The 62300-nt window shown below is 43.3% G+C and overlaps 2 protein-coding genes across 2 annotated transcripts; one reads left to right on the top strand and one right to left on the bottom strand.

Moving 5' to 3' along the window:
- Positions 1 to 12764: 12764 nt before the first annotated feature.
- On the bottom strand, positions 12765 to 45893 carry SLC9A6 (solute carrier family 9 member A6). Its single transcript, XM_056859508.1, has 16 exons — positions 45575 to 45893; positions 38455 to 38654; positions 36936 to 37013; positions 28413 to 28489; positions 27451 to 27563; positions 26412 to 26517; positions 25419 to 25565; positions 24421 to 24521; positions 23323 to 23411; positions 22229 to 22342; positions 21571 to 21682; positions 20061 to 20214; positions 17334 to 17364; positions 16481 to 16560; positions 15393 to 15498; positions 12765 to 13319 (listed from the first exon to the last, which is right to left on the bottom strand). Exons 1-16 carry the CDS (start codon positions 45891 to 45893, stop codon positions 13047 to 13049), a joined length of 2100 nt encoding a protein of 699 aa, XP_056715486.1. The 3' UTR covers positions 12765 to 13046.
- A 3548-nt stretch (positions 45894 to 49441) lies between these two features.
- MMGT1 (membrane magnesium transporter 1) lies at positions 49442 to 57908 on the top strand. Its single transcript, XM_056859005.1, has 5 exons — positions 49442 to 49533; positions 50745 to 50989; positions 55335 to 55387; positions 56596 to 56699; positions 57668 to 57908. The coding sequence occupies exons 1-5, from the start codon at positions 49442 to 49444 to the stop codon at positions 57828 to 57830; spliced, it is 657 nt and encodes a 218-aa protein (XP_056714983.1). The 3' UTR covers positions 57831 to 57908.
- The last annotated feature ends 4392 nt before the right edge of the window (positions 57909 to 62300 follow it).

The following is a 62300-nucleotide window of genomic DNA, read 5'->3' on the forward strand; positions in this document are numbered from 1 at the left end:
GTAGCGCGGCCCTCAGCCTTCCCTAACTCACAGGATTGTTGCGAGGGGGGAAATGGAGGTGGGAAAGCTGTGCTGTAAGCAGAGCTGGGTCTCCATTGGGGAGAAAGGCAGGCTATATAAATAAATGTCTCATCTGTCAAAAGTAAGGGAAATACTGAACTACAACTATCTAGAAGAGAATTTTTTTTCATTCTAAGTGAAACTATTTTCTACTTTTATTTGTTTGTTTGTTTTTAAAATTTGTACCCCTTCCTCAATCCCCAGCCAAATCCGGGCTCAGGGTGGCTTTACAAACAAAGTAAATACTGCTGTTGTTTTTTAAAATCACTAAGTAGTGTTATCAGGTCCAGGTTGGGAAATACCTGGAGATGGTGGGGGAGGAGCCTGAGGAGGGCGGGGTTTGGAGAGGGGAGGGACTTCAATGCCATAGAGTCCAGTTGCCAAAGCGGCCATGTTCTCCAGGTGAACTGCTCTCTATCGGCTGGAGATTGGTTGTACTAGTGGGAGATCTCCAGCTGCCACCTGGAGGTTGGCAACCCTACCACTAAGTGAATTGTAGCCCAGCAGATACTGGTTCCGAAAAGAGAGGGCCAGGGTTGCGTTGTTTCAAATCAATGCGAAGCCTAAGGAGCTGCTGACTCTGGCCAGTGGGAAATATAACAACTTTTTTTGTGTATGTTGATTTCTGGCACGTATAATGAAAGTGGAGACAAATTAAGCCTTGGCTTTTTCTCCAAACAAGAATGAAATATAAGCACAGTTGCTTGAAGTGGATTCCATTGTATTAGTCACTGAAGAAGCAGCTGCAGGGAGAAAAAGCTTTATTTGGAAATGTTAGTAAAGGGGGTTGGGGAAGGTTTGGGCTGCTTCCCTGCAAAGCCTGTTGGGAAGAAAGGGTAGAACTGTCACCTGGCGGGTTATTAACAAAATTCTTGCTGCTAGATGTGGAAGTGTCTCCTTCCTTCGGAGACGGTAAGAATGATCAAGCCACACTAAACCAAAGAAAATAAACAAACACCCAATTATTAGAGCTCCTGTTTGTGATTATGTAGCTACCCTAGATAGGGTTGCCAGGTCCCTCTACACCACGGGCGGGAGGTTTTTGGGGCGGAGCCTGAGGAGTGCGGGATTTGGAGAGGGGAGGGACTTCAATGCCATAGAATCCAATTGCGAAGAGCGACCTGGCAACCCAACTCTGCAGTCTGAAGATCACATGTAATTCTGGGAGATTGCCAGGCCTCACCTGGAGACTGGCAACCGGATGTTGCACCTTGGAAAGCTGATCTCATACAAGTAACACAGGAAGCTGCCTTATACTTTCAGATCAATTACCCATTTAACCTATCGCTGTCATCTCGAACTGGCAGCAATGCTTCAGGGACGCAGGCATTTTTCCAGCCATGCTGCGTTATATTTTTGCTGGAAATACAAGGCTTCAAATCAGGGAGCTTATATATGCAAGCATGTGCTCTACCAGTGAGGTACGGATCCTTCCCCAATTTTGCTAAAGTATACTGCGTTTTGAAAGAATCACAGTTTTAAGTGAGGCACTTAAAGAAAACCAAAATGCCAACAAATACATAAGATGTGGAAATGAGCTTTCTGGTTAGCAAATAAATATAAGAGCAGATACGTGTACACACTTTAGAAGAAGGATTTTTTAAAAGTTTGATAAACTCTTACTGAAGCCAATATTTCAAACCTTTAAGCAGGGACATGATACCAGATCACCTGGAGGAGACTTCGCACTGCTCTCTTCCATGACATAAAACCTTAACTTCCTGAAAAGGAAATTAGGATATCTACGGGTAGCTTCCTCCTTCAGCAGGTGTGGCTTTAGTGCATGCCATTCCAATTTCCCTTGTGGCACACAGCCTATTTTGGTCTACTGCGACTGGGAACTGAGCTTGCAGGTTTACCACTGAAAGGGGAAAATATATAGTCAGTCCAACTCCAACACCTTCACCTCGGTCTCAACAAACATTTGAATTTCTACATGAACCCAAAGCCAGCCTGCTGATTCAATTAAACTGGGAATGGTTTTTTTTTTTAAAGCAACTGAACAGAAACCCCAACCACATTTAGAGCTTTTGGAGACTCTGTTCTACTGTCACAGACTATAACTTGCCCTAAACTCCCAGGAGATGAACCAGTTACCTCTCAGGCTTGTCTGCAAGCTTGGCCAGCTGGCTAGAAAAACGGAGGGCAGATATTTTAGATCAGTCTTTGTTGGGGAGAAAAGCTGAGGAAATCACCAGGTTTTTACGACAGTGTTGATAAAGTGGCAGTGATATAAGTGCTGGGGGGGGGGGGCAGAGCAATTTACAAATGCTTCCCCTTTCCAGATTGCCATCACCCGTCATGCTTAAATCCATGAGGCATACTGTCACAGGAATGTGCAGTCACGTACTAGCTATGTGCACTGCAAAGGGGCCAAATGCAGAATTATAGGACGTTGACATTGGCAAAGATTTAAAGAAAAAAGGGGAGCAGACCAGAAAACCCAGGGGCAAGGGCCCCACACACCTCTCACAGCTCAGAAGGTAGTGAGGTGTGAGACTTGGAGGAGGAAAGGGAAAGTTGCATAACCTTCCCGCCCTGCATTTTCCAAAATACTTCCTAAGAACTGGGAAGAAACAAATAATGGGAGTTGACTCGAGAAAGGTCTCTTAGGTCTAGGGTTGCCAGGTCCCTCTTCTCAACTGGCGGGAGATTTTGGGGGCAGAGCCTGAAGAGGGCGGGGTTTGGGGAGGGGAGGGACTTCAATGCCATAGAGTTCAATTGCAAAAGTGGCCATTTTTCTCCAGGTGATCTGATCTCTATTGGCTGGAGATCAGTTGAATTAGCAGGAGATCTCCTGCTAGTACCTGGAGGTTGGCAACCCTACTTAGGTCCCACAACCAGTGAGCTTATGTGAAGCTTTTCCCACACTCAGATAAAAAATGACAGGAAAAACTTCACCAACTGCATCATGACTTGGGCCTAATTACTCAAAGTATTATTTATGTGTGTATCCCATGTCCTCTCAATCAGATGTGTGCAGGGAACTCTGTGTGTTGAAACTTAATTCCCAGGCGCATAGAGTTCAGGGCACAGGGAGAAGATGCTTAAATCCTTCCGCCATGCGCTGTTTCCCCAATTTGAAATGGCCCCAGTGAGACACTATTTGCTCCACTGGAGAAACATATGAGGGCCACGTGTATTTTTCTCCAGTGAGGCAAATAGTGGCTTCCTGAAGCCATTCCGGGTTAGGAACATGGCATGGAGAGGGAAGTCTTAATCCTCTCAGCCTGTGCACTGTTGTCCCAATCCAAACCAGGCCCACACACACCTGGGAACTAAGTTTCAACACAACACACATCTGGTTGACAAGGGGTAGAGCTAGGGTTGCCAGCTCTGGGTTGGGAAATACCTGGAGATTTTGGAGTGGACCCTGGGGAGGGCAGGGTTTGGAGAGGTGAAGGACCTCACCAGGGTATAATGCCATAGAGTCCACCTTCCAATGCAGCCATGTTATCCAGGGGAACTGATCTGGGAAGCTATTGGAATTCTATGGAAGCTATTGAAGCTACAGGAGCTACTATTGAAATAAGGACATGTTTTGACACCAGTATTTGTAAGTATATTTTTATTTAAAACGTTTGTTAGTTTATAATTTATGATAGATTGTTTAAACATTCACGTTTGTACAGAAACGGGACTGAGGAAGAATTGAAACGATCGTATCCCTTTCCACCATTTCTTCATTTGAAGACATTGACCTTGGATTGATTGTTACTGTACTAAGATTAAGAAAGATTTTTACTGTGTATATTCGTTTGGCTTTGTAGCACTTTGTTACATTTAATACACTATTGTTATAATGCATTGTCATTAGCTTGTTTCTGTACTTATTTTCTAACCTTAGGTAACGGTACAGAGGTGTTCATTTTTATTGCTAACCTCCAGGTACTAGCTGGAGATCTCCTGCTATTACAACCGATCTCTAGCCAATAGAGAACAGTTTACCTGGAGAAAATGGCCGCTTTGGCAATTGGTCTCTATGGCATTGAAGTCCCTCCCCGAACCACGCCCTCCTCAGGTTCCGCCCCCAAAACACCCGCTGGTGGTGAAGAGGGACCTGGCAACCCTACTCTGAAGTAGTTGGCAACCCTAGGCTGAATTTGGAAAGGGGAAATATAACTTTTCTGCAAACACTGCCAGTCTTCTCACCTTGGCCTTTGGAGACCAACAGATCTGTGGTCAGCTCTTTATAAAACTGTTCACTGTGCAGCTAGATTCTGGCTGTTTTAAGTTTAAATTAAAGCCTATCGGCAGCCAAGGAAATGACCTGCTGCCATTAATAAAACTGAACTAACATGACAAGCAGACAGATTTTTGAGTTATGAGTTGTTGTTTTTTTTCTACATTCCCAGGCAGTTAAGCAAAGGGGAAGGGGCAGAAAAGCTCACACATCACCTTAAAAGTTAACATGATACCCCTCCCCTCCATACGCACACATTTTGATGGATTAGACCTAGTTGGGAGATTGCAACCATATATGGCAACTTTAAATTGTTAGCAGCAGTTCTGATTGTGAAACTGTTTGGCACCTTTTCTGAAGGGGACTGGTTTGGAATATTTTTAGAAAAAGCCTAAAATACAGAAATTCCTGTTTATAGAAGTTCCTATCTAAATATTTGACAAAAAGCATTAAAAGCTCTGTTTTTCTTTCAAAGGGGGTTGATCCTGACAGATACGTTCAGCACATATTTTGTGTTTCTACATCTCAGGACTGGGCACAATGTTGGCTGAAATGAACGGGACATTTGTTACGACAAGCCAGGCACACATACCATGTTGCTAAAATTTTGCAGTTCACTTGGAACCTACTACCCTGGTAGAGAATTTGGATTTCTGAAAACCTTTGACATAATTTACTTACTTAAAAAAAACAAGCCTCACCATGGTTGTGGAGGGGGGAAAAAACAGGGCAGAGGGGGCTACCTGTTCTCCTCCTAACGGAAGTCCTTTGTCCTGAGCTGCCCCTTTTACATCCCACAAAACATACAGAGCACACAAACCAATCCCCCCCAATAATGTTTGCACGGCTCTTCCCAGACGTGGGCCCCTTTCAAATAGCCTTTATAATCTGTTTTAGCAGCAGGTGGTTAATGGATTTTTGGTGTCATTTCAGACACAACCGTTTTGGCTCCAGAGAGCTAACAGATTTTTAAAGCCTTGTCATAAAAAGGTGCTTGTGTCCCGATTTCAAAGCAGGGCTGATCTAGAAGGTGGTCCCCTACTTTGACATAGCTGCTGTGACCACATGGATCTATACCTCTCAAGGCAAAACTATTGTGATGCATGGGTCTGTTCATGAAGTCAACTTGGAAACTCCTGTTGGTACAAAACACTGCTGCTCGGTTATGATCAGGATCTAGTCATATGCATATCAGGCCCATTCTGCAGACACTCCATTGGATAGTGATCAGTTACAAGGGGCAATTAAAGGTTCTGGTTATCATCTACAGAGCCCTTCATGGCCTTGGGCCCACATATCTGAAGGACAACCTCTTGGTCTAAAAACCGTGAAGACCCTCAAAAGGAGAGCTCTGCCTACTTACACATGAATCCCAAGGTGACCATGGCTCAAGACACATTCTAGTCACTGGGGGTATCTTTTCCTCTAAGTGTGGTTCTTGCCAAGGGCAGTCCTGCCATTCTTCATGGTAGCTGCCCCAACCCTGGACTGATGCAATCTGTGGGAAAGCTGGCCTTATCTCTGTGCTTTCTCACTTAGCTTGACAAGTTTTATTGCTGCAATTGGGGTGGGGGGTGGGATCAGCCTTTGCTTCCTTCCCCTCATCTCAAGTCTTTTATTGTCCTCAAGGTGCAGGCAAAGAAACTTTCATTTGTGGCTGATTACATTTATACACTGTACCTCTTTCATCAGAGAAACACTGTCAAGCTGTTTGCTTGCCTGTGCCCTACATAGGGTTGCCAACCTCCAGGTACTAGCAGGAGATCTCCTGCTATTATAACTGATTTCCAGCCAATAGAGATCAATTCACCTGGAGAAAATTGCCACTTTGGCAATTGGACTCTTTGGCAAGTAGGGTTTCCAGGTCCCTCTTCGCAACCGGCGGGATATTTTAGGGTCAGAGCCTGAAAAAGGCGGGGTTTGGGGAGGGGAGGGACTTCAATGCCATAGAGTTCAATTGCCAAAGCGGCCGTTTTTCTCCAGGTGATCTGATCTCTATCGGCTGGAGATCAGTTGAATTAGCAGATCTCCTGCTACTCACTGGCAGTTGTTAAACCTGGAAAAGATAAAGGCTCAGTGCTGTATGGATAATGGGAAAGATCCAGACAGCACTCACAAATTGTAATACAAAAGTAAGCTTTATCAAAGTGTGAAATAGTGAAAAGGTGCAAAATATTTATTTTATTCCATTATTTATTTTGTATGTGTATCTTCGTCATCCTTGTATATATATTTTGCACCTTTTGCACTATTTCACACTTTGATAAAGCTTACTTTTGTATTACAATTTGTGAGTGCTGTCTGGATCTTTCCCATTACTCACTGGCAGTTGGCAACCCTGCAATGAAGTCCCTCCCCTCCCCAAACCCCGCCCTCTTCAGGCTCTGCCCCAGAAACCTCCCGCCAGTGGTGAAGAGGGACCTGGCAACCCTAGTCCCACACCACAGTGATGCCCTGAGGTGGAGAATGAGATCCCACAGCTATTCCAGCTGCAGACTTCTCAGTGCAACTGTCCCAGTTCAGTGAAAGCAGTGTGGAAATACGGTTTTGAGCATGGACAGGGCACTGTAGCAGTACCCCAAGCCACTGGGTAAGGGGAGCTTGTCAGTGCAATCCTAAGCAATGTTACAACATTCTGAACCCACAGACTAAGAAGGGAATGAGTGTTTGAAGGATTGCACTATGTGTTGAGTGCATTGTGGAAATGTTTAGAGCAGCTCTAAAAAAAGCCTGCTACACGTTTACAGGGCAAAGGATTAAAAAAAGGTATAAAATCTAATAAAACCGTATGTTTGCATTAAGACACAGTACAACAACTGTAAAACCAATTTTGGCCTGCCAAAGATGTTTTAACAAGCACATTTTTTCAGTGAGTAATCTTTACCCTTGCGACTTACCTACTTGTCGCAGTCAAACCGTGCAATGCTTTTTAAAGACTTTTTAGGAATGCAAGCCAGTGCAGAAGACCATATGATCAAAATGTGTTTGGCTAATCCTTGATTTTATGACTAATGAAGATTTAAGGGGCTGGATCCAAAGATGCCTTTCTGTTTAGAGAAGGATGCTTTCGGATCCAATGCCATGGTTTGGCTCTAACCTGATGTATTTATAAACTATTATTAAATATTTGTATTATGATTGCATAGTTTCTTATTGTGAATTTGTTATAGCTTTAATAGGCTTTAACACTGAAACTATTTGAACTTAATGTTGCTTTAAAAAAAAAAACATCTCACAAGAAACAGTAAAGAGAGTTCAAAACTTTCCAAAACCTACTGAGTATGGCATACATTCAATTAATTAATTTTACACACACACTTTTAAAATGTGGATTAAAGAAACACAAGATGCAAAGAAACAAACTTTTTAATAGGCCCATGATTCTTTTTTTCACAGTGCAAGTAACAATAAAAGATTTAGTCATCATGAACAAAAGTAGGTGCAATTATGCTTATTAAGAATATAATCACAAAAACACCACAACTATAGCAGTTAATACCATAAAAACAGACAATTCCAACAGTATTTAGAGTAAACCAGAACTTGACTTAAGTCTTTTGATTCAGGGGGAGGAGGAAGGGTCCATTTGACTTCTAGAACAGACATGTGGAAGGAAAGGACCTTCCTAAATCTAAGGCCTTTTATGCAGGGATGTTTCCTCGCAGTCACCCCCGCCGACTGCTTTGGGGCTTCCTTTTGATTATGCATGCCTTTTCCTGCTGTCAGAGGTCGCTTTGCTCTCCCTGTGCATTTTGCCCGTGTTTTACAGATGCTGTTTTAGCCAGAATCTGGAAAATGCGGGCAAAACACGTGGGGGAGAGCAAGGCGACCTGTGGCAGGCGGATAAGGCATCCATAATCAAAAGGAAGCCTTGAAGCAGTCGGCGTGGGTGACCGTGGGGAAACGTCCCTGCATAAAAGGCCACAATCTAGAATATGCCCGAGGCAAACACTGCCTAGAAGGGCTGTTACGCCTGGCCTTAAGAGGTAATTGGATCCCACAGCTGAATCTGAGGTCATTAAAAACTGTGGATACAGAGACCCCTGGGGGAAATGAAGTAGAAGGAACATGTGACTGCAACAACAAATAAATTAGTAAATACTATTAATTGTTAGTTGTTTCTGGCAAATTACAGATGAACTCTGGGTGATTTCATAGACTTTAATATTTAGTTCCAATGTTAAGAGTTTCTTTTAAAAAATTATTCACATGCATTAAAAATTTTGAGGACCACTCAACAGCCACTGTGACTACAGACTACAGAATCCTAATTCAACGAACAGTTAAAATTATTACTGGTGTGAAAAACCTGGAACTATAGTGGCATGTTGACATAAACATACCAAACAGGTAATGTATGAAACAAAGACTGGGAGCATATTAATGTTGTTGTTTTTTTTAAAAAAAAAGGTAACCAAAAATTGAATTGCAGTTTAGCAGAGATGTTCAGTCTGGTACAGGGGAAATGGATGTATGAGGAATTCCCTGACCAACTCTGATGTCACATGTACAAATATATATTCATTATTAATTCAGTTCATTATTAAGCTACAGAAACGATGGGAACAGACTTTAGGTTACTGAAGTCACAAAGGGAATCCTACTAAGGAAATGAAGTACATTCAACCACCACCATTTTGGGAAAGTGTCTCCAATGGAGCCTTTCCTGCCAAATGGCACATTTGCCTGTCTTTTCAAGATAGGCATCTATGACCTACCCTTAGCCTCAATCAGTTGATCTTTGAGCAGGAGAATTTATATCCCCATGCACTGCACTACTTCAACAAATTGCTAGTAATTGAGCAACTTAGCCCTTAACTTACATGGGTCATCAAAGTGTCTCATTTCTGCTACCGTCGACAAAGCAGACACCACTGAGACTCTGCCTGCAGGAACGTTTTTGTACTCAGTACTAAAGGGAGTAAGCCATCTTTCCCCAAGCAGAAAGCAGAGCACCTAACAGTAACAAGTTTACCCGCATCCAGAATCCCCCTAAGCCTTCCATCTGTAGCACAGATAACACGTGCAGAAAATCTAGTTCTGTACCGTGACACAGATGTAGACTAGGAAATTTAAATGGCACAGGCACAAGCCAGTGTCCCCTGTGGTGCTATGACACAGTACTGCAGGAGCCACTCAGTTGAGACCCAATGGCCTTTTATGCAGGGATGTTTCCCTGTGGTTGCCCCCCCTGTGGTCGCCAGATTCTGGCTAAAACGGCATATGGAAAACACGGGCAAAACACTCAGGGAGAGCAAGGCGACCTCTGACGGGCAGAAAAGGTATTCATAATCAAAAGGAAGCCCCAAAGCAGTCGGCGGGGGCGACCACGGGGAGGCAACCCTGCATAAAAGGCCAATGATGTCAACTCACCACTTGCCTCTTCTTCCTGCACTGCTGCTGGTTGTTAATGGTACAGGTGAAGGTAATTGGTGAGCACTTAGACCACTGTAGTTGCAGAAAGGTGCAAGTGAAGTGACTCCTGAAGCACTGGAGGAGCTGCTGGGGCTTGGCCTTCCTTGTCCCTTGCAGCCTGAGGCCCTTAAAGGCAGCACCCCACCAGGAACTTTCCTAGTAGGTCTACTGGCCAGTCCATTCCAGGATCAAACGTCCGCTGCTGGGAGAATGGGAGGCCATGCAAGCCTTTGCTGCCTTTTCTTATTAACTTCAAAGATGTTTGTACAGGGCTCAGGAACCCACTCGATATAAACAGTCTTCCGGATTGCGGGGCGGGGGCAGGGGGGAAGGTAATGCTTTGGATCTCAATGAAAATTACCATTAGGGTAAGGATTGTTGTTAGTAGAGTGTGACTTTCTTGCCTCAGCCCTCCCACTGGGACTCCAAAGTCTCTCCAAAATTCTGCCCCTGGGGGACAGGGAATTCCAGCAAAAGCATGAGGGGAGAATCAGAAGATTGCAGTGGGAGTGTTAAAATAAGCAAAATTCCTCCTCCTTTCTATCAGTGAAAATATTAGGTATGACCAAACCCTAAGAACCCAATGATACGTTCACACTAGAAGCAGATTTGTACAGTAGGTGTACTTGACAACATCCTACGGAGGATCTTTTGTAAACCTGTTTATTAGTCATCCGGAGATTTAAAAAATAAAAAAGAGGTTCTCTCGTGTCTGGAAAAGTCACAGAACAAAAGAAGTGATTAATGTATAAGAGATGTAGAAATACCTCAACATATGAAAATGCTTTTTAGAAAGAAAAAACCCATCCGATGTTAAGATTCAGACATCATATAAAACACACACGTACAAACACACACCTCTTCATGAAATTCCTGCATAGCAGGAAAAAAAGAAAACACATACTGGCACTAAACAACAGCAAGCTCCTATGATAATTAAGGTGCAACGGAGGTGCTACTCCTGGCACAAACCATACAGCAACAAAATCAAGCTATTCTTGAGAAATCCCCTTCATTTCAGTGGGGCTTTCACAAAAGGTATTCTGGCTGGGTGCCTAGAATGCTCACTGGAAATGCTCTTACAGAAGAAGAAGAGAACCTATGTTCCTGGGGACACTGCACTGACATATACTTAAGGCATGTTATCCAGATCTGAGAACATAAAACAAAAAGAAAGCAATCTGTTTTCTTGGCTGTAATATAATACCATCTCCTAATATATTTTGCATGTGCTCTCCTAGTCCTGGTGTAACACTGGAAACATCGGGTCCAGTTGCCCAAGGACAGAAGGCAAATGAAAGCAAAGCTGCCTTTAAAAAGTGAGAAATATTCGGTCTGTTCATTTGTTACTTCCTAGGAAGAATTCGGAACTTGGTACAGATCTCAAACTCCCCTGTGGCCCAACTGTGGAGAGGAAGTAATGCACAGACTAGGCCACACAGCAGACCTATTTGAATGTGTAATTTTTAGTAGCTACCTGATCAGCTCCAAAAAGTATTAGAATGATCATGGAGATACCTCATTCAGACCAAAACAGCAGTATCCAATTCAATAGTTAGTTTCTCTTAATTGGAAGAGAAAGGTGTGCTTACACTCAACACTCACAACTAAGACAAACTTTCTCATTGGAAAGTAATGTGAACAGGTCCTCCAAACAATCTGAAGCACAACTGAAGAAGCTGTTCTAGAACTTCTCAAAGACCTCACAAGGTGATGCATAACTTCAGATTGTAATTAGGTCCTGCATTTTCAGGGTGAGGTGGGGTGGTAATAATGCTCCTTTGTCAAGGAAATGAATGTTAGGTCTGTAACAGCCCCACAGTACCTCTGATTATAAGAAGATCCATCAAGGGCTATGTCTGAAAGTAAAAATAAAATATAGGATTTGTGCACAGTAAAGGTTTCATACTGCAGCTGTTTTCTCTGCAGAAAACAAAACATTCAGAATTCTCAGCTTCTTAAAACCACCCACTGCACCATTAAAAAAAGAAGAGATAATTGCAGAACAAAGCTGAATATACCAAGTGCAATAACAGTAAATTGTTCAGTGCTCTTTCTTGGGCAAAAAAAAAAAGTAACAACTGTAAAGAAATGGTGGCAGCTTACAAACATTGCTCATTAAACAGGAAAGAGATGCAAGAACAAAAATCGAGGATTGTTTTTTTATAGACACACGTGCATGCAAAGGAGTTACCCAAAAAAAGTGCAACTATACAGGATGGACGGACAGACAACTCCCTTTCAGTACCACCTAATATACTAAATGCCTTGTCTAAAAACCCGCACGCAGAGTCTCAAATCTTTGTATGTGCCAGACTTCATGATGCAGAGTGGAACCGTACCGGACCAGTAACTTCAGCTGTATTCTCAGCAGCCATGTCATAAGAAGAAGTTTTTGACACAATAAAAGGCACAGACTGCTGAGCTAGAAGTTGAATGAATCCAGTAATGTCTTCATGCTGTCCTTACCTGCTCTAGAAACACTGCCTGTTCCTCTGTATGAGAAATTGTACTCTGCAAGGTCTGACTGTTTCATAGCTCAGAACCTGCCTCTGTTCCTATACAGGACAAGGTGAGAGTGAATGTTTAACAAGAAAAAAAAAAACTCTCAATGCAGCTACATAGACCAAGAAATGACTTCTTAAGTATTTGCTTTGGCCTCGTCATGCTCCTCTCCCACTCGAGCAGGAAGAGGGCTGCAAATTGCTCTTGTCATCAAACCATCATCTAGTGACCAAGTAACAGCTTTAATGCAGTCCTAACTCAGCTTCTATCAGCTGGCCAGAAGTGAAGACTGTTGTTCTAGGAACATCAGATAAAGGCCAACAAGATCTATTATGCTAGATTCTACAACAGTTCTTATAAGAGTGCTTAACGAATCAAAAGCAGTCATCCTCCGAAGCAAATCTCTTGGGTAGCTAAACGCTTTTCTGCCACCTACAGTAGGCTTGCCGAAACACAACAACCGAATGCCGAACTCCTTACTGCTGTCGGATAAGCATTAGCCTTACGCTGAATTGTGAAAGCCAACAGCAAAGCAGAATGTTATTATACAGTTAAAAGGGTTGCTATCCAACACGTTTCATCCCACTGTTTAAATAAAAAGTTCTTCTCCACACAACAGAATTTTGTTCTAAAACAGTTCCACCCTACACCGTGCTGTCCATGAGGTGTTTGTTTTGTTTTTTAACTGAAGGAATTAACACCTTGCTCTTCACAAGTTGTCTCATACGGATAGTTATATTCTCCTAACACCATATAAATAAATAATATTTATACAGCTTAGACATTCTGAGACATGCAGTAGGTTTTTGTCATAGGTAGTACATTTGTCTTCATGATCATACATGGAATTTTTTTTGACTGCGAGTCAAATCCAGCAACAATCTTACGCTGGGCCATGTCTTGCATTATCTACTACATTTGAAGGAGGCTCTGAGTCATCCATCGGCAGAACTAAGCGTGTACCCCGTATGACAAGTTCATGGTCCCCAAAACCAAGCTCCTGGTCCAGGGCATCCTCGGAGCCATTTCCTGCTGCTCTTCTAGATGTACCAGATGTCAGGGAATCTGTATTCACGGTGGAATCCCCGTATGTCAAACTGATGTCTCCATCATTCAAAATAAGATCTGAATCATCATCCTTCAGCTGCTCTTGATTCTGAATAAAGAGAGATTAATTGTACTAAACAGTTGTACTAAACAGAGACAGCTGCAGTTCCCCTAAAAGGCTAAGCCAAAACGTACAACCCTTAAAAGGCACTTTGCCTATGTAAGATTACAAAGGTTTGCAACTCAGCTATATTTGGTGGGATCTGGAACCAGCAACTAGCACTCAGAGGCACACTACATCTGCATGCAGGGTTGAATTCTCACCACAGAGGTTCCTTCACCTTCTCACAGCAGCCCTTTGTGAACCTAGAAAAAGCACTGCCAGTGACTGGAAGCAAGTTTTCCACTGGTGAAAGAATACGGTGCTGGTGATTTCACACACACACACGCACACATCCTGTGAAGTTCCCAATGCCTTTCAGGGATCATAAAGGGCTACTTTGGGAAGGCAAGGTCAGGGAAAGATCCACCACTGCAAATGGCTTCCATTCATGTAACCACAGAATCCAACCCTTGCAAGTTCCATTTAGCCATCAAGACTAACAGCCTTTGATATAGATCACGATGGGTAGCCATTTTAGTTGGTCAATAGCAGTAGAAAAGAGCAAGAGTCCAGTAGCACCTTAAAAACTAAAAAAATTTCTGGCAGCGTATGAGCTTTCGTGAACCACAGCTCATACCCTGCCAGAAATGCTAGTTTTTAAGGTGCTACTGGACTCTTGCTCTTTTCTACAGCTTTTGATGTGATACTTTATGAATTTGCCTTTCAAGTTACCCAAGGCTGGTCATCACCACATACTCATGGCAGTGAATTCTATTCGTTAATTACAAAAGTGTGGACCAATTTCATTGAGTGACCCTGGGTATGATAGAATGGGCAGAAAAGGGCTCTCTCAAAGCATCATTTAATGTCTGTGATGTCCCTGTTTAGTTATCTTTTTTTCCTAAAATGAAAGTCAAATGCTGTTTAACGTTTCCTTTAATCATTTGGTTGTCCTCTCCGTGCACCTCTTCAAACTTTTTGAGATGGGTGACCAAAACCATACTCAGTATTCCCAATGCTATTGCACCATAGCTTAGCTGCGAAATGCCTTTTAAAGGGCTGACCGGGGGGAGGAATAAATGGGGAGTTTATATCTGCCATTGTGAAGCTTAGCTCCCCACTACAGCAGCTGCAGGTAGAGCATCCAGATGAACACTCCCGCCTCCAGCCACTCGTGATTTCCCCTCCAAACTGGATTAAAGTAGGTTTTTAATCCAGCTCAAAGAAGAAATATGCAGAAGCCAAGCAAGTTGTTCCCAAATGCTCTGTGGGCTTCCCACTGCCAATGCACTTGGGAAGCAGCCTTAAGCAAAAAATAGTGCAAGGGGGAAATCTTAATGCAGACACAGGGCGCTCTCACACATGCCGAATAATGCAATTTCCATCCACTTTCAATGCACTTTGCAGCTGGATTTTACTGTGGCCATTATTCTTGGTAATTAGCAGCGCGTTCCGTGCTGAATTGCCCCACATATTTTTTTTAGTTTTTCACTTTGAACCGTCATTCAGGAAGTGACTGCAAAGCCAGCGCATATCTGCTTTGCATTTCTTAAGAGCCCCTTTAACACGATTTTTTGTGTTTGCTCCGCCCCCGCCGCGAAGAATCCCCTCAAGGAACCATGCAAAATTACAGCCGCGCGTTAGCTATGCACACGGCAGTTGCTAATGGCTATGCAAACAGGAACGAAGGAGCAGGCAAGTGGGGGTGGAATTTCTCCTTTTGTACTGGGACTGTGAATAGGCATTTTAAAGGTCTTTAAAAGAAGAGCTTCTTTAAAAGAAGAGCTTTGAGCGAGCATCAAAATTGACCCTGCATAAATGGCCTGTGTGAAAGGGCAAAATCCCCTTGCAAACTATCATTAAAGTGCATTGAAAGTGAACTGAAAGTGCATTATTCAGCATGTGTGAAAGTGACCTCAGAATAATCACCACTGTGGAGTTGGGAAATGAAAAACCAGCAGCGCTTCTGGTCACTGCACTGGACCAACACCAACAACAACCAATGTTTATGGCCAATGCCCCTGGCTATGGAAATACAAAACACACAGGAAGAGAATTCTAGTCAGGCTTTGCTCTTACCTCATAAGCTTGAGGGCTTGTCAAGCACCGAGCAATAGGCCCACAGCAGCTTGGGAGTGTCGTTGTAAGAGGAGGGCCACTATGGGTCAGGAGAGGTTTCAAGTAGCTGAGGGGGGTCGTTGTTAAGGAACAAAACATTTCTATGAGGGCACTAAAGGAGGATTTGCATTCTCAGCTCCAACCACAGGTAGCAAGGCTGTGGGCCGCGGCAAAAGAATTTACCTGGCACAGAGTAGCTTATACCAACTAAAAAAAAAACATTATTTATCAGCAGTGTTCATAGATAATAACAATAACAGTAATAACACATTATAAAGAACTTGAATAAAACCATTAATTAACTATGAAGGCAGGACTAACAGTAACAATAATAATAACCTAACCAGAAGTATTCTAAAATAGGTATACTGGGTCAGAGAGCATTCAGGTAATCACATAATATAGCATTTGGCTAGCTGGTGAACTATTTAAAGTACTAAATATCAGACTGTTTAATAAACCAGGATGGAGCTATATCAACTTTTTAAAATGTGGTAAAAAGAGCTGTTTTCATTTTAACAAAAACAGTTTTCAAAGATATTAAAAATATTATCAGAAATACTATTTAATTCTTTATAGTTTTATCTCTTGTCAAATTCTCGCTGTACAGTTGTGAAGCTCTTAGTGTTAGGAAGCGCCGACCTCAAGCAGAACCCTGCAGAGGTGTATAAATTCCATAAATAAATTAAATAAATAAAGCCTATGGCTAACCAGCCACAAGAGAGTTAGGTAGTGCAAGAAACTATACATCTGGCCTTTGGACCATTGACAGGAGAACAAAGCAAACCCTAAAAGCAACCAACCATCCCATGCTGGTCCTTTAAGCAATTGCAAACACAACAGATTTTTTGCCTTCCATTAGCTGCTACCTGGGTAGCATAAGAGAAGAATCCACAGCTGGAACGAAGAAGAAAGATGTCGCCTCCCTGCCAAATTATTCACCCTGCCATTTTGCAGGGAAGCAGCTGTTACCTGACTGGCACAAAGCTTGAGAGGTAAAACATCGTACGTGATTAAGGTTGACAGATTATCACGTCTGTGAAGGATACTTATGATCAAAGTTGTACCATAACCTGAACAGCCAGGCACTCTCTGCTTTTGTACTTCTCCTTTCATTTTCTGGCACACCCTGAAACAAATTAATGAAAACATGACTACAGAATTTTAACTCAATCTCCCCAAGGCCCTTTGGGTAACACAGGCTGCTTTCACATGGCAAGTATTCCCCACATGGACTGCAAGAAGCCCCTTGCTTTGTTTTGGGGCATTTAGTTTGTGCCCAATACCGGCAAGGTGTGTGTGGGCTCCTACATTTTTTTCCTTGTTGAGCCAGATTAAAGAAGAATCTTGAGCTGGCTGTGGGTGGAGCATCCATCTGGACTATCTCTGCTCACAGCCAATCCGGGGGAAGGTGGTGAGCTACACTCTGCATATAGAATATCAGAATCAAGTGGGAAGGGGCCATACAGACCAACTAGTCCAACCACCTGCTCAATGCAGGATCAGCCCAGAGAATCCCTGACAAGTGTTTGTCCAGCCTTTGCTTCAAGATTGCCAGTGAGGGGAAGCCTCATTTTCTCCCTTTGCATCAAGCCTCAGCAGGGAAAGGGGGGTGTTGCTGGGCTGCAAAGAGAACAGCATGATGGTCATTGAGAGTGTGGACAGCATTCCCTACTCACTGATGCTGCCACAGCCACAGCCACGTTTATGGTGTTGGACTACAAGCAGGAAGGTTCCTGCATAAAGGTCACTGGGAAACTTTGGCCAGTCACTCTGAATTCTATATGAATTAAAGTGGCCAGGTACCCTATGGCAACCCTAATGGATTTAACCAAGATGGCTGAACAACTTGGGGACAACCATTCGAAATACACTGGATGAGCCCTACTTAGTAATACTTACCAAGTTCTCCTGATCTGCATCTACGCCAACCCTGTAAAGAACAAGGACTCAGGTCAGTTGTTATTCACAGTGCAATCCTAAGCAGAGTTACACCCTTCTAAGTTCATTGAAGCCAACAGGCTTAGGTGTAACTTTGCTTCAGAACATTCTGTCAAATTATCTCATGGGCCGAGTTGAGAGCTCTGTGAAGGTATACGACCACATAGTTGGTGTGCTGCAAACTGAAAATTCGCATGCACTGTGTCATCATATGAATGTGTTTTCTTAATTGGAGACTGACCTGTGAGTAAAATAAAACATGATAGTATTTATTGTATAAAATATTTCTAGAGCTCCTCCTAATTAAAAAAAATCCCAAAGAAGTAAATATTGCAAGATATAATAAAACTCAATAACAAGGTAAAATTCTAAAAGCAGCAGTTAAAAATCCTATTTTAAAGGCAGCAAAACACCAGTAAAACACTAAACCAGCGTGGTGTAGTGGTTAACAGCGGTGGTTTGGCGTGGTGGACTCTGATCTGGAGAACCAGGTTTGATTCCCCACTCCTCCACATGAGTGGCAGAGGCTAATCTGGTGAACTGGATTTGTTTTCCCACTCCTACACACCTTGGGCTAGTCACGATCTCTCAGCCTTACCCAACTGACAGGGTGTCTGTTGTGGGGAGGGGAAGGGAAGGTGATTGTAAGTCGGTTTGAGTCTCCCTTAAATGGTAGAAAAAAATCAGCATATAAAAACCAACTCTTCTTCTTCTTCTAAACAAAGATGTAGATACTAATTATTGCCAAGTACCTGGGAGAACAGAAGCATCTTCACCTGATACCTAAAGCTCAAAAGAATGGGTAAATGGCAAGAAAGAAAGGAAGGAAGAAAGGAAGGAAGAAAGGAAGGAAGAAAGGAAGGAAGGCCACCACAGAGAAGGGCCTGTCTCTTGAAGGTATCTCACTTCACAACACGGGGACACACAGAAGAGGGTCTCTGGCAATTAGGGTTGCCAGGTCCCTCTTCACCACTGGCGGGAGGTTTTTGGGGCGGAGCCTGAAGAGGGTGGGGTTTGGGGAGAGACTTCAATGCCACAGAGTCCAATTGCCAGAGCTGCCATTTCCTCCAGGTAAACTGATCTCTGTCGGCTGGAGATCAGTTGTAATAGCAGGAGATCTCCAGCTAGCACCTGGAGGTTGGCAACCCTACTGGCAATGGTTATAGCATCTCAGCAGGCTCATGTGAGAGGTAGTCTAGTCCCAGGCTATTTAGGGCTTTCAACGATAAGCACTTTGAATCACGGTCCAAAGCACACTCGCAGGCAGTGAAGTTCTTTTAAAACTATTGAGATGTCTCCAGTAATTGCATACCAGTGGCGTACCAGATATTGAATTTATTTATCTATTGGGTTTTTAGGCTGCTCTCCCAGACTAGGTCCGGCTCAGAGCGGCTTACAACCATTTAAAACAAAACAGCCATAAGTTACAATAAAATTCTCAGCAGCAATAAAACTAGGCTACTTCAATTTAGCAGCAATAATAACCTACTAACAAGCAATAGCATAACAACAAACAAAACAGTACAATAGCAGGGAAACACAGCAGAGGCGAGTAGGAGGGGAAGGAGGGGAGGCCAGCCAGATGGAAACCGTCGCTATGCTCAACCATATGCCTGGCAGAACAGCTCAGTTTTACAGGCCCTGCGTAACTGTTTCAAATTCTGCAGGGCCCAACCTCACTGGGCATAGCGTTCCACCAGGCTGGGGCCAGAGCTGAAAAGGCCCTGGCCCTGGACGAGGACAGCCGGATACCTTTTGGGCCAGGGATTATGGCTATTTAATGTGGGAGTGCCAGAAAACCCTCTTGTGTTCTATGGTGAAACCCAACATACAATCTTGACTTGCATTATGCAGTTCTAGATACTGGGGATACTGGGGATCTGGGAGTTTCTGAATGTCTTCAAGGTTTGCTTTGCAATAATCTAATCTAGAAGTTATCAGAACATGGATAACCATGACCAGATGTTACGCTTCTAGGTATCCAGCTGTCTTGTCCAGGACATTGGTTTACTAGGTGCATCCTTACCTAATCAAGACATGTGACCCAGGTGACACCCAGTGGCAAAGTGAGAATATTTCACTTGTCTAACAAAATGAAGTCTCCCCATTCAGTTCTCATGCGATACTCTCATAACAAACAAACAAACAAACAAAGACCCCTGAACTTCAGTCTCATGAATGGAAAAGGGGCAGGGGTAAGTTCCTTCAAAGATGTCCTAATTTTCACCGGTATGGACTACCATAGGCTGTAGAGACCCAAGGAGCTTCTGAAACCCAAATCTGCATGTTTAAACAGCATTTAATGCAACTCAAGAACTTCTGCGCTAAAGACAGACACGTAGTCCATTAAGAATTGTTTCACCCATTTATATTTCTCAGTCTGTGGGACCAACGCAACCACAAGATTCACAACATTAAGACCAAGATGTTAACATATGACTGCTAGCACAGTTTTAAGAAGACACAGTCTATTATTTCTTTCTAACATTTCTAAAACCTGAGACCCAAGGCAGCTCGCTTGAAGCAGTTTATAACAACGTTCCCAACAACTCTGAATTTTGTTTGTGTCTGCAGTCGACTGAAATGTGCCAGTATGCACCAGAACATGCTGAAGCATCAGAATGAAATGCGACATGCCAAAAATTCCTTAGCTGAGGAAATAGCTGGGAGCACAACAGTTGGACTCACCTAATATGCAAGCACGAGAGCATTGCAGTGGTGCCACCACCAAAGACCCAGACTGTGAAAAACACGATCAGAAGCGTAGTGCTGAACATCATCTGCCGCGCATAGGTGGCCGTGTCCCGAATGGCCAAGGCAAAGGCCATGGCACCACGCAGGCCTGGGTAGAAAGAGGCACATGGAAAACAACCAAGCTATGAATAGAATAGAATCACAGAGTTGGAAGGGACCACCAGGGTCATCAAGTCCAACCCCCTGCACAATGCAGGAAATTCACAACTACTCCCCCCACACACACACACCCAGTGACCAGAAGATGGCCAAGATGCCCTCCCTCTCATCATCTGCCTAAGATCACAGAATCAGCATTGCTGACAGATGGCCATCTAACCTCCTCTTAAAAACCTCCAGGGAAGGAGCGCTTACCACCTCCCGAGGAAGCCTGTTCCACTGAGGAACCGCTCTAACTGTTAGAAAATTCTTCCTAATGTCTAGACGGAAACTCTTTTGATTTAATTTCAACCCGTTGGTTTGGTCTGACCTTCTTGGGCAACATGTCTCCATGTTGTCTACAGTCAGGATCCAAAGAGTTACTCTAGTTGCACCAAAGGCTTGTATGCTCACTGTTTTTAATATCCCTTCTGAGTCTCACACACCCTTTACATCACACACAGTTTTGCAAGCTGTCCTCCATTTCAAAAAAAATTGTTTCCCTTGCAGCACTGGGGTGGAGGCTTGCTATCAATCAAGAAACTCGAGTCCAAAAAAGCCCCTTTGGGGGGAACACGAAATACTTGAACAATTCTAGGCAAAGACTTTGTTAACACTTTATCATCTTCTCCAGCGCTCCCCACATTCCCACTCTGACTTAGGATGCATAAATCAAGTTTTTTTTTAAAAAAATTCTGCCATTTAAGCAGTCCAGCACCCCCAAATCTTCTTATATGTTTTTTACATTTAGAAAAAGACCTCTGCTTGCCTATTATATATCTTGCCCTCTGATTCTGTAAATGAATACAAAATAAAATGGAAAGTCCCTGGCATTGGTATAGAGCTTTAGAGCACCCAAAGTGCTGAACACATATGGCCTCAACAATCCTCAGAAGAACTACATGCAGGACAATATTATCACCCTCTGACTACAGTTAGGGAGTGGCGAGGGCCTTGCAGCTAAGAGAACAGTGCCTTTTGCCTACACACCTGAAAAAGTTCATGGCCAAGGTGACAGCTGAACCAAGAAATCTTGGCTCACAGCTCCCTAACGAAACTACACTTAGAGTACCACCCGAAGAAGAGTTAAACCCTTCCAAGTCTACCGAAATCAATGGGCTTAGAAGTGTGTAACTCTGCTTAGGAAGGCACTGTTGTACTCATAACAGAACACACAAAAATTCAGGAAAGTGTCGGCCTTAGCCCCTTCATACCGATTCCTTTCATGACTTTAGTTACGAAAAATGCCCACCTTATCTCTGCATGACTGGCAGAACACGAAACCGATCAGTGAGCATTTACTTACCAGCAAACATCATCATGTGCTGTAAATTCGTCCCAATCTTGTTTCTTCTTCCCAAATTAAGGAGGAAGGATAGAGGATAAATGTTTGCAGCTCTCCCCAAGAACACTGCCAGCTATGATTTGTGATCGTATTAAGGATTTTTCCTCTTCCTTTCCTTGTATTTATCAGCATGTATTATATGCCAACTACCATTTAAACTGAAAAGGTGAAGTTAACTCCCATGCAGAACTAACATTTCCAGACCGGCATGGGCATCTCTCCATCTCCTAACTGGACTGATTGTACTTTTCTCCACACCAAGAAGACTGCCCGCTTGTTTGTTCGGAAGTCTGAGCGATCCCATAATAGCTGCCCTTTATTGCACAGCTTACATTCTGTGAAGAAGTAATTTCTTTATCTTCCATGACTCTATCAATCAATTTCGCTGGGTGGCACACTTATGAAACAGGGAGGTAGAAACATTATCTCCCCCCCATGCATAATTTTACAAACTATCATGCTCCTTATTTTATTAAATGAACCCCCGCACCACCACCTCTTTAGAGTATGCAGCAGAACTGGGATATGATCAATGTCTTAAGTTGTTAGTTTTTTTAAATGCTTCAACATATGTGGATGCTGGGAACAGGAGGAGGGCTTTTAAAGCATAAAAGGATACAAAAGCTCCCACTATAAATGTTGGATTAAACACATGATTCTGGAAGGTGAACAGCGTAAGACCCATGTAGGAGAAGATGAAGTTCTCAGCTAAGAAGTTGAGAAGCTCAAATAGCTAAAATGGAGAAAAAGGACAGAGAACGGTTATTTTACTTACAGTGCTTCTACATGACCTAAATCTCCTTTCAGATTCAGAGAAGCTGCTCTTTCTCCTTTCAGACGCAGATCCAGTTGTCTCCTACAGAATGTCACTCTTTGCCTTAGCAGCCAAGAAAATTTGGGCTGAAGCTGTATTTAATCAGGGCATTTAATGCATTTAATGACTAGCATTTTGGTCAGACTGTTTTAATGTTATTATTTATGACTAGGTTTTATGAAGGATTGTAATGGCACTCAGCCACAAACAATAAACTTCATCGTATCATATCCTTGTGATAAATGTTACAGAATGTCTGGAATATACCAAATGTATCCTTCCACAATAAGCCTGAGCTGGGAAAGCATCTTCCAGCACACAGCAGAGAAATAGATAGGTTTGCAGTTTCTGCCACTGCGGTTTTGGAGGGCATGCTGTGCCAAACACATAGTCAATAAACAGTCATTAAAAGGAATTGTGGCAATGCGTGTCAAAACAGGTTGGAAACATTTTCCCAAGCACAACTACAAAAACCCAAGAACTAATTACCAGAAGGGAGGGAAGGCAGCATGATATAGCCTGATCTCGTCAGATCTCGGAAGTTAAGCAGGGTCAGTACTTGGAAGGGAGATCTCCCAGGAAGACTTTGCAGAGAAAGGCAACAGCAAACCACCTCTGCTTCTCACTTGCTTTGAAACCCCCTTGCTGGGGTTGCCACAAGTCAGCTGCAACTTGATGGCACTTTACACACACACACAAAGGCCAGCATTCCATCCCTCTGACCACAGAAAAACAACACATTCAACACAAATCCACCCTCTCCCCAGAATAATGGATTATCTGATGAATTCACAAAAATCACAAGTACTGAGTGAAAGCAAAGGCACAATTATTTACAGAGAAAGAAGGAAGGTTTGCTGGCTATTCCTGAAGGTAGTCACAAAGATCAGAGAGCTCACCTGCTTAGTTCTGTGCTGAGATTCTGGAGACAAGTTGTTGTATGTGTAGTGCGCTTGAGTGATGCCACAAAACAGCACTGCTACAACACCTGGGGACAAAGAACTGCATTCAGACTCCAGCCTGCAAAATGTGAAAGCCAGCTGCAGAAGGTAGGCTGGTTCCTTCATACAACTTGTTCCTTCATACATTCAACATCTAGGGCCTTGACTAATCATGCAGGCTTTACAGTTACACAGGACTCTTCATTGTACGGAATGGCAAGGAGGCTGTTTCTCTCCCCCGCTCTGTAGGGAGAGGGGCTTAAGGAGGCAACGCTTGACCCGCATGAGCCTCTTCTTGAGGCTGCCCAACACCAGCCTAGCAGTTGGACGGGGCATCCCTTGGGCTTGTACAATTATGCTTGCATCCCTGTCTACTGCCAAACTATTTCTGGTGGGGAAACCTTATTAAAAGTGCAGTCTGCTCTTCAACCAGTGCTGTGGAGCACCTCTCCTCCTTCTACCATTTACCCCCTAATGGCGCAACATCCTTCTAAGCCCACTGACTTAGAAGGGTATAACCCTGTTTGGGATTACACAGCGGGTCATGTTAGGCAGGGTGAATTATGACACCTACCCTGTAAAACATGCATGGCCATTTATGGCTAGCAATGAATGGGGCCAGTTATGGACTAATGTCATTATAGCATTTTGACCTGGTGATCCTGAAGGAGGCACTAAGAACCAAGAAGCAGTGGGGACAGGGCTGGAATTTCGCATAGCAATTCAAACCAGCTTGCCAATTATTCAGCAATAAGCTTCTTGTCTACAGCAAACACGTCAAATAATGCCTTGTTCCCTTCAGGAAGAAATATTCCTCCTGGCCAGATTGGCCAGGGATCCTGGAGGTTTTTGCCACCTTCTGGGCATGGAGCAGGGGTCACTGGGGGTGTGCGGGGAGGTAGTTGTGAATTTCCTGCATTGTGCAGGGGGTTGGTCTAGATGACCCTGGAGGTCCCTTCCAACACTATGATTCTACATCACACCATGCAAAAACCCCTGCACTGCCTCCAAATCTCTACTGCTGTCAAAGGCAGGTATGGACAAGCTGAATCCTACCTGTAAAGCCACAAGCTTCAGCTAACAGAAAGGTGCTCCAGGACATCAAGAAAAACAAGCCAGTTTCCAACAGCTGGAACTCACGGAGTTTGGTAAACTTAGTGACGTGGCATAAGGGGATTAAGGAAATTATATGCATGGACTCCGTTGGAGATATTCAGCAAGGAAAAAGAGCAATATATAATCCTGCTTATTAAGCACCTCTTCACTACGTTATATCCCTGAAATGGGGACAATTCTTCCCATACAGCAAAGCAAAGAAGACATGTGGCCTGTTAATACTTAAGTTACATGCTTTTTTTTGCCCCAAATTGCTTTAGGCTTCTAATCACCATCTATGGGACTATCAGAGGAAGAGCAGAACAAAGCCAAGAACTCCTCCATCGTGCCTGGATCCTGTTCTGGCTGAGAAGCCCTCTCCTTCCAGCTTCCAACTGCCATCAAAAAACCATCAGGGGAAAGAGAGGCATCAGCCAGAACACCCCCCTCATAGTTCCCAAATCCAGCTCAGCCCAAATCCAGCTATATTGAACAATAACCATAATTGGTATTAGAGTGTGATTCCTGTGAGTGCTTCGGGAGCCAATTGCTGACAGAAAAGCAGGATAAAAATATAAATAAGCAAAACATTTACATCAACAATGTGATACAGGCTAGCCTGGTTCCAAGGTCACCCAGGGAGTTTAATGGCGGAGCAAGGTCTGAACGTGGGTTTCCACGGTCCAAGTCCACGCCTCTAGCCACTATCCCACACTTACATTGTGGCAACCGGGACCAATGAAGAGTACATATCGTGCAGTTTATAGCAGACTTACAAAACTCCAGGAAAAGATTTAGTCCAAGGTTCTCAACCTCATTTTGGTCACTTATTGTGAGGAAACAGCCTCTCCTCACCCCTCCAAAAAAATTTTCATCTTGTATAATGCAGAAATGGTTCAAAGATTACAAAAGATATATGAAAACATTCAAAGCCAAGTAAGATTCGATTTAATTTAAAGGATATCAAAGCAGTGACAACTCCAGTGGCAGCTCCCATAGCAAATGATCCACTGAATATCCCCAGGAAAACCCCAATGGACTTGAACATTGCTGTGACGTCAAAAGTGTGGCTGTTGTCACCTGCTGGCTGGTAAGCTACGATTGAACTGGAGGGAAACACACAAGTTTCTTATCAGGACACTGTAAAGAATGCTAAAGATATCGAAGCACCCATTTTTAGTAATACGAAAGCCCCAAAGCAAAATCTCAGGATAACACAAACAATCCAAAGGGATGCAATTCAGGGTAAGTATCACCTGGCTGGCCAACCCAATCTGGACTTTGAGAGCATTATTCCATCAACATACTGCACACAGTAACAGTGCAGTCCTAAACAGAGTAACACCCTTCTAAGTCTGCTGAAGCCAATGAAATTAGACGGCTGTAACTCTGCTCAGGATTGCAATTGAGTAGTCTGGAACCAAGAAGCAACCTGACTTTCCAGGATTATTCAAGGCACAACAAAGAAGCCACTCCTGAATCAGTGGCATACATTGTAGTAATTGGAAGGCAGATGACCTTTTCATCATTTTAAAAAAGCTGATGCCAGTGTATTGAAATGTCCAGCCATTCAAACCACAGAAGACCAGTGCAGGTAATAATAATGGTCATAAGCCAGGAAAGACATTAACCCACATATGCAAAGGTCGTTGGCTGCCTTTCCAACTCTCCAGTCCCCCTTTTAGAACATCAACCCTTTAGAGATAGCTGATGACTCAACACAGGTTAAGCAATGCTTGCTGTGCTTTTCATCTTCAACCCGGGGTTCCACATAGCTATTACCCTCAGCCTACCATCATACTTCTAGTTAGGTGAATTCTCCCTGTTGTGTGGAAAGGTCTCTTGCTAGTGCTAAATGTCCTCAGGCATACTTGTCGCTGGCATCCAGTTTCCCACATGGTCAACAGGCCAATTAGAATAGGGTGATAATTTTAACAAACCACACAACTTACGAAGACAACACGATGGCAACTGCATCGTTGAGGACACTTTCACCAAAGAGAAGGGCGTACAGCTCGACGTCAACTTGAAGCTCATGGAATATGGCAAGCACGGTCACTGATTGGGGGGGAAAAACCACAAATCAAACAGAAAGCTAGAATTCTGGCAAGATACAGTGAAATATTTCATGGGCGGCGGCCACCCACCTCCTTCTTCTCCTTCTCCTCTAATTTCACCGGGGGGGGGGGGCTTCCTCCCCACTTCAGCATTAGTGAGCTAGATGGACCACTGGCCTGACTCGGCACAAGGCAGCTTCGTACGTTCTTATAAAACCTCCACATTCACAGGCAGTAAACCTCTGAATAGCAGTGCCAGGAGACAACATCAGGGGAAGGCTTTAGCCTCCATAACCTGTTGCTGGCCCTTCCAGAGGAACTGGTAGGCCACTGTGTGAAATGCTGAACAAGATGGAGCACTGGCCTAATCCAGAAGAGCTCTTCTTACTTTCTTCTGTTCTTTAAAGGAAGACAATGGCCAATGTGAACATGTGAATCTGCCTTCTACTGAATCAGATCCTTGGCCCATCAAAGTCAGTATTGTCTACTCAGACTGGCAGCCACTCTCCAGAGTATCGGGCAGAGGTCTTTCACATTACCTGCTGCCAAATCCTTTAACTGGGGATGCTGAGGATTGAACCTGGGACCTTCTGCATGTCAAGTAGATGCTCTACCACTGAGCCACAGTATCTGAAGGTATTCACAGAGTCTAAGTATCTCCCTCCACTTCTGCAGTGAACAGCAAAGAGATACAAACTAGGATCCAAGAGCCTGTGTGTGCACGGTGGTATTCCTGACTTTTCTTTTTTCAATAGCAGGACTCCCAGGACATATTACAACTGTCTTCTGAAACTCTCTCGTCAGTTCAAAAGACAGTTTGATACGTAGCATGAGGAACTTCTGCTCAAGCAAAAGACCACAAATCCAGAACCTCTTTTGGGGCCTAAATATATAGAACAGCTTCTTTGGATCACAGCCACAGTCTGCAACATACCTGGGTCAGTAGCTGAAGCGATGGCACCAAACAAGAGACAATCAGTAAAGTAGAAATCTCCCCCAAGCTGTCCTGTCACTTTCATCAGAGCAACACAGCCATACATGATGGATCTAGTGATTCAGCAAGAAAACAGAGATTTTAAAACATGATAAACTTTTAAAAGTCTAAAAACAGAATTGTTTCTGAAAAATTGCAGATGATTACACCCAGTACTTCCTGAACTCTTTTTGGTAAACAGAAACCCACCAGCCAGCTACAGCCTTTGATACAGATGTAAGAACATTGGGCCTTCTGTGCTTCTACCACCCACCACTTGGATCCTAGGAGATCCATAGAGACAGATCCTTTTTTCCAATCAGATACTAACTCACATTGCCAATGCTGAAACTGCTTTCTGGAAATCTAAATCTTTTCAATTCACCATGAAGTTTCTTTGTACAAATATTTTTTTCCTTCTCCCTGTTACTAGGTGGATTGGGAAATCTTATTCCATACTGAATACAGCCCAGCCAAACCATGCAGATGTGTTTTGCTAAGAACTGAATGTGCACGAGTAAAGAAAAGGTACATGCAACTGTGCCAGCATCAATCTTTAAATCAATGTATGGTATGGGGAGGATCTAATCTTATGATTAGATATACGAAAACCTTTCCACAGCTTTAATGGCCACATGTCCAAACTTAGCCACACTGTGTATAACAGTCAAGTTTTGAGCATGACACAAATACATTATTTGGCCAAGATAGAACCACATCTGCAAGATGTCTGAAAATGATGAGGAACCTAACAAGTACCTAGTGGTTCATTCTCAGCAGATCTAGAGCTATCTATACATAACCAGTGCTCATAGGACCCTCCCCCCCCCAAACACACACACTGAGCTTAAGAATCACTTTGTTATCCTGACCTGCTCACACTCCAAGGTTTAAAAGCCTGTTGAAGCATGAGAAATACTCACCCTATCATGAAACAAGAGATTGCTGTTCCTAGGAATGCATATGCTAGAATGGATCCCAGGTTGCGGAAAAAATGCCTCTAGAAAAGAAAGGAATTTTTGGTTACATGAATACACTGTGAACAACAGTTCTGGAGTGAACATGTCAAACCCCCAAGAAGCGACTGATCTTCTGGAAAAAATAACCTACTGATTAGTTTGGACTTTTCACTAAACAGTAAGGGGAGGGGGGAACTAACAGAATGACAGCTGTGCAAATGGGCCTTCTCTTTCTGACCAAGGCTCCTGAAGTTTCACAAGCACTGCAAATATCTCCTAGTTTTCCTCCCAAACATGGAGGAACCCCTGTATGTTGACGAGGAATCATGCTATCAGCACTTCCTGTCTGTTTGCATGCTGAACCAGCCTTGTTCTTACTATGGAGTTTTCACAAAAACTAGGGACACATCCTATGGAGGAAAAATCCAGCACTATCAGAGCACCCGCCCACCATTTGTTAGTAAAAGCAATTATAATCCTACTACAGTGGTGCTCATTAGGCTGCTGTTGCACCAGAAAACAGGTGACAAGAAGGAGGTATGAGCCAAAGCCTTGGATTACAAAGGATACCTTTGGATAAGATGCAAAAACCATTTATTCTCAGTTGCCAAGTACTAGCAGCTTAAATTTTCTAAATACATTTATTAGAAATATATAAATATATAAAGATTATACAAATACTAAGGGGCATAGATACAAATAAATCTTAGTACTGTTATACTGATACTACACACAATAACCATTCTGTTATAACCTCTCCAATACAGAAGGCTGCCATATATTAACAAAAGATTCCTGTGTGAACATTTTCTTCTACCAAATATGTTAAATGCTGCACCATTTTTAGAAACCTACAGTATTTACTAAAATGCAAGACTCATTTTCAGCCCTGGTTAGTATTTGGGTGGGAGACCACCAAGGAATACCAGGGTTGCTGTGCAGAGGAAGGCACTGGCAAACCATCTCTGTTAGTCTCTTGCCATGAAAACCCCAAAAAGGGGTCGCCATAAGTCGGCTGCGACTTGATGACACTTTACACACACAAGACTCATTTCCCCCCAGGTATGCTATCATAAAAAGGGAGGTCATCTTACATTTGCCTACAAGTTATGGTTATATGCAATAATTTTGTGTGTGCTTGGATAATATTTTTAAGGGGGTCGTCTTACATTTAGGGTTGTCTTCCTTGCAATGTATGACACTTTACATAGCCACCATTCAACTTGTGGAACTGATTTCTTTGTTACTACGGTATATTCACAAAGATATGCACAAAGGGGATTTTTCCCTCTCACAAATCCTGGAAGTTTAGGTCACCCATCAAATTGGGTGGTAGTAATATTAAGGTAAAAAGGGATCCTGCTTTTTGTTTATTGGGAATCCCCAGGGATAATATGATTAGAGATGACAGAGTCATATGCCAATATAGTTTTGCAGCTGCAAGGATTATAATAGCTAAATCCTGGAAGCAAGAAAATAAAACTCTAATTAGACTGGAGAGAGAAATTATGGATGTATATGCGGATGGCCAAATTAACAGACTCTCTACATGGGAAGGATATGGAAGAATTTTTAAAAAAATGGTCAAAGGCTGCCGCATATTGGGACAAACTGGCAAAAATGAATTTTACCAATTTAGTGAATAAGTTACAGAAATAATTTTTATTACTATTGACATATTGATAAAAATGAATAATTAAAACTGTTATGACACTTCTCCGGAAGTCCATTTATGTTGTGATGGGACACTATTTTAGGTGGGTGGTGGATTTATAGGGTACTTTCAATATTGTAATTCTTTGTTATTACGAATTTTTAATAATTTGTATGTATCCTTTTGTATGGTTTATTGTTTATTTTTTGTTTATGATATAAAAATTAAAAAATATATAATTAAAAAAAATTGGGTGGTAGTAGTTTTGGGATAGGCACAAAGATGACCAGTGGTTTACATGGCTTTTACAAAATTATTAGAAACTGATAGAGGTCTATCAGCTAACAGGACAGGATAGGACAGGATAGGACAGACACATACACACACATAATACCAGGTCATGCTATTTGCCCATCATGAATCAAATGAAACATTGTCTCCACAGACTGACAACAACTTTCCAGGATCTCAGGCAGTGAAAGGTCTTTCCACAACTGGAGATCCTTTAACTGCCAATGTAATGGATTTAATTGAAGACCTTCTGCATACAAAGTATGTGCACAACTACTAAGCCACAGCCCCTGCCCTAATATCATCCAGTAGGAATGAGAGTAGGTCTTACTATCTAATACAGGGGTCCCCAAACTTTTTGAATCTGCAGGCATCTTTGGAATGGTTACATAGGGTGGTTGGCGCACATCTCTCTGGAAGCCAGTGGGGTATGGGGGTGGGGTGGGGGGTACTTACTAGCTGCAAAGAGAGGCTGTTTTTACCACAGAGTTTTGCCCAATTACCAGAGCAGCCCCGCAATTGTCGGCAACGTGATGACATCACTTCCGGAAGTGACATTGGCACTGGCCGCCCTCTGGCCTCCCTTTGCAGCTAGTAAGTCCCCGCCCCCCGCCGGCCAGCTGAACGGCACCGGGGGAGGGGGCTCAGAGCATGGAATCCCCTGCCACCAGCGGGGGAATGGCAACCCTACTATCACAGGAGGTGGAGTCAAAGCCAAAATGACTGCCACAGGAAGAAGAGCCGACCACAAAACGAGCCTTGATTACTTACCGTGAAGGCTCCTTCTGCTCTGGGAGACAAAGGCCATCTTCAGCTCGGGTTCTTGTGCTTGCTTGTCTGGGAGGCAGGAATAAAAAACTGCGGACCTTCCTGTACCCTGGAGGAAGTAGCCCCTCCCCTCTCCTATTACTCCAGTATTTCTAGAGCTTTGACGTTAACTATTATTTATTATTATTATTATTTTACAGGAAGACTGAACTATAACAACAGAGGACAAGGAATAAAGACAGGGCAACATGGCAAAAATAAACAGGGCAACATGCCAACTTGTCAATGTAATAAACAGAAAAAGGTGCTGTTATCGTGTTGTGTAAATTTTTGGGTGAAGGAAGGTACTGCTTGCTCCTAATCGGGAGGGGAATATGGCCTTCGTCTCCAAGAGCAGAAGGAGCCTTCACGGTAAGTAATCAAGGCTCGTTCTCACTCTGAGAGACAAGGCCATCTTCAGCTCGGGACGTACAAGAGCTAGTAATCTGGGTGGGTGCGATTAAACTTCTTTCATGCACTGCAGTACCTTTTTGCCAAAGGTAGCGTCCACAGAGGGCAACAGGTCTAACTTATAGTGTCGAACAAAGGTAGATGTTGACGATCAGGTGGCCGCCCTGCAAATCTCTTCCACTGAAACCCTCCGGGCGAAGGCAGCCGAAGTGGCCGCACTTCTGACAGAATGGGCTGTGATGGTCGCAGGAACTGGCAGACCTGAGGCCTTGTAGGCCTGAACAATGCAGCTTTTGATGTTGCTACTGATGGCAGCTCTGGACATAGCCTTTCCTTTGTTTGGGGCCGTTAAGGTGACAAACAATGCATCTGAAAGTCTAATGTGCTTAGTACGCTTGACGTAAATCTTTAGTGCCCTTCTTAGATCTAGGGAATGCCAGGATTTCTCTCTTGGAGTCTGTTCTGAATGGCTCCAAAGCCCCTAAGCCAGCTGGCTCTGGAAGGTGGCTCCCCATCCCGACAAACTGGCATCGGTAAATAGTTGTTCTGGGGGGTCAGGGATGTATGGAAGACCCTTGCACAGGTTGTCTGTTATCGTCCACCATGACAGCGATAGATGTGTTATTTTGGGAAGAATGAGGTTTCGGTCTCTTTTCTTCATGATGTCTTGTTGGAACTGCAGTAGAAACCACTGAAGCGGCCTGGCGTGGAAACGTGCCCAGGGTACCGCAGGGATGCAGGAGATCATGTGCCCCTGGAGCTTCGCCAGGGTCATTAGTTTGGCCGAAGAAGATTTGCTGATCTTTTTGGTCAAGGCTGCGAGCTTGATCGCCTTGTCCAAAGGTAGAAAGAGAGAATTTTGAATGGTGTCTATTAGCACCCCAAGGTGTAGAGGTTTTTGAGTTGGTTCCAGGTGACTCTTTTTCTGATTGACCAGGAAGCTATGGTTTGTTAAAGTCTGTAGGATAAGGGTAGTATGTGCTAAGCTCAGTTCTCTGGATGGAGCGCAGATAAGGGTGTCGTCCAGGTACGGGTGTACCTGGACCCCCTGAGCTCGGACTAGGGCCACCAGGGCCACCAGGATCTTGGTAAAGACCCTGGGGGAGGAGGAAAGTCCGAAGGGCATGGCCCGAAATGGGAAATGGTGGTCCTGGAAGGAGAACCTGATGAATTTGCGATGGGTTGGATGCACCAGGATGTGCAGATAGGCCTCAGTGAGATCTATTGAGGTAAGGTAAGCGTGGGGGCACAGAGCCTCTTTGGTTGATTTTAGGGTTTCCATCCTGAATCTCCTCTTGATGACATATCTGTTGAGGAATTTGAGGTCCAGGATGGCCCTCCAGTCCCCATTCCTCTTGGGGACTGTGAAGAAGATCGAGTAAATTCCGCAGGAGCGTTCTAACGGCTCTACGGGTTGATGGCCTGAATGTGTAAGAGGTGATCTACCGCCCTTGCAGTGCGTAGGCGTTTTGTGGTGGACAGTGGTCGATGAAAGGATACCATGCGGTCTGGAGGAGGACGTGCAAACTCTATTTGATACCCTTGGTTGATAACTTTTATCACCCACGCATCCGACTGGACGTCCGACCAAAGGGCAGCAAAGTGTATGAGACGTCTCCCCACTGGGAAGTGTTGGCGTCACTGTTTGGCTCCCTGGCGGGAGTTGAAATTTTGTTTATTGGAGTTAGGGTGAGAAAATCTGGGCCGTGAGAAACGGCCCCCCCTTCGAAGGGACCCTCTGGCCTGTGACCACTGACCTCTTCTTTGGTCGGTCCGAAACCTCTGTAGTGTATGGGAAGATCGAAAGGATCCAGAGGAGCCCCTGTTATCTCTGCAGAAACTCTTGGGTAGGGCCTTCTTCTTATCTTTAGTTTCTATGAGAACAGAATCTAATTGGTCCCCAAAGCGTTTGTCCCCCTGATAGGGAAATCCCATCAGTTCTGCTTTGGAGTGGGTATCTGCCTGCCAAGGGCGGAGCGAAAGAGCCCTCCTGGCGGCTGCCTGGGTGGCTATAGCACGCGCTGAGAATGACAGGGTGTCGAGGGAAGAGTCCGCGAGAAAAGTAACCGCCTTGAGAACTCTGGAGACCCCCTCCAGGGCTTTCCTGTTGTCCTCAGGAATAAGCTGGGTAAGCTTTCTTGTCCATACTATGGTGGCCCTGGAGAAGAGAGCCGAAGTAATAGAGGCACTAATGGCCAGTGTAGACACCTCATGGGCTCTTTTAATTGCCAATTCCGCCTTTCTGTCTATGCGTAACTGTAAATTAACTCTTCAACATTTTGGGCAGAAGGTCTATTTAACAGGATGCCTTTTAATCGGAACACCCAATCAAATCTCCAGTGGCCAATCACAAGTTCTGGCCTAGCCCAATTTCTAAAAACACTTGGTGAGAGCCAGGAAATGTGTTGGTGGGCACCATGGTGCCAAGAGGAACCACATGGGAGACCCAAATCTAACAGAGCAGAGGATCAACCTATCAGATGATAGCCATGACAGCTGAACACAACTTCCAGAGGCAGATGGAGGTACAGCCTCAAAGGGAAGACCTATCCCCTTCATGATCTGCCTGAGAGCTTCTCAGAGGTTGGAAACAGAATGCTGAACCCTTGATCTGCTCCAACAATGCATTTTTTCACTGTTCTATAGGTGTAACAGGGCTTGACAAATCCCAGGCACTAGGTCACCAGGGCACCTAGATATTTCATTGCGGTGCCTGGTATTTTCAGCAGTGATTTTATTGTATTGTCTCTTAGCAATCCTTAATGGAAATACAAAGATTATTTATCATTTCACATCATAATGTTTTTGTATGATATAAAAATGTACGTGCATGAGGCTCTTGTAATTAACTCTAAGCCATTCAGTGGTGGTAGATGAATATATTTCTTAACCAGGTGCTTTCTATATTGGATCCAATATTCAAGTAAGCTTTTTAAGGCAATAATGAAATTATGAGGAAGTGGGGGGAAATTAGGTTAGGGCTAAAGCTTAAGTTTGTGTTGTGATAACAACCAGGGTTACCCCCATATTTATTTATCTATTGCAACACTTTTGCCATAGCCTGAATAAAATTATAAGAAACTGAAAAGCTGAGGATTAGGTTTCATGGTAGCAATAATCAGAAAATAGGGTCATTAACTCTGCCATCCTAAGCAAAGTTTCATCTTTCTAAGCCCATCTATGAAATTAGAAGAGTGTCACTCCACTTAGGATGGCACTGCAAAATACAGCACCCAGAAAACTGAAAAGTGAGTATTTCTTCTAAATTTTTAGTCTGGCTCCTAGAGCCAGTGAACATTTGTCAGTACCTTTTCTTGCACTGGTTTCTGCTGGCCAAAGAGAATGAGAACATAAAGATGAAACCAATCGAGCCAATCATAACATCTCTGTTTATACAAATTTTATGTGTTCCCGTGAGAGCCCTATGTTAACCTGTTGCAACAAAAATGAAAAGGAGTCTTGTGGCCCCTTCAAGACTAGGAGATTAATTGTACCATAAGCTTTCATGTTTATGCATGACTAAAGTATTAGCATGCTCAAGAGACGGCCACAGCAACTCAGTAACTTGTTCCTCATTTATAACCCTTTACGAAGACTTGCGTGACCCACTTCTGCTTATGGACTGATTTCGGTGGGAAATTGGGGGGAATTTCTAAGAAAGCAGTCCTGGTTAGTCAAGCACACCAGAGTTCTAAACATATCATCTCTCTGTTCTTTAGAAAGATACTACATAATGTTCAGGATCCCTAGAAAATATGCGAGGCTAAACCCAACAGACTAAACTGAGGCTATCGTACTTTGGTCACATTATACTTTGGTCACATTATGAAAAGACAAGAGTCGCTGGAAAAGACAACCATGCTAAAAAAAGTTGAAGGCAGCAGAAAAAGAGGAAGACCCAACATGAGATGGATTGAGGGCCACGGCCCTCCGTTTGCAAGACCTGAGCGAGGCTGTTAACAATAGGATGTTTTTTGGAGGACACTGATTCATAGGGCAGCCATGAGTAGGAAGCAACTTGATGGCATTTAGCACACACAAACCCAACAGGCAAAAGGCTCTTCCACCAAACTCAAAGTCTGGCCGTTTTCAGTGCCACACAAGCAAAAGATACCTTTATACGCTGCATCAACCAATCTGGAATAATGTATAAAGCTATTATTTATTTCTTTAAGCAATATATTACCCTGCATTTTTCCCTGATGGGGACCCACAGTGGCTTGCAGAAACACCAAAACATAGTTAAAATAAACAACAGTTTAAACAAAACTCAAATGGAAACAATGAACGAACAAAAACAAAAAGACACAAGGCTGCACACCCAGAGCCTTGGTTCCTTACTAATAAAACATACACAGATTAGAAATCTCACTGCACCCATAAGGCATTCATTGAGAAGACAAAAAAACTTTGCATTTATATGGCTTGCTGTTTTTCCCAACAAATACTGCCTCCTTCCACCAGCCCTGCAATGCAGGCCAGTCTCAGATGAAGGCAACAGCTTGTCTAAGGCCACATAAGTGAGCTCATTACCTTAATCTACATCAGCTCTTAGTTCAGCAGCATTAGACCATCCTAACAGCGAAAGTGCCCTGGCCTGAATTGCACAAGCTAACCCGATCTTGTCAGATCTTGGAATCAGCCATGGTCAGTACTTGGAAGGGAAACCAGCAATCCAAGTCCAGGGTTGCTATGCAGAGGAAGGTAATGGCAAACCACCTTTGTGTGTCTCTTGCCATGAAAACCCTACAGGCTTGCCATAAGCTGGTTGCGACTTGATGACACTTTCCACCTCCAATCGTCATGGTGGATTTTTTTAAAAGGAGAGAAAACAAATTTGACATCTTAGAATTTCTAAAAGGTTCACTTCTTGATCTGCAGTGATGTTAATTAATTTTGCCCTAAGTGAAGGTACAATTCCTTGAGAAGCTCTCAAAAGATTTTCCCTGTTCCTCCTCCTTCACATATATTCCCAATTTTCATTTAGAAGGGATATGTTGTTTTGCAGTCCCATTGTAAGTGCTGAGCAAGTGTAACACTAGAGCAATTGTGTTTTATGTAAAGCTTTGTTTATAATACTAATATAAAAATGCTATAACAAAATATTCAGCTAGCTGTGTGTAGACAATGGCAGGTTCCACAAACAGATGACATTTTAAGCATTTAAAAAAATCAGATCTGATCCTTCCCTTTTCATCATGTCCTTTCAAAGTCTTACACCAAATTCCAGAACCAGTTAGGATTGCACAAGCATTAATGGACATCCGTTTATTTTGACATTGGAATCAATTAAATTAAAAAGAGTAAGACGAACGAGTACATACCCTTTTCAAGCTGTATCCTGCATAAAATATAATTGGAGGAAGTAAGATGTTGAAAAACACTTCTGGGTCAAATGTCACCTATTTATTAAAAAAAAATATCCAGGTGAGACAACTATTCTACCTAGATGATTGTATTGTGAAACTCACTGCTCAATAAGTATATTTTCAACACATTCAATTTTGGCAAACAACAGCATTTCAAGGCACTGGTATCCTACTTTATAATCAGGGTGTACTGGTTGACTTCACAGGAATAGGTTCTCCTTAATTCAGATATGTAATCTTGGGCAGCCTGACTTTGTGCAGAAATTTTAAGAGTAATTGAAGGTAGTGGTGGTAGGGAGAACAATGTGAATAAAGAACCCTCCTTTTTGGAAGTTCTAGCTAGCGTCACACATGGCCTTGGACAAGCGGAGGACTTCAGATGTAGTAAAATACACTAAGGGCTAACACAATGGTAGATAGGTAAGGCTGAAAGAAATTCAGGGCAAACAGTGGCCACAATTTGGGTTTAATGGAAAAATTCTAAACAGAAGGTTTTCTGGAAGATGTTGAATTACAAATCAATTAAATCTTGAATGATCATGTTTATTTTACTTGTATTTAGCAAACAAAACTTTTCAAAGTGCCCTCTTACTGTCACGTGCTATATAAATATCTCAGATTTTTTTTCACTAGCCAAATTGATTAGGGAAAACATTTAATAACACATACTTACCCGTGTGATTTAAGTACTGTATATGTGAAACTGGTTAAATTTATTTAGTACATTAAAATGCTTTGTAGGTTACCTGAAAATGTTAATTACAACTCTGAAACTGCTCAGTTTGCATGGTACAGTATTAATTCCTTAGGTTACCAATTAATTTTATGAAACAATGTGTTTTTAGGAACTGAGAAGCTTCTATGGTAAAATACAATAGTGGAAAAATTTCTGCTCTGCTTCACTGGAGATCAGGCTTTGATAAGAGCCCAAGTGAACACTAAACCAGACAAGGCACCATGAATTCTTTGAATCAAGCTCCAATAGTTTGGGTTTGTTCTTTAAATACTGGAACCAGGGCATGAGGTGCTGAAGGGGGGAGGGTTAAAGCCTCTGTTGCAGTTTTCCTGACCTGAAATGGGCCTGTGGAGCTACTTGCCCTGCAGGGGGGAAATACAGGTACTGACACAGGTGCACATATTCTGGCCCAAACGATGCAATAGGGGCATTGAAGCCCCAGGGCTGCTTCAGGTTAGGAAATTATCATTGGTTGGGGGGGGGGTCACACACAAACCCTCGTGCCACAGTCCCAATCCAACTGAGGACTGTGCATGCCTGCTATTTACAGGAAAAAATGCTGGCAGTTGTATTCATGCAACTCCCAGCATTGTGTCTGGTTTAGCCCTAATGGAAAAGACAGTAAAAGAGAAACATGGGGACCTACATTCTTGTTTGTTTTTGCAGGGCACACTAGGAGCTATTGACCAGCAATGCCAGGACAGTCCAATTAATTCAAGTTGTACTTTTCCAGCTTACCTTTCTGAGCATCTCATTATCCTGAACATTATTCAATTCATGGGGGCTGATTTCCCCCTTGAGGGTATATTCATAGTACTTTCCACTGACGTTGAGCAGCAGAGTGGCAGGGCTTGTCTGCACTTGGCACTTTAAGGTGTCGTTGTTGACATCACTGGGAACGTGGATACCATAACGAAGGACAACGCCCACTAGAACACCTGCACAGAGGAACATGGACCATGAGCAGTTTATCAGGGTAACTGAGCCAAGAAACAGCACATTTAAAGAAATTTGTGGCTTCTACCAACCTATGCCAAGAGATCATCAGTTCAAAATTGCAAGAACTCAGTGCCTTATACTGTGAGCCCTGGTTCAGATATTACATTTATAATGTGCATTAAATAGAAATGCACTATATGCACTCAACAGATGCAGGTACTTAATATAAGTAGGTATTTAATATAAGTAGGGACTTCAAGGCACCATTACTGGCTGTGGCTCTAAAGGCCTCACAAGATTAGCCATACAAAGGCTCAGTCAATAGGGTCGCCAGCTCCAGGTTGGGTAATACCTGGATATTTTTGGGGTGGAGCCTGAGGAGGGTGAGGCTTGAAAAGGGGGGACTTCAAAGCCATAGAGTCCAATAGCCAAAGTGGACATTTTCTTCAAGTGAACTGATTTCTATCGGCTGGAGATAAATTGTAATAGCGGGAGATCTGCAGCCACCACCTGGAGGTTGGCAAACCTATCAGTCAAGTCCTTGGTACTCACATCATATGTACTTATGATGACTGCCCACATGTCCATCTACTAATGAGGGGGAAGGGAACAGAAAAGGTACACTAGATGAGATAACTAGAGAACCCTAGGCTAAAGTAAACAGCTACATTCAATTTGTAGAAAACAGATAGCATTTAACTATCACCAGGATGTGGGAACTTGTCTTACAGCAAGCAACAGTAGCAGCCCTTTCTCCAATATCACAGAGGTGATTTTGCAAGCTCAAGCCTGCTTGGACCTGCATTTTATCACCCTCCTAACCTTCCAGGAAGGTCCTCCATGAACAATTTCATTTTAGAGACCTACCTTCCATTTTTTAGGTAACAACCTCATGGGTAGTATGCACATTACAGTTATCTGCCTTTGCATCTCCTAATTTTAATTTTTCCTAAAAGAAATGTATTTGATTTATTTGCTGGAAAACCCCTAAAAAACCTTCCTTTGCTTCTCATATTTCACACAAGCCAGAAAGAAATGCATTTGACGGAGCTGATTTGCTAGAAAACCCCGTCACTGCAATATGGCTTGACTGTTTGGTTACAGCGGTTCCAAGAAAATCAGAACAGTCTCAAAAACTCTCAGCTTTCACTCAAGGAAATTTCCATGGCACCTGTCCCTTTGTCTTAATTTGTGCCTTGAACACATAGATAGAATCCTTGCTCTCCTCCTGAAAGATAACAGGATATGATAAACTCCATTCTTGAGGCTTAAGAAAGATCTTGTTAACATACAAAGATTTCAAACCCACAAGGGAAGAACACAACAACCACAATGGTGCATACTCAGTACACCTATGTAGAACAAAACTGGAGCAAACCTAATGATTTTGCTTCCTGAAAAGCTCTGTTTAAAGAGGAAACTTCCATTAAACTTCCATTTAAACTTCCATTAATAGAGGGGGGATTTATGATTAAAAAAATGAAATGGAGCATTCGACAGGGCTTCTAGATTATCCATGACTGCCTTGTTTTGTCCCACTAATCCCAGCATCTTTCAAACTTGTGATGGTCTTTACCACATTCTCCTAGGACTACACTGAATTCTGATGTAAAGTTCAGAGATCCCAGGCACAATTTTAGAAGCCATTATATATGTATGTAAACAATACACGAGGATTAATTATCCATGCAGCTTTTCCAGAGTTGCATCCTTGAGCAGGACCCAATAGAAATGTAGGATCCTGCTCATAAATCATGGAAACATTGACAGACTTCATAGAGTTTCCATATAACCTCCAAACTTTGCGAGTGAGGACTCAATAGAAATGTAGGATCCTGCTCATAAATCATGGAAACATTGACAGACTTCATAGAGTTTCCATATAACCTCCAAACTTTGCGAGTGAGTCCTCAATTAAAAGTTGCACCCCATCAGTACTGGGGAGAAATACCCCATTCAGTACAGTTATCTTACCAACCACCATCACCTCTTATCTGAATTCTCCCTCAACCACCTAACCACTGCATTTAGGCACTGGCTCAGAAAAGAGATGCTGGCATGATTTTGTTAAGGTGATATACAGCTGAGTGCCACCCATATATCAATCATCCCCATTTTATTTATTTAAATTATTTATACTCCACATTATCTCCCTCAGATTTAAGGTGGCTTGATTCAGGCTCATGGTGGCTCCAAAACACCTTGCGTTTAGCTGTGTACTTCTTTTATGCGATGTATTTCACATTATATGTTTAACTATGAGTGAGACAACCAGCCTGGGGCCATCAGGTCCAGCAGGCTTAAAACACAACACAAAAGCTACCCAAAAAAACTTCTTCAAATTCAAAACTATAAAACCAGAATAAGCTATAGAATCCCCCAGGCATGTTGCTTGCATCATCCATTCAGAGTGCAGGTGTTATGTTTTCTTCATTCAAAATAGAAATTTGGCTTGTATGCAAAGTTTAGAGAAAAACCCTGGAAAAGCCACTTTTGAGAATGAAAGAATGGTGAAATTTTGACATCTAAGTGTTCAATTACAATATCACTTTTGTACAGTCAATTTCACTCCCAGTGTTCAGTGGGCATCAACTTTGTCAATTGTACAGTTTGTCAATTTCACTCCCACTTTTCAGTGGGCTTCAACTGGAGTAACTCTGCATGGGATTGCACTGTTATTGTCTTTTGGGTGCCACAAGACTCTTATTTGCAGCAGACTCATACGGCTAGCAATCTACAGCAATTCTGTGAGACAGACATACGCTGTCCAATAAACGTCATGGCAGACTGGGTACTTTAAATAGAACTTCCACACCCAAACCCAAATCTTAATTTGCAGATACACACCCCAGTAATAGCCTGGATGTGTGACTGGTGGTAAGGAAGGTACATTGGTATCTTTCAGACTTTCTTGGCAGAAACACAGGTGTTTGCTGAAACATCTGATCTAAAAATATTCCCCGAGAGGATGTGCAGAGGGAACTACCAGACAGTTCTTCATAACCCAGACTTTGTGTTTGCTTGTTCATTAAAAAAATAAATATAATAAGTTCAGTGATTAACTTCATAATAACATTTAGATATATTTAGCCTGATTACTTTAGTCTCTGAGTCCAAACAACCTACAATATTTACAGCCAATCCTATACTGAGTTCTTCTAGCCTAAACCCAATGATTTTAATGGACTTTGACTGAAGTAACTTTGCATAAGACTTTACTGTTAAGTGCCTTCCAGCTTCTATCTTATTTCTATTGAACAGTCAACTTTCTCCAGAAGAAATTACATCCTGTGTTTCCCAGCACCATTCTTGTGATTACCCAGTTAAAGATGCAAGTACCAAAAGAGAGATACTGAGAGAACTGTTCAAAATTTCCAGTCACTTCACCAACCTTACATAGCGTTACGCTTCAAATGTGCTACAAATGTTAGCACTAATATTGTTGGAAAAAGTATCCCCAGCTAACATACAGGCACTGTGAGGAACTCAATTTGCCATCATAGGCCTATGGTGGGACCTAATACATACTGACCACTGAGGAAGGCCTTTCCAGGCTGAATTAGGACCCACCATTTGACCTAAGACACTGCTTGATGTATCCACATTCTTAAGAGCCCGGCATACAATAGAAGATGAGACAGTGAAGCCAGGTTTTAACATATAAGAAGTAAAGAAATTTACAGGGAGCTTCACTGTACTAGAAGGGCTCTTAGATATTTCTTACTGCCCATTATGATATGATTATATTATTAGGATATGTGATAAGTTATAATTTTATACTGACCACTGAGGAAGGCCTTTCCAGGCCAAAACGCATCTGGTCCTTTTTGGATTTCATATTGGTCAATGAAAGATTGTACATCGCAGTTGTTCATGTTTGTATTTATTAAATGTGTAAGTTGTTGTCTGCACTGGGAGTTTTATGCTTTTAATCTATATGTGTACCTTATTAAAATTTATATATTTGTAATTTTAGCATTTTTCAGCTCAACCTCTTTGGTTTGTAATTAGCATTTTGGTTGAGTTCCATCAGGTTCCCCCCCCCTTTTTTTGGTGTTTTTGGGGACTCTGGTAGCACCAAACAAGTTGATTCTTCTAACAACAGTCATGGCATCATTGCCAGATGAATATTGATAATCCACCAGAAGGAATGCTTCTGTTGAATGTTAAATCTGCCAGAATAAAGCTCCACACACTTACTCAGATGCAACATCAGGTGGAAGGGGCAACTGAGAATCATGTGGGAACCGCTAAAAATAAAAAGAGATGCCTCAGTGTGTATGAGCCAGTTCAACCTATGGGGGGGGGGGGTTTGGAAGGATTCATAGATCATGGACAGTACATACATACTAGGGATATTTTCATGTCTATGCACAAGACAGAAGACACTACTAGGCAGACGTGTAACTGCAGGATGTTAGGTGGCTGCCTACTGAGAAAAAGGGTTGTAAAGGCACAATCCAAACACAAGAATGAAATCCATGTAATGCCTTTTATTATGACCAAGCAAATTGACATGAAACATTGTGCAAGCTTTCAAGCCCAGCGGGACACTTACTCTTGTGTAACGCTTCAAATTTATCTCTAACACTGTTGATACAGGGACTATAAAGGTGCTTCCTAACTGTGTCAGCCTGCTAGGGACCTGTACTTCTTGTTCGGCATCTGGGACAATTTTGGATGGCCTATGGATAGTTTCTGTGCTATGGTGAAAGAACAAACAACATGCTGTAAATACACCATAGTAATAAAGTTAAGGTTATAACCTGCTGACATATCACAGAGGAAGCCGGTGAGATCAGACCTTTACACCATGGCCTGATAAATCTGCATTCTGCCCTTCTGTCTTTTTAAATCTTGTAACATCCAGCCTGAATAAGAGTCTTGGTAGGCTTGAAAGCTTGCACAATTTGTTGTGCCAATTTGGTTGGTCATAATAAAAGGTATTACGTGGACTGAAGCCTATTGAGAGCCAGTGTGGTGTAGCAGTTAGAGTGGAACCAACGAAAAAGGGAAAAAGGGGGGGAAACTCAACCAGAACTAAGGTAAGAACCTTAAAGTTGAGCTAAAAATTATAGTATTTATTATACGGTGTACACAGAAATAAAAACATATGGCCTTATATAAAGCCTAATCATTAAAAATAATACATATGTATAGTTACTAACTTTCCAGCATTGTTGATGATACAAACCATTGTTAATGACCAGTAATTAACCAGACGAGTTTCAGCCTGTATGGCCTTCTTCAGTGGTCATATATACAGTTACAAACATTATAAAGACCCATCCAGAAATACATATAAAAGGTGTTCTATAAAGCAATATTGTGTGGCCCGTTGTCACTTATTGTTGTATACCATGGATATTTCACCACTGGAATAGGCTCACATAGAAGTCTTGTAATGTATTTCTAATGTTGCATGGATGTGTATACCATCAGCCAGTGATAAAGCCTGAATAAGAGTCGTGGCAGGCTCAAAAGCTGGTACAATGTGTTGTGTCAATTTGGTTGATCATAATACATGGATTTAAGCCTATTGAGAGGCAGTGTGGTGTAGTGGTTAGAGTGTCCGACTAGGAGCCGGGAGTCCCAGGTTCAGAGCTCCACTCTGCCACGGAGGTTTGCTGGGTGACCTTGGCCCAGTGACACACTCTCCGCCTAACCTACCTCACAGAGTTGCTGTGAGGATAAACATGGGGAAGAGGAAAACAATACAAGTTGCTTTGGGTTCTCACTGAGGAGAAAGGCAGGGTATAAACAGTACAAACTATTTCAGAGTGCAAACACAGTTTGCAGCTCTCAGAAGGGGAGGGAGGAATGCAGCTGCTGAGTAGTCATCCAGAGGACTCAGTACCGGGTGGATGTAACTCACTAAATTCTGGCCAGTCCCAGCATGAGGTTTGTACAGTCTCAAGAATTCAGGCGTGAGGTTTGTACAGTCTCAAGAAACCAGGATGTGAATGGAATTCCGCACAATCTCTGCATTTTCAAAATGCAGTGGCTGTTCCTTCCTAGCTTTCAAACGTTTGAAATGTGGCTTCTGTGTTTCTGTATTCTACAGAGATTATTGCATCTCTGCAAACAGAGTACACCTGACAGACAGATGGATCAGTGAATCCTGGGATACCACAAGGGAGCACAACACAGGTACAGAGAAGCTCGTTTGTCAGACGAGTGTTTTCAACGAATGGAGGGGGGCATCAAAACCAGCCCTGCTGGATTAGACCAAAGGTCCATTTGGAAAGAGTGATTGAACAGATGCCTCTTCTGGGAAGCTCACAAAACAGGCAGCAGCTTACCCGGTGGCCACTCCCCGAAGCATCCAGAACCAGCCAAATGGTTTAAAAACAAACCCATTGCAAGCTTTCGCCGGCAACAGCCTACTGAGAACAGATTCAGGGACAGCAAAACGGTTGATCGTAGAGTTGGAAGGGACCTCCAGGGTCATCTAGTCCAACCCCCTGCACAATGCAGGAAATCCGCAACTACCTCCCCCACACGCCCCCAGTGACCCCCTACTCCATGCCCAGAAGATGGCCAAGATGCCCTCCCTCTCATCATCTGCCTGTGTGTGTGAACTGCCGTGGAGTCGCTCCCGACTCATGGCGACCCTATGAATGAAAGTCCTCCAAAATGTCCTATCTTCGACAGCCTTGCTCAGCTCTTGCAAATTGAGGGCTGTGGCTTCCTTGATGGAGTCAACCCAAATCTTGCTGGGCCTTCCTCCTTTCCTGCTGCCCTCCGCTTTCCCTAGCATCCTCTGCCTAAGGTTACAGAATCAGCATTGCTGACAGAGAGGCACAGACAGGCCCTTTGTAAACTGGGTGGCGCAGGGCAGGGGGGTTAAGAGGACTGTTTCCGCGGCTCAGGATCTGGGGGGGCGTAGTGGCCCCCCACCCCACTCCACTCCACTCACCATAGATCATGGCCAGCCCCGTCTCGTGCAGGAAGCGCGCCCGGCGGTGCTTGAAGAGCCAGATGGTGAGGATGGTGAGGGTGAGCAGGAGGATGAAGATGAGCAGGTTGGCGCTGTCCTGGCGGTGGCTGGCTTCGGCCGCCTTCTCGGACACGATCTCCTCCTCCAGGGCCACGGGCCGGGTGGCCAAGGCGGGCGGGTCCGCCAGGGGGTCCAGCCCAGCCGCCGCCAGCAGCAGCAGCAGCAGCCCCAGGAGCGGGGGCACGGCTCCCCGCGGCCCGGCTCCCCGGCATCGGCCCCGCTGGGCCGGGGCGGCCATGGCTTGGGCACCTGCGCGCTCCTCCTCCCGAGCCGGCGCTGGAGCCAGAGGAGGCGGCCGCGCCGAGGAGAGAGAGAGAGGGGTGCGCGCAGGCGCCACGAGGCGCGCGCCTAGGGAGCAGGCGCCAGGGGAAGCGGGTAGCCCTGCCCCCTGCCCGGCAATGTTTGCAGGGAGAGATGAGAAATCACCGTGGGTAGCCCTGCTAGTCTGTCTGCAGTAGTAGAAAAGGGCAAGAGTTTAGTGGCACCTTAAAGACGAACAAGAATATTGTCTGGCAGGGTGTGAGCGTTCGGGAGCCACAGCTCACTTCTTCAGAACCATGAACTAACCAAGTAGTAGAAAAGGGCAGGAGTCCAGTGGCACCTTAAAGACGAACAAGAATACTGTCTGGCAGGGTGTGACTTTTCGGGAGCCACAGCTCACTTCTTCAGAACTTCAGAACCATGAACTAACCAAGTAGTAGAAAAGGGCAAGAGCCCAGTAGCACCTTAAAGACTAACAAAAATATTTTCTGGTAGGGTATGAGCTTTCGTGAGCCACAGCTCACTTCTTCAGAACCATGAACTAACCAAGTAGTAGAAAAGGGCAAGAGTCCAGTGGCACCTTAAAGACTAACAAGAATACTGTCTGGCAGGGTATGAGCTTTCGTGAGCCACAGCTCACTTCTCCAGATACAGCTAGGATGTGAATCCATCTGTCTTTAAATAGAGGAGAGTGAATTCAGACAAGCATTAGTATGTAAATGTTAACAGTATGTAAATGAATAGCAGGCGTGATGGGATTAGGGGTAGTAGGCAGAAGAGTCTGTGATGTCCAGGGGAGAGATGGGTGTGGAGAAATCAGCATTGGTAATGAGCCGTGAATGCAAAGTCTTTATTCAGCCCAGGTAAATGCATTGACTTTAGTTTGAATATCAACTGTAATTCAGCAGTTTCTCTTTCCAGTCTCCCTTTGGAAAGATGAGCCATCGTTGCGGCTTTGGGTTAGAGAGCGTGCTTAGCATCCTTGCCTCGAGTCCCGATCCCTCCTGTTGACTAAGAAACAAAGGCCACTTATGCACGAGAGGTTTTGCCTTGGGTTTGCCGCTCTCTAGACGCTCATTTCCCCCATCTGAATTCTCAAAACTCAAGAATAAGCTCCCATGCAGAGTTTTGAGAATTCAGATGGGGGGAATGTGCATCTAGAGAGCAGCAAACCCAAGGCAAAACCTCCCATGCATAAGTGGCCAAACATTATTATCGATTCGAGAAGGGTTTACTTCCGAGCTCAGTTGGGGCCGCGGTCCGATGCTCCCTGATCTTTTTGCATGTGAACTCAGAAGCAAGGCCCGCAGAGTTCATACTGAAATCGCAGGTTGCCGGGCCCGTTGGCAGACCGTAGGGGGAAAAATCCCCAAAGCATGTCATGTCATCGGGTTCATTAGCAGCGAGCAAGCTTTCGTGTTCCCTAGAACGCTTCGTCAAGAAGAACGTTAAGCAGTATAAAAGGGCATGTGTTTGCAGGGCTGGTGCCAGTCTTTTTTGCACCCTAGGCAAGGCTAACTACTTGTGCCCCCCCATTGCTAACCAATTTTCAAAAACAGATGTCTTGCAGAAAAAATAAAAGCACAAAACTTTTTATAAGACGTTATAGTTAATTATATTCAATAGCACTGTTGTTATACGTATCTTAAAATAAAAATATATACAAATTGTCAGTTGCATTTCCCCCCAAAAAAAACTTATCTAAGACGGTGCCCCTCTGAGGTCTGCACCCTAGGCGACCGCCTAGTTCGCCTGATGGTAGCACCGGCCCTGCGTGTTTGGGGGCATGATGGGAAAGCCTCCCCGTCTGTAGAGGGTTCACGGTTCTCAGATGGAGCACAGAGAATGTTATGCAAGCCTCACAAATTACTTAACATCCAGCCTGATTTAATATTGCAGTCCTATACAGTTACACCAGTTGAAGCCCATTGATTTTTACTGACTTAGAAGGATTTAACCCTGTTTAGGATTTAAGAGTTCTGGGGAACTCGAAAGTTCACTCGCTGCTGTGCAACAGATTCCAGTGGGGTGACTGTGTTAGTCTGTTGGAGCAGAAGCAAAACCTTAAAGATAAACAGTTTTATTGTAGTGTAAGCCTTTGCTCGGTCTTAATAAATTGAGTGAGGCTTCTTTGCAAATGTGCCTGTGATTGCAACCTTAAATGGAAATCTGTTTAAATCAACAAGATTTAATCCCAGGAAAATATGGTGGATTGGCCTGAAAGTATGCTTATAATTTCCAGATGGGTAGCTGTGTTAGTCTGCACTGGCATCAAAAGTTATACGGCACTGCAAAGATACTTATGCTACATTTATTGTGGCATAAGACTAAGTATGGTTAGGATTGTCACCTTACACCCCGATCCTATTTACTTGAAGGGGTTAAAATACATTGAAACTGTAAGATTTGAGGCCAGTAGCACCTTAGAGAACAAGAGTTTCAGGTATAAGCTTTCAAGAGCCAAAGCTCCCATTGTCAGACACGAGTAGAAATGGAGATCTCTGAGTCTTTTTATCACAGTTAGAAGCTGAAGGGGTGTTGTAAAGAAGGCTTGTGAAGGATGCAAAGGTACAAGTAATATTTAATATTTTAATCAGATACATAATGGAAGCATAAACACTAACTCTTGTTGGCTTCTGAGAAGAGGGGCTGTGGCATAGTGGTAGATAATCTGCTTGGCATGCAGAAGGTCCCTGGTTCAATCCCCACCATCTCCAGTTTAACGCTCTAGCAATAGGTGATGTGAAAGACTGCTGCCTGAGAGCCTGGAGAGCCGCTGCCTGTCTGAGTAGACAATATGGACTTTGAAGGTTGGAATCAGTATAAGGTAGCTTCATGTATTCAAGGTGCTTCTGGACTTGAATCTAACTGTTGTACTGTAGACCAACATTGCTACTTCTTGAAACTGCTGAAATTGTAAGTGTGTGCTATCATTATGAATGATGGAAGTGTGATAGAGACATAGATTAACAATGCAGTGTGTGGTTTGCTTTTGTTTGCCACTCTTTCTTTCAAATATAATGTAACAAGAATTATTTTCCCTACCAAACAACATAAAGGAAAAAATGCAAGTGGATTATTTATTCTACTGTTTGAGAGAGAAGGAAGAGGATATTCAAAGCAGTTGACCCCAAATTTACCTGCTGCAGCCAGTCAGAACTGCATTTATATTCATAAGTACAACTGCTCAGTCTCAATATGTACAACTTGAAGATGTGGTTGCTTTAGTCACTTGGCTTTTCGGCACAAAGCCAAGAATTTTTTTAAAAAAATGTCATGGCTTAGATTTAGAGGAGAATTGACTTATCAAGGATGGTATATATTTTTCCAGATCAGAGAAGATACATACCACAATTGAAGCCAAATCAAGGACCCAATTACAGTGCAATCCTAGATTTTCTTTCCTGGGAGTAAGGCCCATTGAATAAAATGTGACTTACTTCTCAGTAGAGCTGTTTAGTCCAGCATCTTGGAGCCAGCAGTGGTCAGATGCTTCTGGGAAGCTTACAAGAAGTGTCTGGTTTAATGTGGACCAATGCTCACACGTCAGCAGACCAGTGCAATACAAGCCTGGGCTATGAATCTGTGCCATGCACACGTAGTGGCCGAGGGCCCAGGTTAACAGGGACACTGGTTCCATGCAACATTACACAGGAAAATTATTTTTGCCTGCCAATAGTACACTTAAATGATGCTTGTGCTTCTCAACATGAAGGCCCATTTAACTTTTGTGACTAATACCCACTGACAGTCCTGTCTTTCTTGATTTTATCTAATTTTTAAAATCTATTTAAATTAGTCACCATTGTTGTATGTCGTGGCAGGGAATCCCATGAATTAATTATGTGTTATTTGAAAAACTACATTTTTGTCAGTTCTGATCTACTGCCAATCAGTTTCACTGGACGATCTCCAGTTCCAGTACTGAATTTTCTCAATCTGTTCTCCACACCATTATCAACTTAACTTAAGCCCCGTGTTTTACCTTCCAGAGAAGGTACTCCAACCTATTGAACACAGGAAGCTGCCTTATACTGAATCATACCCTTGGTCCATCAAAGTCAGTATTGTCTACTCAAACCGGCAGCGGCTCTCCAGGGTCTTTCACATCACCTACTTGCCTAGTCCCTTTAACTGGAGATGCCGGGGATTGAACCTGGGACCTTCTGCTCTACCACTGAGCCGTGGCCCCTCTCCTTATTGATCATTAAAGAGCCTTGTGATACCTTAACAACTGGAAGTCTTATTCTAACAAACCTTTGTTCAGTATCTGCCGAAGTTGACTCTAATCCTTTTAGAGTCAATCCTTTTAGATTGCCCCTTCTATGTGACTGTGCGGGATAAACTGCTATTCACTTTGCTCCAGTACAAGAGATACAGGAGTAATGAAGTGAAATGCAAATTTCTCTCGAGTGATCATGATCCTAAAATTACGGCTACCGTGGCTGAATTTCTTACAGGAGTTCTTAAAGAACAAGAAACGTTTTATTAACCCGACTTGTAACTTATATGTATTGCCCTTTGGAGGTAATGTTGTTGTTTTATCTCTGTCTTTTGGTAGGCCACAGTGGGTAGCCGTGTTAGTCTGTTTGCAGTAGTCAAAAAGGGCAAGAGTCCAGTAGCACCTTAAAGACTAACAAAAATATTTTCTGGTAGGGTATGAGCTTTTGGTAGGCCAATAGAGGTTAATGAAATGACTCTAATCCAGGAAAATTTAGGGTAAAGTAAAAATGTGCTAGTCTATCAGTTTCCCTGGCAGTCCCTCCCCGCGAAGGGGGACCACGAAGAACCACTCCCCCCGTGCTTGGCCATTCCGTTTTCTTTCCAGAACAGCCTCGCACCCTCCTCTCCCCTCGTTTCCTCTCCGCCCTGGAGGAACGTCATCGCGGCGCGCCGGAAGGAGACAGTGCGCGCATGCGCGCGTCTCCCTACTTAGCCCGCCTGCTCGCCCGCGCGCGCCCCCGGCGGTGGCTGAGGGAGGAGGGTGGACGATGGCGGCCTCCTCGGTGTGGAAAGGGCTGGTTGGGGTCGGACTCTTCGCCCTGGCGCACGCGGCCTTCTCCGCTGCACAGCGTGAGTGACGCCCGCGTCCTCTCCTGATTGATGCGCGCGCGCGTGTGGCTTGGGGAGATCTCGGGCCTGGGGCACGAACTTCCACCGTATACGGGGGGAGGAGGAGGAGGGCCGTGACGGGGAAGTCTAGGCCCAGGAGGGAGGCCCACGGGGCTGAAGACCCAGGTCAAGAAAGACTCGGTGCTTGGAACAGCTGCCTGAGCTGCGGGCGAAGCTTCCCCACCCCACCCCCACCCCAGCTTGGAGCTCGACGTGACCCTTCCTAGGGTCTGCATGTCCATTGGCTGCTAAGGGCACAGCTGTAGGGGCCTAAAACGTCAGGTTTTGGCAACCCTTCTAGGAAGTGGTTTTTGGAAGTGGCAGGAAGGAAGAGAACAGTGCTGGCTTCGGGGCAGAGATTGGGGTTGCTTGGGTGGTAGAGCCATTAAAGGTGGTGAGCACTGCTAAAATTGGAATGGAGAGGAAGGAATAGGGAGTGCCTGTCATTGTAATCAAGAAGAGCTTGCATATTGTGGGGGTCATGGTGATAAGCAAGCTTTGCCCTTACCATATTGTCTCCGAGAGCAACATTTGGCATCTTTAACCCATTCTTCCTCAGAGGAGCTCGGGGTGGAATGACAGAAATCCATTCACTTCTCTGGGTGCACTAGGGGTGGAGGCTAAACCTGCGCCTTGTCTCCTTGAGATCTTGCTCTTTGAGAATCGAGCCAACATTTACCTACCAAAATAAGAGTTTTGTAACACCTCAGACTAACAAATGGATTGTGGTTATCTAAACAGCCACTTCCTTGATTCTATTTCTTAGTCATGCTAGAACGTAATATTGTGTGGGGGTTTGGCTTTTTATATATATGGATTGTGTGTGTGTGTGTATACACACACACACACAAATATTACGTTCTAGCATATATATACACACACATATACATACATACGTTGTATGTATATATGTATAAATAAATAAACATTGAGGGAGGCATCTATGCATAGTGATCTTAAGGTGACATCTGGGGGAAAGCATGGTGGTCCCAAGAGCTGTATAAAAGGGACCAGCCCCTTTCCCCATTTGTCATTGCAACACTATGACAGACAAAAGCCAAACCTGATTCTTTCTTCAGTGCACTTCTCAGAAGCCTGGACCTGACAAATAATAGGATTGGTATCTGTGGTGGGAATGAGGACTGAGATGTAGGATAGTATTGGCAGTGTGAAGCCCAAAAAGGAAGAAATGGAGGTGAATGTCACAAATCAGTGGGATAATATTGGGAATGATCCAAATTGATAAAACTCAAAGGTAAAGGATGATATACTATATTGGAAGAATTGGGGTGAAAAAGCAGGAGATTAATAGCAGGCTATAACTATGGATAACCTAATAGGACAGGCATAGGATGGAACATAATATCAAATGAGATGTTAGGATGGATCATTGTGTCAATAGAAAGAGAGAGTGTATTTGTGTGGATTGGGAGGACAGTAAAGACAAAGAAGTAACATAGATTTGACAACACCCTCTAAAAAAATGAGCTCAAGAAGAGTCATTCCCTGGCCTAAATAGCCCAGGCTAGCCTGATCTCATCAGATCTCAGAAGCTAAGCAGGATCACCCCTGGCTAGTATTTGGAAGGGAGACCTCCAGGGAATACCAGGGTAATGACATGGTGGCAGGCAATGGGAAACAACCTCCAAACACCTCTTGCTTTGAAAACCCTACTGGGTTGCCATAAGTCAGCTGTGACTTGATGGCAAAAAGAGAGAGAAGAGTCAAGCAAAACCAGAGCATCCTGATTCCTACAGTGGCCAACCAGATGTCCAGTAGGAAATACAGAAACAGGACAAGAAGGCAATAATCCTCCGCAACAGTTGGCCCCCAGCAACTGGTATTTGATGGCATGCTGCCTCTGAATATGGAGGTTCCCTTTTTCTGGCGTGACTAACAGCTGCTGATTGATCCACCCTCAATGAATGTGTCCAGTCCCCTTTTAAAGCCACCTATTCATAAAGTCATTTATAAATGCCAGCTTGGTAGAATTGTGCAATGGTATGCCAAGCCTAGAAACATTACCCAGATTTGCAGAAGTACTGAGCAGCAGTTACTAGCACAACATTGTGTCTAAACCATTTCCACACCTCTGATTTACCTTCCAGATAAATTGATAGTAACAATCAGAACAAATCCAGAAGCAATCTGGATTTCAGTACAAGTGAACTGATAATTTCATGAAGTTGTCATGGAGGTCTCTTTTTCACATGTTTGACAGTGGCATTCCAGCCTGTCCCTAATATTATAGTCTTAAATTCTGCAATTTGTGGTCCTTTACTCTGGTTGAAATTATCTCTATGTACATGGATTGTGTAATTTCTTTGTTAAGGCAATTGCCCCCCCACCCCTGCAGCTGGTATTGTGGCATACTTACTACCTGTGTACGCAGAGGGTTTTTACAGTGTCACAGCTACTCACACATTTAGTAGCAGTAAAGTGTTACATATAATAGTAGATTGTTCTAAATAGTAGATTGTTCTAAATATTTGTATAAGCACCTTGGCCTGTTATGTTAGAAATACTGACATAATTATTGATGCACCTCTTCCCAACGCTACCACCTTAATCCTGGAATCATGTTGCAAATTTGCATAGATTGACATATATGTTTTAACTGGGTTCTGGAAAGTATGCATTAGATTGTGTAGTGCTGAATCCCCGTTACTGAAACTGATTAGAAATTCAAGGGAGCAGTAGACATGTTTTGTAGCAAAGTAGGCCACATGGTTGCTTTTAGTTGAAATGGCAATTAGTGGTAAAGGTTTTGTCTTTGTATCTGGAAATCAGGAAAATTCTTGTATTTCTTGGTCATACCTACCAGACACATTTCTCTTTCTATTAAAGAGACGTGGTGGGTGCATTATGAATTTTGCTTTGAAGATTTATTTACGTTATTTATTGTCCGCCTTTCTCACTGAGACTCAAGGTGGATTACACACACTGAGTCAATACAATCAACAGGATGGGACATACAATAAACAGTGAAAAAGGACTTGGGGTGTAGAACCAACCAGAAGTCTAAACAACAGAACTGCAGCAAAGCATAAGTGCTAACATGACACAGTAAACGATGCAAAATTACACAATGGGATCCAACCCAAACTATACACAGTAGTACAGACCACAGTCCCCAATAATTTATCCAAGTAACTTTGTGAAACATTTTGTACAGTGCTACCCTATTGCCTGCGTAGCGAAGCCCTCCTGAATAATTAAGTTTTGCATAGTTTGCGGAAAGCCAGGAGGGTGGGAGCCTTCCTGACTTCCTTGGGCAGGCCATTCCACAAGGTGGGGACCACAATGGAGAAGGCGTGTGTATGGGCATTTGTTCATTTTGCCCAATTGCAAGTTAGCATCTGCAGAAGGCCCTGCTCATATGAGCGAAGCTGTCATGGCAGATCATAGGGAGAGGGATGGTCTCGCAGATATGAGGGTCCAAGGCCATGAAGGGCTTTGCATGTGATAGCTGAATGCTTTAACTGAGCCCAGTAACTAATGGGCAGCCAGTGGAATGCCTGTAGAATGGGAATAATATGTATGCTGCATCTAGCTTCCGATAGTAGCCAAGCTGCAGCATTCTGCACCGGCTGGAATTTTTGAATTGATTTTGAGGGGAGACCAATGTGCAGTGTATTGTAGTAGTCTAGTCTCGATGTCACCGTGGCATGAATCCGGGGGACCAGTTCAGCCATATCAAGATAAGGGGCCATTTTTCAAGGTAGGCTGAGTTGGAAGAAAGCCTTTTTTGCAACTGCATTAACTTGTTTCTCCAGTAATGATGTTGGGTCCTTTATAACCCCGAGGCTCTTAACTGAGTCGGCAAGGGTCAGCCGAACCCTACTGAAAGTAGGGAACATAATGTCCTTCAAGGTCTCTGCCTTCCCAACCAGCATTACTTTTGTCTTTACAGGGTTTAGTTTCAATTTGTCCTCTCTTAGCCATTTAACTATAGCAGCCAGGCAGCAGTTTAGGACCTCTGTTGCATCACCAGGAGATTTGGGTAAGGATATATATGGCTGTATATCGTCTGTATATTGGTCACAGCCAACCTCAGAAACTACAAATGATTTGGCGTAAGGACATTAAATAAAGATTGAAGAGCATCGGAGATAGGATTGTACCCTTTGGGACCCCACAGGATGGGTCTCACAAGATCAGATTAATGCTGCCTGAAAAACTCTTCCTTTGCATTTCTGGAGGAGCTGAAGAGAAAATTCAGTAGCAACACCCTTTTGTGTATGCTCTGAGTATAATGAATGAATGAATGAAATTTGTCATTTACTGGTATGTCTTTATTTTATAGATCGTTCTTATATGAGGTTAACAGAGAAAGAAGATGAAACCTTGCCAGTGGATGTAAGTTGCATGTCCTTTCTTTCCTTGATGAGACTGCAGACTTGTAACTCCTAAATGTTTGTATTTAAGGGGTTTTTTAGTTGCAAGAAAGTCAAATTGAGTTCAGGGGAACAAATATTGAGTAGTTTGTGGAGCAGGAGTTCCCAATGTGGTTCCCGTGGGTGCCATGGTGCCTACAGACACCTTTTCTGGCACCCACCAAGTATTTTTAGGAAGTGGGTGGGGCCAGGTAGGGCTTTTGCCCAGCAAGGCTTCTGATTAACTGTTGGAGATTTGATTGGCTGTGCAGATTTTTTAAAATGTTGTTTTAGCAGCAGCTGCCACCACACCACAAGGATCTAAATTGTGCTACTGAAGTTTAGCTCAGGCAATCATTTTGTGGCTGGCTTTGCCTCTTGTGGCAGCCACTTTGTTGCTGTGCCCACCATGCCGTGTCAGAATTCCAAATGTGTCCACAGGCTCAAAAAGGTTGGGGATCCCTGTTGTGGACAGTCCCCTGTGTTGTTTGATGTGTTAGTTTTGTATACTTTGTTTCCACAACTGAATTGGAGCAATTTCTAGTTCTGCTAGATTTATTATTCTGACGTATATTGTAGCCACTGACCTGTGTCTGAGATTAAAACCTATCTTCAGTTTGGCCCCTGTCTCCTCCCATAGACACATCCCTCTAGGAATTCCCTGCTGTCTCCAGTCAATACTCAGAAAGCTACTGTACTCCCCATGCTCTACTGAGCAAACAGCTGCTCCCTCTGGCATTTGGCTGCTGTTTGTTTGTGTAAAGCAGTTGAGTGTCCTTCCATTACCTGGATCCTAACCTAATCAAGTCTTCCTTCTAGTGTTAGTTCTGAGAGGGCTGATTCTCTTTGCTTTGCTTTTATGTTCAAGTTGTGCTCAGAAAGCTGAATTCCAGGCATTGTTCTTGATGCTTGTGTCACAGAATTATAAGTATCAGCATAAGCCACACAATCAGTTCATTTTCATGATGTTCTCACAAGGATTGGTACAGCAGCAAAGTAGCTGCTTGCTTCAGGCTGTTTTCAGGCTGAACAAGGATTGAACCTGGATGCCTCAGGTCCCAGGCTGGATGTACTGCATTGTACTTCTCTGAAGCTGCTCGAAAAGCGCCACAAGCTTGGATATCAAAGACCAAACAAAAGGTATGAATTACTGTAAACCACTGATGTATTCTTCTTAATATATCTTTACAGATAGTTCTTCAAACACTGTTGGCCTTTGCGGTGACCTGTTATGGCATAGTACATATTGCAGGAGAATTTAAAGACATGGATGCCACTTCAGAGCTAAAAAATAAGTATGGTTATTTTTTTTACCCCTTTTACTTCCTCTGCTGTTACCACTCTTCTCATGTTGATCCCCGTTCTTTTTCTTGTCCTGCCTGCCAAGCAGCCGTAATGAACTTTCTTAGTAGGAGCCCATGCTTTCTGTACCATACCTCTGGCTGTGCAGAACAGGGCAATAGGGCAGGTGCTCATTGTCATCAATCATATAATGCTGGGACCATGGCCTTGCTGAACGTGGAGTTGAGATATTGCACCAGTGGACAAGGCAGGACCTTGGGTTGGATCCTATCCGGTTTTTCTGCTGGCACAAAAGGGAGGAGGTATAATCTTAACTGGATTCCCCCCTTCATTGCAGATGCATCCTGTGTTGCTGTTTGGCCATACATGTCCCACTGTTTGGCCATACAAGTCCCACTAGTCCTGGCACAGAGGACAAAAGGAGCTCTTCCCAGTTGTGCTAGTGGAAAAGCTGGCAGAATCCAACTCCCTTGGATCTAGATTGTTCTGAGTAATATTTATGGCGTCGCCTCCACTTCCACCCTATAGCCTTACCCCCTGGCCTTGGCTGTGTACTGCCATCAGTTTTTTTTTTGGGGGGGGGGGACACACTATCAGTAAGCATTCCAAGTCTTATCTCATTCCGCATCACCTTAACATGCCAGTGCTGTTCTCATTGCTCTGTACTCTTGCGGCTTACCTGAGGGTATCAGTTGATTGGAGAGAATGGGTCTGAGATTTCATTCAAGAATGTACGTCTGCAATGTTGGTTATGACAGTTTTTAAATACTTTGATTACAATTCTAAGCATGCTTTCTCAGAAGTAAGTTTCACAGAGTTCAATCAGACACACTAACTAATATGTGTGTAGGATTGCAGCCACAGCTTCACATATACCATTTTGGTCCAGGCAGAACTACCGACAGTTAATTGTGATGACTCCACACTCATTCCAATCTTTTTTTTCTCTTTCTCTTTAAAGGACATTTGACACATTAAGGAACCATCCATCCTTTTATGTATTTAATCACCGGGGCCGAGTATTATTCCAGTCCCCAGATACTGTCCATTCTTCCTCCAATCAGGATGCTTTGTCGTCCAGCGCATCGCTGAAGTTGCGAAAACTTGAACCTCTCCGACGTTAAAAAGATTTTTACAGATTCTAAAAATACAGCAGGACACTGAGCTATAATATTAAAGTTGAGGATGTAAAACACTTTTTTTTAATTTCTGGAGCAGTATTTATATTGATCTTCCAGACTTTATAAAATATATATATTATAAATATATAAATATTAAAGAGGACCTTCTCTGAACACTGTTAATGACAATGACTGAATTGTAAATTGGCAAAACAGTGTAAGCGGTTGCTAGAATTATGCTGTGAAAACATACCTTTTATCTTTCATCCATTAAACACCATCACGATTAATTTCACCTAAAACAAATTCTGTTACCAAAAGACAGATGATGGTTTTTATGCAACAGAAAAGCACAGAAGGGTTGTGGGTGGCTTGTACAGTTGTTTTATTCAGTGCTGAGGAAAGGGATGTTCTGTGTTTATTCTCTTTTCCTCCCTGCCCCCCTCCCAGAAGACAATGATTGTGTTACTTCTATGTCTTTGGCATTTTGGGTTGCAACATGCCCACAGCTTGATGTGATCCTCTTCGAAGAAAAGACCTGTTCAAAATGTCTGATCCCGAGTGCATTCACATGGCAGTGGTAGGTTTTCTCAACCTGAATTGTTGCCAGCTTCTTTTGTCTGTGGTCAGTACCCTTGAGCAACCCTGAAAGGCTCACAGCTTTTGAAATTAGAAGCAAAAATTGCAGTAGGTTTGCACCTATGGAGAGGAGTGTCGAATGATACCACTTTGATCCCATTTACTTCTTGTATCAAGCCCCACCTACATGCTTTGACTATTGCATATATTGTGCACAGTGGGGATTGGAGCCAAAAGTAGGGCTGAATTACACTGAGTCCACCACCCTTGCTGTGAGAAAAATGAGATTGCTGCTGTGAAATGTAGGAGGGCAGTAGCTAAGGACTATATGTTCAGGTGAGGGAGGGATTGTTGAATGACTGTTTTAGAACATGCATGGCTCATTCAAAGGAAGAGGTGGCTATGTTGAAATTTCCCAAATTTTTGCTGTTAAGCAGTGTATTTTGATTCAGGTGTCTCCATTTACTTGTACACACCACTTACTGGAAAGGTAGAAGGAAGTTTGGTTCATAGTATGGGGGCAGTGGTGTGTTCCTCACTGAACACGTTCAACTTGTTTTTCCACTGTGCTTCATTGTTTTTTTTATTTGCGGTGTTTCAGATCTAGAAGAGATTCCCTCCCCCCCCCCCCGAGATTTGCCTTGGAGCAGAGTGGAATGCTCAGAAGGTGGCAATAGATTTTCAGTTTGCTGTGCATGTGGCTATCCACAGAATGTAACTGATTTGCATTGGTCACAGGCATACAAGAAAGTAGACCTTCTGATCTGCCATTGAAGGCCAACTTACATGTTTTCCATGTTAGATTACCTCTGTGTAGTAAAACCTTTCTCTGCATTATCACTTGAGAAGTGTGGCACCGGTACACAGGTTAAACATTTGTGCACATGAACAGACTGGCTGATGAACATACGTGCTCATGTGCATAGCTATTTCTACATGGAAATAATCTCAGTGCGGGAGGAACAGTGTGAGCAAGACTGCCTTAAACTGAGAGCCATTGATGGTTGAGAAGACTTGGGAGTTCTGTGGGGGTGTTTTGTTTACCTTGAATTCTTGTTTCAGTTTCTGCTGGTTATAAAAACTATCTTTGGTGTCAACCTTGGTGGTCTTCTAAGATGCTGAGCTCTTGTCATGCCCAGAAGTCATTCTGCTCGTTTCCCATGAGGTGGCAAACTAAAAATGACTTTCCCAGTGCATTGAAAAAAGACCACCATGCCCATCCAGTACCCAAAATCTAATTAAGATTGGAGAACAGCTTCTGAGTTTTTATTTTTGTGCCCAGAGCTATAAAGGTTGTGGCCTACTGATTTCATTTTGATAGTCCCTTTAAAGCTGTTAATGTTCATTACTCTTGTGTTCTCTTAGTACCTGGTTGCTGGTTAAAGAGTTTTATTTTCCTACCCATCAGTAACTGTTTCCCAGTGTCTACTTTATAAGATCCAGTTGGATGGGCTGCATGAAGGATTGATGCAAGAGCCCCTTCTTGTGGTCGTTCCCCATCTGAAAGGGATCGAGGCAGTGGGAGAACTGTCTTAATCCACCTTTGCAGCAGTTAAGAGCATACCTTGAAATAACTCCCCACTTAGTCCAGTAGAATGTACTTCCTAGTGGTTCTTTCAAATTGCAACCATGATAGCACACAGGCTCATTTAAATTGAAAGCCTTGGTAGTCTTTTTGAGGCAAATCATAGGAATGTGACATTAACAGCCTTCTTGATTTCTGAATGTGTGATGGTGAAGAAAGGGGAAATAAAAAGACCAGCTGGTAATTGGGAGGAAATACAAGAGTTCTAAAGTGCCAAGTAACTTTTCCTGATGTTGAATTTATCTCTAGTAGCACATTGTAGAAGTCTTGCCTATTAACCAGTTTATCTAATAACCTGGTGGGAACCTGTTCAGGCTGCAAAACAAAAAACCTGTATCAGTGTTCCTGTTACAACAGGTATTAGTATAAGATGGGAATCTTACTTGAAGCCTGAAGGCTTTTCTCTTTGAACCCATCTGTGTTTGTAGATCCTTCGAGCACCTTCTTGGTTGTTTAAAGCCACAAGGCGTAGCCACCTTACTCTTCAGCATTGATGGTTATGTCACAAAGATGTGCAAGCTTTGTTTATTGAGGCTTCTGTGCAGTCCCACATTGAGACTTGCCTGTAACTGAACAGTTACAGGTAAGTGCAACCCTGTTTTTTCCCTTTTTGATCTTGAAATGTCCAATAAAGAACTAATATCCTTACAAAGCACGTTGAGCTTGATCTTTTCTTTTTCAATTACCTTCTTTTCCGATCCTCAGGTCAGAATATTTGCCAGAGCTGAATTATTTAGGTTTTTCACTGCATAGTTTGTACAATAAAACTGCATCTGGCTGTTTATCTTGGGCAGAACAAGTACAGTATTTTAGTCCCACTATGAAGAGCATTCATGTAAGTAACAGCAGGTAAAGTGACAAAGCTGTTTCTGGGGTGTATCATGTCAGCCAGCTGATAACAGCTCATGAGTCAATGCTGAAAGATTTTACATTAAATCTGGCTGGTCAGATAGAAGGATTTTTTCTGCGCTGCATGTTTCTGGCTAGAGGGAAGACTTTATTTTTGCATGGAATATTCAGGTGAGTACCTACATGCAATCTGAAGTGGTACAGCCCAAACAGACTTACTTCCTTACCTGCTTAGAAGGGGGCATCTAATCTCTAACCAGGCATAAGAGGTATGTTAAGCTAGAATACAAGTTTCATTTGGAATATTCTGAAACATATAGTCTAGTGGCTTTCTGGAATAAGGTCCAATTGTGTTAACTGTTCTCAGAGTTGGACCACCATGGTCATCAGTCCAACCCCCTGCACAATGATAGCTAGCTCCTCCTAGATTAGTACTGGAGTATATGAAAGCAAACAGGCTTGTGCTAAAAGCAGCCTGTTGGACTGGGAGTTGACAAATTTCCAAGCTATCTATTTACTGCTTAAGCAGTTAAAACGAACAGTAGAGGCCTAGGTTCTCATCTCAGCAGCCAGGTGGCTACTGGGAGGAAAGTGAGCTGGCCAGAAGAGAGTAAGCAAGCTTGCCTCAGTGGGATGGTGATGGTTTTACTCCCTTTTCCCCACAGCCAGCTTGTTGTCCAGGCACGTTGGCATTCTCACTCTTGCCTAAGCTACTGTGCCTTGGGAACCCCTTTCCCTCACTGCATATAGTAGTCATGTGGATGGTGGTACTAGTGAATGTGGCTCTCTGCCAGTCACAAACTACCACTGGGTCTAATTTAAGTTTTAAAATGGACTTGAAATCTAAAGAGGCAGCTGAACATGATAAGTATGCCTCGAGGGGTAGCAAAACCAACTTTGAGAACTACCTTGTGTACCAAGCAAACATCTAACAGGACCGGTTAAATGACGTGCATTTTTTTATAACCAGCCTTCCTCTCTGGCTCTTGAAAGCAAGGATTTCTCAAAGCTCAAATCCATGAAATAAGAATACACAGCTGCGTCAAAATCTTACCATCTTAAGAAGAAAAATAGCCATCTTGAGTTGCCCAAGTATAGAAGGGTCACTTTAATTACACCTGTCAACTCTCAATGCCTGTAATAAACTGTCTCCAGATCCCCTCTCTGGAGATGTTACAGGCAAAGCACAACAGCAACAAAGCTTTCGCTCCCATGTGCCAAAAAAAAGCACACATAATTAAAGCTAGATTTATTTTTAGCATTTAGAAGTACTGCTTTGCAGGCTTCTTCCATTGTACTTCCGGTTCAGCTCCTCACTGTGTGACTGAGAGGAAACTTAAGTCACTGCCATCTCTGCAAGCATTTATTTAAAATAAATATTAGCTGCCTTTCCTCCTTACGGAGCTTGATATGGCTTACAATAGGATTTAAAATATTTATTAGTTGTCATTAACATATAA

This window comes from Euleptes europaea, chromosome 13 (genome assembly GCF_029931775.1).
Source record: "Euleptes europaea isolate rEulEur1 chromosome 13, rEulEur1.hap1, whole genome shotgun sequence".
Taxonomy (NCBI): Eukaryota; Metazoa; Chordata; class Lepidosauria; order Squamata; family Sphaerodactylidae; genus Euleptes; species Euleptes europaea.

What these genes read in the sequence shown, in the direction of transcription:
- SLC9A6 (XM_056859508.1), bottom strand. Translation starts at nt 45,893, where the DNA reads ATGGCCGCCCCGGCCCAGCGGGGCCGATGCCGGGGAGCCGGGCCGCGG. An exon ending in CGCTTCAGCTACTGACCCAG is followed by an intron (nt 26,518 to 27,450) that starts GTATGTTGCAGA and finishes CCCCCCAATCAG; the next exon opens with TGACCGTGCTTGCCATATTC. An exon ending in GTTGTCACTGCTTTGATATC is followed by an intron (nt 24,522 to 25,418) that starts CTTTAAATTAAA and finishes ATGCCACGTCAC; the next exon opens with TAAGTTTACCAAACTCCGTG.
- MMGT1 (XM_056859005.1), top strand. Translation starts at nt 49,442, where the DNA reads ATGTGGACCAATGCTCACACGTCAGCAGACCAGTGCAATACAAGCCTG. An exon ending in CGTAGTGGCCGAGGGCCCAG is followed by an intron (nt 49,534 to 50,744) that starts GTTAACAGGGAC and finishes TTTTCTTTCCAG; the next exon opens with AACAGCCTCGCACCCTCCTC. An exon ending in ATGAAACCTTGCCAGTGGAT is followed by an intron (nt 55,388 to 56,595) that starts GTAAGTTGCATG and finishes ATATCTTTACAG; the next exon opens with ATAGTTCTTCAAACACTGTT.